Raw genomic sequence first — 72,089 nt, forward strand, 5'->3', positions numbered from 1 at the left:
GAGATAAGCCAAACGAATTTTTTTACCTACAGAGAGTTACGAATAACTTTGTTTAAAATTCAAAATCAAAATTTCATATTTTATTGTAACTTAGATCATGTTATTTCATTCGGGTATGCTTACAATTCAGATACTATTTATCTGTTATATAATAAAAGATGTACATGCACACAAATATTAAACAATAATAATTCTTTTCACAATTCCTTGTTCATTTTGAATTTTATATCACACACAGTTAACTTCCGAAAACAATGACAACCACATTTAGCTAATATAACAAACAAAATTCAGATCTATATATGGCTATTATGGTGAGCCATGGGTCTCTGATTAGTATCTTAAATATAAACATGTTTTAGCTTGAAAAAGGTTTACCTTCATATTGCAACCCGGTGAACTAATTAGTGAAGTTTGTTTTCAAAGTTTGTTGAACATATATGTTAATCTCGTCTCGTTAAACCCCAGATTTTAAACCCGTAATTCAAATCTGAAACGAGCGAGAAAGATAAAAAAAATAGCGGAATCGATCATGTATTAGGCTGTTACCTTCAAGGTGGGGGATTCAGGGTGGCGGTACATAGCGGCTTAATGCGGAAACACGGAGAGCGGAGGCGAGCGGTGGTGCGTGACTACCAGCGGTGTCGGCGACTTCTCTGGCGGGTTGCAAGGGCTGCGGTGACTAGTTTCGGCACCAGCGAATCGCGCGGCCTTCCTTCCAACGACCAACAGCGCTGGCTATTGTTTGCGGCGAGTTGCAGGGCGGCGGCGGCAAAGAATATATGTTTAATTTTGAGTCAGATTAATGGTGACAAACAAAGAAGCAGCGAAGTTGCAGTTCTCCCAATCGTACACTAAAAGTTAACTTAAAATTTAAATTTATTTGATGATAACAATTGAGAATTCGAATATCGATCAAGAATTTAAAATATTTGTCACTCTAATATATCCATTTGTTTTATTATCCTTTCCTGTTTTAATTTATTTAAATACATATATTTATATTTTGAAAACCCCTTCAAAAATATATATATCCACCAACAATCTACTTAATATTTATTCAATTAGATTATCATATCAATTTATTATTTTATATTAAATATAATTTATATGTAAATCATGATTTTTCGTTTATTAACGGTTCATCGGTTTATTAATTTTCTAACAATCGACATTTATTATTTTATTGTTTCGAATTTTAGTATATTACATTACATATGAAGAAATCATCATACAATTACAATCAATGTTTTCCCAAAAGCAGGTGACAAAACCATGATAGGTGTTACCCCACATGCAAAAGCAAAAGGTTACAAAAATAGAAGAGACATTATTAATTGTTACACTTTTAGAAAAAAAACTTTTGAATTATCTTTATTAAATTCATTTACTAGTTCACTAATCGATTGTCCTTTATGCCAAAAATGAACAACCTATGATCCATCAAGCTATGAGACGTAAAAGGTGCATTAATAGGGGTAGAGCTAAGGAGAATCCATACCTCTAAAACCTATTGATTCCTTTTGACCTATTAGTTAGGTATATCTTTTTTTGGTTTGGCAATATGTACTTCGATGTGTCATACAAAACATCGTGAAAAAGTTGAAAAGATGAGTGTGGTTTTAATGTTGTGAAACTCAACATGGAAAACATGATTCTATTAAAGTGAGAAAAGTTACTTATTTCATCACACAATGTAATTCAAGGGCATTTGTTATTGATCTTTATTTTTAATTTGGGTTAGAGCTGTATTATTATAACGACGATTTTTTTTGTGTTTAGGCAACATCACTCTCTAAATTTGGAGAGCCCCGATGCCCCACTCTGGTCAGACTGTCTGATCAGGCCTACACTTGCTTCAGAGTTTGGTTTGGGTGTTCCCTCGGGAAACTATATTGTCGACTGCCACTTGATAGTCGTTATGTTATGCCACCATAGGGGCATAATTCTCTTACACACGGTGGGACGAAAACTCAGGTGAGCTTTGGGTTCGAATTGACAACCTTTGCACAAGGCTCATCTCAAATCTTTCATTGCATATATTCACCCAAAAGTGACACAAGTGAGATTCGAACTTAGGTCTCCCATTGGAGAATTTAAGCATCCTACCACTAGGCCATAAGTGGAGGATTTGAGTAGAGTTGTTGGTCGTGGCTTTTTTTTTCAAACAAACAGTAAAAAAGATTAATGAATATAATGATAAAATGTTTTCTTTCCGGTACCTTTGGTTTGTGGATTAAACATTTGTGTTGTATTGTTCGTGCTAGAGGCCTATGATAGAGGTGTTCGAGTCTCGGTTTGCCAATTTACGTTTTCTTTCCTCACTGCACCGACTTTAGTAATTGAATATTTAGACATTAGGGCGGGCTTTTTTGTGCGTCGTACAAAAGATAAGAGAGAAATTTACCGAGCAGCTTAGGAAAAGGGCTATGGTCATAAAAAAGTTGGTGGGCCTGGTCTAAGATGTTTGAGAGAAATAAATATTAGCCTTCTTGCAAAACAGTGGTGAGATGCAAGAAAGAATCAAATAGACTATGGATGAGAGTTATATATTGTATTCGTTTGTCAAAAAATCGCCTTACACTGTTCCTTGCAAATCGGTTGTTTAAGAAGTTCTGTGCAGTATATTAAGAACTGAGACCAAGTGAACGACCTGTCTAAAAAATGCCAATTTTATGACCTTAAGTGGTACAAGAACTGTGGTGATGGAGTTGTATGGAAGTGGTCTTGGTCAAAAACCCTTTGGTTGCAGAGTTAAAAGAATTATGTGACTGCCTTGACCTCATAAAGCAGATGTTAGTTTCACCAAACATGGATAAATGATATTGCTGCGGAGAATCAATGGTTCATTCTCGGTTAAGTCTCTTCGATTATTGTGCAACAATCCAATAGGTCCACAACAAAATGATATAGTATAACGGAGTAGGGGGGTCACATAAAAGTGAATATCTATATGTTTGCTTGGAGGACTGAGGAGAATCGTATTCCTATATTTGACGATTTCTCCTAAGGAAATGTGGTAATAAGCTTGATTTGTTGCCCCTTTTGCAACAACATCCCATAAACAACCGATCTTTTACTCACATCGTGTTGCACAAAGATAACTATTTGGCAATTAATCCGAAAGATCCAAACATTTATGTTTTATCTACTCATGATATCTATGATTTCTATAAAAACCTAATTCCTAATTCATTTAAATAGAAGTTTATTCATGGAATGATTCTTACCTCTTATTGATGTTTATGAAAGTTAAAAATTAGACGGTTTTCAAGCTCATAGTAAAAATCAAATAAACAAGTTTCAAGTAAATAAAACAAATGGCAAAACTAAACTTTTTATCATATCATCATCATCATCATCATCGTACTCAGTAAATCCCACCGATAGCAAAGCTATGGTAGGGTTTGAGGAGGGTAAGATGTAGACAGCCTTACCTCTACCCCGAAGGAATAGAGAGGCTGCTTCCGGTGAGACCCCCGGCTCGATAGTAGTTTTGCATCAAGCCTTGGACATAAGGCACATAACACTCAACCACCGAGACATCAGCCGATTGGTGCGTGTACCCTTGTCTTTCGACTATTAGCGCCACCACATGATGCCTGATTAACCTTCCGCCACTTTTAACGTTATTTTCACGAGATTAGTAAAATAACGTCAAAATTAGTGCAATTTCACTTTTGCCCACCCGAGGATTCACACATATATACATTATATGGGCGCATCGCAAGCAGCGCGATGTAATTTTAACTATTATTGATAGTATTTATTTTTATTTATTTTTTCTAAAAAGGTAAATGTTACACCCTACATAATTGCACCCCTGATATCTAATTTAGGCCCTAACCATCATACAACCTCATCAAAACGAGAATCTATCTGTACCATTAAAAAAAACCCATTCTTCCACACATCATTCAATTAGATAAGCCAACTATAATGTCAACTAGTATTATTACCATTTATATAATTACTGACAAAGTTAAACAGATAACTTTAAATGTTATATTAAATGATGCTTTTTTAAATATTTATAATTATAAAATTTTATTTATCATTATTTATATCTTATGAATCCATAAGGTATGCTATTATGTATATTATTAAATTATTATTTTTTTATTATATTTTTTTAACCACATGTGTTTTACACAGGCTATATCATAGTGACATATCATTGTTATTCTTTTTTTCCTGAACAACTAATTTTTTATCTTCATCTTTTTTTGTATTTTATAAGATTGAATCTTAGTCTTTACCAGATAACACCAACGCTTTTACCATGATACCAAAAGAGATTAGGCACATTGTTGCTAGTCTCATTATAAAATAAAAAAAAACAAGGAAAACCTCATCCATTGTGTTATCTTTTTTTTATAAAAATCAATCATCATAATTCATTCCTGAATTCAAGATATAATAATAATAATAATAATAATAATAATAATAATAGTTATCCATCTCTCTTATATTGGCAGCAAAACCCTAATTCTTTTTCCTCACTCCCCAAACCCTAACCAACTCACCCACCCACTCAAACCCATTGCCTACCTTCCTCTTCCATCTTTCTTTCTTCATATCACTTTAGCCTTCCAAAATGGTGGCTGATAAGGGCAAGAAACCCAAAACTGGAGACAAAATCGATGACCAAAACGATGAACAAATCGACACTGAGCTCGTGTTAACCATCGAAAAGCTGCAGGAGATCCAAGATGAGCTTGAAAAGGTACAATCTTTATTCTTGTTTTTGTTAAATTAATAATCTTTATACTTGATTTGAACCAAATTGAGGCTGATAGTTAAAAATTATCATCTGGGTCTGCTTAAAGATTCTTTATAATTATGTATTTGTAAATAATTTCTCACCTTTTAGCAGAAATTTGTTACATTTGTACCCAATTTGTTGTGGGTTCAGATATTAATGAAAAAGTACCCCTGTTTTTTTTTGGGTTAAATTTACAATCTTTATGCTTGATTTGAACCAAATTGAGGTTAATAATTACAAATTGTTATATGGGTATGGTTAAAGATTCTTTATAATCATGTATTTGTAAATATATTTTTACCTTTTAGCATAAATTTGTTACATTTGTACCCATATTTAAGCTACCTTTTTTCTTGTTTTTGTTAAATTAACAATATTTATGCTTGATTTGAACCAAATTGAGGTTAATAATTATAAATTATAATCTGGGTATGCTTAAAGATTCTTTGTAATCATGTATTTGTAAATAATTTTTTACCTTTTAGCATAAATTTGTTACATTTGTACCCAAATTTCAGAAACTTTTTTTCTTGTTTTTGTTAAATTAACAATCTTTATGATTGATTTGAACGAAATTGAGGTTGATAGTTACAACTTACAAATTGCTATCTGGGTATGCTTAAAGATTTTTATAGTTATATATTTGTAAACAGTTTTTTACTTTTTAGCAGAAATTTGTTACATTTGTACCCAATTTGTTGTAGGTTCAGATATTAATGTGAAAGGTACCCCTGTTTTTTTTTGGGTTAAATTAACAATCTTTATACTTGATTTGAACCAAATTGAGGTTGATAATTACAAATTGCTATCTGGGTATGCTTAAAGATTTTTATAATAATATATTTGTAAACAATTTTTTACTTTTTAGCAGAAATCTGTTACATTTGTACCCAATTTGTTGTTGGTTCAGATATTAATGAAAAGGTACCCCTGTTTTTTTTTGTTAAATTAACAATATTTATATTTGATTTGAACCAATTTGAGATTGGTTATTACAAATTGTTATCTGGGTATGCTTAAAGATTCTTTATAATCATGTATTTGTTAACAATTTTTCACCTTTTAGCAGAAGTTTGTTACATTTGTACCCAAATTTGTTGTTTGATGGGTAAATTGGTGTTAAATTAACAATCTTTATACTTGATTTGAACCAAATTGACGTTGATAGTTACAAATTGTCATCTGGGTATGCTTAAAGACTCTTTATAATCATATATTTGTCAACAATTTCTCACCTTTTAGCAGAAATTTGTTACATTTGTACCCAAATTTGGTTAATTTGTTGTTTGATGGGTAAATTGGTGTGTAATATTTGTGGGTCCAGATTAATTAAAAGGTGTTAAATTAACAATCTTTATTCTTGATTTGAACCAAACTGAGGTTGATAATTACAAATTGTTATTTGGGTATGCTTAAAAATTCTTTATAATTATATTTGTGTAAATTTGTCGTGTGCCCTGAAATTTGTTAGTTTGTAGTTTGATTGGTGTGTAATTTGTGTGTGTTTAGATTAATGAGAAGGCTAGTGATGAGGTGCTAGAAGTGGAGCAGAAGTTTAATGAGGTTAGGAAGCCGGTTTATGATAAACGGAGTGAAATCATCAAGTCGATTCCCGATTTCTGGCTGACTGCTGTGAGTAATTTATCATTATTATTTATTCTGATTTGTATTTTGTTATGATGGTGTTTTTGATCTGTTTTTGTTTATGCAGTTCTTGAGTCACCCTGTTCTTTCTGATCTTCTCAATGAAGAAGACCAAAAGGTGAATACTTTATGTTTAATTTAATAATTTTGTAACTCGTTTAAGATTCGTTAAATGAGTAAATAATTATCTTGTTATGCTTGTTTTCTACTAGATTTTTAAGCATTTAACCTCTATTGAAGTGGAAGATTTCAAAGATATGAAGTCGGGCTATTCCATCGCGTTTGTGAGTTATTCATTTCTTATGTTATTTGATCGTTTATTTTGTGTTTATTTATCAAATTATTTGTTTAATTTAATACATTTTTTCAGAACTTCAGCCCGAACCCATATTTTGAAGACACCAAACTCACCAAGACTTTTACTTTCCTCGACGAGGGAACAACCAAAATCACTTCCACCCCTATTAAGTGGAAAGAGGGCATGGTAAAACATTTTTACTGATACATCTATTAGCAAATAATATAATTGCTCGACCGCGTTTTTGGTTAATTATGTTTCTTTTTTTTTGTAGGGTGTTCCGAACGGAGTTACACATGAGAAAAATGGAAATAAGAGGCCTCATGAAGAGGACAGGTACTTATTATTATTTTTTTTTTTGCATTTCCATTAATTTTGACTAAAAGATATATTTATTTAGCGATATCTTGTTATATTGAGTAATAATTTATTCTTTCCGTTTTATATTCTTGTACAGTTTTTTTGGTTGGTTCAGTGAAACACAACAGAAAGAAGACATGGAAGAAATTCATGATGAGGTATGTTTACTTTGACTCGCACTCATTCAACTTTAATAATAATAATATCTCGTTAATGTTATAACACGTGTTTCATTTTTCAGGTTGCTGAAATAATCAAGGAGGATTTATGGACTGATCCGTTAACATATTTCAACAATGTAATTTCTTACATCACATATTCACATCCGATATTCATTTTCTTGTATTTTTTTTTTTCTCTAATAACTTTTTGTTACACAATTGTTTGTTAAAAGGATGCTGACGAGGAAGAATTTGATGGTGACGAAGAGGTAATATTTGAGGGTTTGTTTTGTTAGTGTTTTTAAGATACGGGTCTAACGTTTTGGTGTCAACAGGAGAATGGAACAGATGATGAAGACGACGAGGAGCAGGAGGAATGAAGGAAACTGAACGGGTTTGTGTAAAGTGGATCTTGAAAAAGTTGCAGAAGGTTTCAGGTTTAGTGGTATGTTGGCTATAACAAAACGGTTCGTCGTGGTCGGTTCATAGGTTTATAGTTAATTATCTACCTTTTCCTCTTTCTAAATATGTGCCCGAACTGCAATTTTGCACTCTACGCTGTCGGTTTAAGAATGAAAAACCTAGATGTTTAGGGATGGAACGGGTTTAAGAAGAAAGAAGCAGTCTTGGGTTGATTATGTGGAGGTCATGTGCTTTGTATGTTATGTTTTGTGATCTGGCGGTTTGTCGTTAAGCATGATGTTGGTTTAGTCATAAGTAATGAGTGTTAAAAAATCGGTAGAAACGTAAAAACCACCCAAATTGAGCTAACTTGGCTGGCTTATTGTTCGAAAAAACTGGTTTTAAGTTTCACTTTACCGTTTGAAAAATCAGGTTTCACGGTTGGAACCAGCGACGGGATAAACCGAAACCGACTGAGATGTTAAAATTCTTTTTTCTTAAAGAATATAACTTAAAAAAAACAGTAAAAATAAATTAAAGTTTCTCAGGTTTAGTTTTTGTAGAAAGCTTAGTTTTAATTGCCGGTTTAGTTTAAAAAATTTCGTTAAAGCAGGCCCTTACAAGGGATGAGGTTGATACGGTAACGGTACTGTAACAATAAAGCTGAGTACCGTGTACCGTATCGAAGTTATTGGTAGGGTAAAGGTAACAGTACCTGGCTAAGGTACCACTTTATTTTTGTTTTTGTTTTTTCAAATCTTCAATGATCTTTCGTACCAGAATAGGTTAAATCAGTCCGGATAACGGTACACGGCGGGTACTAAATTGGCTAAATTGGTATAGGTACTGTCCAAAACCAATTTCGACCAAAACACGTCATGTGCAGTCCAAGATTAGCTCCACTTGGGTTGCTAGGCTGGTAAAATCCCCCAGGACCCGTGCCCCATTTTTTACATATATTCACTATATCGACCTACAAGATTAGATCAGGGTCAAAATAATTCGACCGATCCTACATGTAAAGTAATTAGTAAAGAATCACCCTTTAAGTTGGGCTTTTCTTGTAACTTTGCAAATAAGAGTACCAAAGGTTAATGACTGTAAGTTTGTTCTAGAAGTATGTTCTTTTTTATGTTTAGATATTAACCAAGTAAGATTTGAGCTCATTGGCTTTCAGGCGCATATTGAAACCAAGAGTCAGGTATATGGGAACAAATACCTGGCCCATGAGGGTGATGTAATTCTTTAAGAGAATCATTCCGGATCCAAGTATTTCACGAGAAGGTGTAGCACTTTTCCACCGGGACACTGGATCTGTAGTCAGATTGGAGTTAATTAAACTAAATGGTTCTGTTTCGTTCTCATCCTGAATGTTGTTGTCACAAGGAATGCTGTGATAATGCTTCATATGCCGATTGAGGGACCATAAAACGAATCCTGCACGCATCAAATTTGTAATAAGCAACGCAATAATATATATATTTGCATGTGAAAATCATTGTTCTCATAATATATACTTAAGCTAATAAATAAATAGTTTTAGTAATAACTATTTGCATATAACAATAAAAATATAATAAATATAGTGGAAGAGACTAGAGGGTTAAGAAATAAGAACTGATTTGCATGATAATGTTAAAATCATAAGAATTTTCAAAAGCAACACACTCATAAATTCATATCAAAGCAAGCCATTTGCTTGTAGTTCATAATAAAACATAATACGTTCATGCTGGCATGCATGATATATGGATTAAGTGGTTTGGAACGGGAAATTAGCTTGTACCAAGGGGCCTTTAATTAAACCCAAACCAAAATAAAAATCCATGATATAATAAACCATAATATATATGAAGAGTCCCTTCGGAGACATCAAATAACACTGGAACGATACAGAGATGATTAACATGATCCATGCGAAAGGATCATACAAAAAATAATAAGATAGATGAAGATAATAATAGCTCACCCTTCCCCTTCCAAAAGTTGAAGATACCATGGGTCTAACTAATCGGTAGAAGCTGGAACCATTCATCATCGTCATTTGTTACGATTGATTTGGGACGTGGTTTAAATATAATATGTGCATTCTCCCTCACCTGGTGGGCCCATTCTCAAGCCCAACATATATTATCTGCATAGAAAAGTCAATACAATAAATTACAAATAATACGTGAAAACTATCTATAAGTCTAAAAGCTTATCTATTAAATTTTGAATGTCACCTATCAGTTTCCTATTAATTAGTAATGATTTTTTAAAATTTATGATAAAAACATCGTTGAGAAATATATGATATCTATTTAAAACAAGTACCTTTAAATAACAATTTTTAACCTATTATATGATAAAACAAAAACCATTCATTCCTTTTTGTAAAAAAAAAAAAGTTGATTATTTCAAACAATAAACTTTGCCAATAGACCTAAACCTTTGCTAACGCCACTTCTTCTTGGTAGTTCCATGGCATTGTCGTCTCCTAATACTCAGTTCGGAAACGGGTTTGGTTGTTTCATCATGTGAAAATTGTTTGTAGAGTATGGAGTAGTATTTTTGGAGAAAAATATACAAATATGATAAAAATATAGAAGAGCATATGTTTGGCGTAAAAAATTAAACAAAAAAAAAGTGTGTTGATTTATAGGGTTATAAATATTGTTTAATTATATATATACTAGTTTTTATCACACGTATTATGAGATTTTTTATATTATTCGTTTCTAATATTTATATAGTTTTTGGATTTTAATTTTATTTGTTGTAAGGAAGTTAATAATATATTAAAATTTGATGATGAAAAGGTTTCACAAATAAATGAGATGGTATAACCCGGTTTAAAAGCTATTTGGGTTTGGTGAGATTAATGACTCGCTTATTTTTTACTATAAAATTGTTTCTTAATTATAAATAATATCTTTATTTTTTTTAAATAAAATAAGATACTTTTTAGTATATCAATAAAGATTTTCATATCAAATATTTGGTGAGATAAGTTTTTAATTTAATGGGATGTTAAACCCGTTTAAGGGCAATCTGAGTTTGGTGAGACCCGTACCCGTAATTTTGGGTCAAATGCATGAGAAATCTTCATTTATAAATAAAGCAATCTGGTGGGTTGAGAGAATTTAGGGAGGTTTCGTTTATATATATTTAAGATTTTTTTAACTTATATGGCCATATGACGAATAGATATATCCCTTGCCATCCTCGGCTTCGCTAACCTGAAAGGGCTACCCAATTAGCTACCCAAAGGGTTAGTGGTCGTTTAGCCGACCCACCCGAATATACCGACGCTAACCCGATACACACCCAATCACCCTAACGTCTCCTTGCGTTTTTACAATACAGATAACAGCAAAAAGAACATGCTCCATGTTGCAATTTTACACCAGAATCATCATCGTACTCGGTAAATCCCACCAATAGCAAAGCTATGGTAGGGTCTGAAGAGGGTAAGATGTAGACAGCCTTACCTCTACCCCATAGGAATAGAGATGCTGCTTCCGGTGAGACCCCGGCTCGATAGTAGTTTGCATCAAGCCTTGGACATAAGACACATAACACTCAACCATCGGCATCGGGACACCCCGATTGGTGCATGTACCCTTGTCTTTCGGCTATCAACGCTACCACATGATGCCTGATTAACCTTCCGCCACTTTTTAACGTTATTTTCACGAAGTTAATAAAATAACGTCAAAATTAGTGCAATTTCACTTTTGTCCACCCGAGGGTTCACACATATATACTAGTGCAATTTCAATTTTACACCAGAACTACATCAATAATTCAACAAAATCCCGAAAGCAAAATCTTGTATTTAAAAAATATTTAAACCTGAAGTACATGAACCCAAAGGAAAAACATCTGATAAAAAGTCTCATCGAGCAACAACTACAAAGATAAACAAATGACATGTTATTCCGAAATATGTACATAAAACCACCACCGCCCACCGTCGTCCTCTACCACTATCATCATCCACCACCACCGCCCACATGGAGAATGGATGGTCATCACCTCAAAAAGTGAACAAACTACAAAATTATATGTGGAAAACAAAATAATCCAAGTAGATGAGATCAAAACAACTCTGTGTAACTGTTTCTCGGTCAAATTATCAAACAGAAAACAATACAGAGAAAAAAATAAGTCATGAAATGTGTGTGTATATCACCTAATCTAGTGTACATAAATATCATATGAATACAAAGACAAAGCAAACAAGATTCAAGGTCTAGTCAAAACAGATTCCTTTTTATGTTTTTCGTCTCCATCGGATGCATTTCCATTTGTTAAAAAATCATGCGAAGTTTGATGTTGCGGAGGGGGAAGCGATTGCAAAAAGTTAAAGTAGGCGTATTTTATATCAAACTGCATATCATACCCTGCAACAAGAGATATTATGTAACTAAAACGATTACCAATCAAATAAACGAAAACTACTTTTTTATAAGTAAAATTACAATAATTCACTGCAATGGTGAGTCCTCGGCTGTCTGGAGTCTGTCGAACATAATGAAACCACATACTCGGCCTACATAACAACAAACGTATTACTACTTATATGATTTCAATTCATTGGTTAATAACTTTACATACGCATAATAATGTTATATGGAAAAGATGCTTACAAGTAGAGGATTTCACCAGCCTTGACAGTGACCTCAAATGGCTTCGGTCCGTTAAAGTATAGCGGGAATTTAGACATTTCTTCCTCTTTGTTTTCAGGCAATGGGTAAGGATTGACACTGCACCAAGGGACATTTCGTGGCGGGTTCTCAATTTCCAATTTAAATTCACCAGTTTCCTGTAATATTATTAATGACTTCGGTTTATTATAAAATGATGTAAAAATTTAATTTTGGAAGACATAAAGTAGCATATACTAGATGCACTTTGGGTTCAATGGTCATGTTTATTATCAATTGCATTCAACTATGCGCGCAATTACGCATAGTCTGCAAATGAACTGAACGTTACTGTTCGCGAGAACATTTGTTAAACGAACCAACATTAACACATGTCATGTTTGATCATATATGTTCATGAACATCTGTTAACGAATTAACGTGCATTTATGTTCGTCAGCTTACATCTGTTTATGTCTATTCGTTTATGAATTCTTTTAGGCCCAATACAATTTAATCTAACTGTCTAAGTTAAAGAAATTAAAACATCACCCATAACAATTAAATCTAGTTTTATTAACTATTTAGACCGAACAGACTGATGTCCACTCTGTTTTTTTTTCTTTCGTATACTATCAACAAATGAAAATAAACGAACACAAACACACTCATTTTCTTAGGGAACTCATTCGCTTAATTGTTTGTGTTCAATTTTTGTTCATTTAAAGCTAAACAAACATAAATTATATTTATTTTTAGGGGTGTGCAAGAAACCCAAAAAACCGATCCGAAACCGAATAAACCGAAAAATCCAAACCGAAAAAACGAGCCGAAAAAAAAAACTCAACGGTTTGGTTTTATGTTTTTGTAAAAACCGACTTACGGTTCGTTTTGGTTTCCATGTAAAAATTCCAAAATTTTTAACTTTTTATATTTTTTATTAAGTAATTTATAAGAATTTAATAAATATGTAACTCCAATATTTTTGATCAAATGTATAATAGCCTATTATTTTACAATTAACAATATTATTTATACATAACTTCATTATTTTCCCAACTTTTTTCAGCCTAAAATTTTTAAGCTCAAATGACAAAAACCGTAAAAACAGAAACCAAAATGAAAACCAAAACTTCAAAAACCGAAGTTTTGGTTTCCAATTTGGTTTCAGCCAAAAACCGCACCGAACAACACCACGCACACCCGTATTTATTTTTCATATACTAAAATGCACTACCTTGGAGTAATTATAGTGAGCAGCAGGATAGTCCCTGACATACATCCGATGCACATCGGTAGGCGGAAGCAATAGGAAATGCTTCTCACCGGTAACGACGGCATACAAATTCTCATAATGATCCTTATGAAACGAGGTCTCGGACAAGTGATTCCCAATCCACAAATTAACGGCCTCCGGGGGTCCCCCGATGGCCTCAGTGGCCCAGGGAACATCCTCATCAATGTCCCCACTCAAGGGGGAATATTCCCCCCTAAAACAATCATTTTGCTGCTGCGCGTACGCAACAAAGGTGTCATTGGTTTGAGTTGTTGTTATTAAGTCGATTGCTTCGGAGAATGGGAGGCGGGTGACGTGGGGGGAGGCGAAGCAGAGGGAGGTGGGGAGGGTGGGGTGGGGGGTGAGGGAGTCGGCTCGGCCGGTGGGTGTGAGGTGGAGGGAGACGGTGGAGGCGGAGAGGGTGTGGAGGAGGTAAGGGGTGGAGGACCACAGAGAGGTGGTGGCGGTGGTGGTGGCGGTGGAGGAGAGGATGAAAGGCTTGTTTTGAGAGAGGTAGTGGCGGAGGAAGTGGAGGGGGGTTGGGGGTGTGTGGAGGCGGTCGATTGCGGAGTTGCTTCCCAAGGAAACGTCACGGACTTCTTCCCACAGGGTTTGGAGGTGCTCTGGGTTCATGGTTTTGTCTATGATTTATAGATGATTAAGTAGCTTTCAACATTCGACAAAGTATTGGTGGAGCGATTACATATAATATTCCCAACTTCTAGATCATCAAAATGCATGCACTAAATTGTTGTTGCATAAGTTGAACTTGTGGTGCTGCATTTATGTTGCTTCTTGCAGCGATCCGATGTTACAGTTGACAAAAAGATGGTTGCTAAAAATATTGCAGTTTTTTTGTCGGGATAGTCTTTAGATATAGTCGATGTGGGTTTGCCAGAACCTGCGTTAAAAGTTTGTAATGTTTAGCAGTTGGTCCCATTTTGTTGTTTCTGGTTGTTTAAGCGATTTATAAAAAAATATATATTATTGCATAAAAACATTTCTAAAGATCGGAAAAAAAATAAACTTCAGAAGTCGTTTAACAGAATGTATAGCAGTGCCCATTTAACGGAACCTGTTTAGCAGCATTTGTTTGTCAGCAGGTATATTAATCTGAACTTGTTTAGCTCAATATGCCAGTTTTATATAATTAACTAGTAAAGAACAAAACTTGAAAGATTTTATTTGTTATCTATTCTTATATATAAAGAAGATAACGAATTTGGTTTCAGTTTATACTGAACCGAGAAACCGAACTCGTAATCAGTTTTGATTTTAACGGCTCCGGGTCGGTTCAGGTAAGCTGGTTTAAAACTGGATAATGAACGTGTGTAAATAAAATTAAAAAAAGGGGTCAGGTGTAAAAATAAAGATGTTAACTTATTAGATGCAACTGAAGTATAAGCCGAATAACTCTCTTGTTACAGCCTAATAATCCTTAAAATGAATATTTGAAAAGCTATGTCACAAATTCACAACCCTAAATTGTTTCTGACTAATCTATTATAACATCATTCCATTGACTGTTAAAGGTTATGTAAGTTTATTGCAAAAATTATTGTACACAAACAAACAACAATGAGCAATGGTAAACTTACCGTCGTAGACAACCGCCGTCACCTAGGGTTCCCAAATAGAACACAGCAGCAGTCAATCGGAGCGACGAACGTAACCACCGTCGCCTAGGGTTCCGGCAACAATTAATTTCAGTAATAGTAGAAAAAGATATATAAAATGAATATAAATATATATTTTTTTGAACGGCCAACTAAGTAACGCCGGGTACTCCGTACGCGGCCCCCAATGGCTAAAGGTAGCCCGTGCCGGCCACTAGTCCGGATGGACGGAGCCCCTAGCGGTCCACCTGATGAGGGATTCACCGGATAAGGACCCCCACGCCCGCCAAACGGCACGACAGCGAGGAGCCGGTAAAACCGGGGTGAGATCAGGACTCGAACCCTGGCAAGCCAGGGCCCAGAGTTATCCCTCATATCTCCCATATAAGTTGGTGGTGGTGAGGTTTGATCCCTCTACCTCTTACTTGTAAAGTGAGTGCTCTACCATTGAGCCACAACCAACTTATAAATGAATATATATATTAACGGGTTGTTTCAAGTTATTCAATTTTAATAATTATATAGTTTTTGGATTTTAATTTTATTTACCGTAAGAAAATTAGTAATATACATAATATTTGTGACGTGGGCTGTAAAATACGGGGCCATGATTTTTCTGGAGGCCTAAGATCTTATTTCCAGAGGTGCCGCACGAAAACTGACAAGACTTGGGCTACGAGGCTCCGTTTCAACCGTGCTATCAGTTAAAACGACCTTTGGATCGTGGGCCACGTTTTAGTAACATGCCGTAGGTGGGTTATCCTGTTTATTTTTCCGAAATACGCCTTCTATATACGATTTTGGGCCACTTTTGTGTTTTTTTGTCTAGTTTTTGTGTTTTCTTTTGGGCTGTTGTTGGGTCTGTGGTAGTTTGTGTTGGCCCAATGTAAGGCCCCGTTACCGGTAACCCTACTTTCGTGTTGGATTTACTCATAAACACAGTTCTAAATATCAGAGTTAATTAAAAACTTTACGCGGAATATAAAACTTTCATAAAACATTACATATCAATTCATAATCATGTCTTTAAACATTCCTCTTGTCTTTCAAAATCAAAACGTAACTTATAAAACATATCGGATCTTCAGATGCCAGGCTTTAGTCTTCTGCCATGTGTCCTCCACTCAAGCCAGCTGTCTCATCCTACTCACCTGCGTGCATACTAAAAGTCAGCTACGCTGAGTGAGTTCTAGTTAATCATACACTACCATACAATACCTTGTTACATACATACGTACTTAACCTCATAACTTTCTTTCATACACACATAAGTACTCATACCTTCATTCTTACTTACATACTTTCTTTCTTACTTACATACTTTCTTTCTTACTTACATACTTTCTTTACATTCATAATCATACGTTTTAAAGAGCCTTTCGCCCTATAACCTCACAGATATTATAAGGGTCTGGTCCCTAACATCACAGATATTATAAGGGTCTGGTCCCTAACATCACAGATATTATAAGGGTCTGGTCCCTATCATCACAGATATTATGAGGGTCTGGTCCCTAACATCACAGATATTATTAGGGTCTGGTCCCTAACATCACAGATATTATTAGGGTCTGGTCCCATGTTTTCGAATATTAGTAGGGTTCGATTCCCTCTTCGTTACCATACAACCATACATCATACCTCGAGTATTATTAGGGCTCGGTACCCCTTTCGTAACCATACAACCATACAACCGTCATTTCCTTCTTTTATTAACTTTCTTACGTTCATACACATAAACATACATATCATACTTGCCATATTTATAACGTTACAACCTGACAGTACGTGCAATATCCGAAGATCGTTCACGAACCATCAAGCAATCATTCATACATATCACATATATCACCTATGGCATACACTTATCACTTTGGATAAATGTATTAACAACACATCAAGTATGCACACAGCCCCGAAAACATAACAAGGAATGGGGCTAGAAACTCACCTGGATCCTGTTACGCTCGCCGTTGATCGTAATTCCTTTCTTTAACTGGGCTCGGCTAACTGTATAATATTTACACATATCAATTAACTACTGCTACTCATTTGTATTTCTATCTATATATGACCCACAACGAACGGGGGTCCGGGGGCAGCGCCCCTGGCAGCGGGGTTCTAGGGGCGGCAGCCCCTAGCGGGGTCCAAGGGGCAGAGCCCCTGGCTGGGGTTAAGCTGCCAGGTCAGCTTGGAAAAATTTTATTTTCGATAACTGCCTTAACACATTTTCCATTAGGTTTTTAATTTATTTTATAGACGAACTTCGCTTCAGGCGAAGTTAAACCTTAGGCGAACTTGGAAACAGCTTGGTTCTGGCTTGATTCGATCGAATAGGAACACGTTCGATCGAATAGGAACACGTTCGATCGAATACAACACGTTCGATCGAATAGGAACACGTTCGATCAAACAGGAACACGTTCGATCGAATAGGAACACGTTCGATCGAATACAACACTCATTCGATCGAATACAAAACTCATTCGATCGAATGAGTTGGAGACCATTCGGTTGCTTCCCTATTCGGTCGACTGGACTTGTTCGATCTACGCATTCGATCGAATGGACTGATTCGATCGACTGGTTCGATCGAATGAGTCTGATTCGACTCCTTCAAGCTGGGCGACGGAGAAACCCACGGGTTTTCCAGATTTTCCAGATTTTTGACCCAAAATCGAAGTTTTTGACATGGAAATGCTCGGGATTGAAAGGGCTATCGATTCCTAGTACTTTTAAACACAAAAGCTTGCATTTTGACACCAAAACAAGGCGGTTTTTGACCCGAAAACTCAAGTTACGAAAATGGGAGTTTTTGCTCGATTTGAGGTCGAAAATGGTTATGAAAACGGATGATTTTCGAGAGGGACTTACCAAAAACGATTAGGAACAAGATTGTGGACTCGGATTTGTGATTTGAGAACTTTCTCTCTCTAGCTTCTCTCTCTAGAAATGAGAGTGTTTGGGTGGGTGTAAGTGAAGGAAGATGGTGAAAAATGGTGGAAGTGTCAAGAACTTTCGTTTATATACTACGGGTTTGGTTAGGCTCGGGTTGGCTTCCTACGGGTCGAGACAGGCCGAGTTCATAAAATAACTAAGCCCAAGACCCGTTCCTTACTCGACATTAAATAACTAAAACGTGAAATTACTAAACATAACTTTCTTTTATTTATCAATATAAAAATTTTAGGATGTTACAAGTCTTCCTCCCTTAAAGAGGTTTCGTCCCCGAAACCTAACTATTACATAAACAAACTAGGGTAAAACTTGCGCATCTCATCCTCGACTTCCCAAGTAGCATCAGATCCCTTGCGGTGCTTCCATATCACTTTGACCAAGGGTATAATCTTGTGACGAAGCTGCTTCTCCTTGCGATCAACGATCTTTATCGGTTGCTCGATGTAGTTCAATTGTTCATCAACCTCGATGTCCATTAAGGGCACGTGAGACGTGTCATCAGCTAGACACTTCCTCAGATGAGAAACATGGAAGGTTGAATGAATTCCTTCTAACTCATCGGGTAAATCCAGTTTGTAAGCTACTTCACCCACACGTTTTACAATCTTGAACGGTCCAATGTACCTCGGACTCAACTTTCCTCTTTTCCTAAAACGGATAATCCCCTTCCAAGGCGAGACCTTAAGCATCACATAGTCGCCAACGTTAAACTCAATTGGTCGTCGCCGCTTATCCGCATAAGACTTTTGTCTGTCTTGAGCGGCTTTCATTCTTGCTTTGATCTGATCGAACTTTGAAGACGTTTCTTGAACCACTTCTATACTTCCCATTTCCTTCTGACCAATCTCACCCCAACACACCGGGGTTCTACATCGTCTACCGTACAGCATCTCAAACGGTGGCATACCAATACTCGAATGGTAACTGTTGTTATAGGAGAACTCTGCCAGATGCAGATGATCATCCCAACTTCCACCAAAATCTAAAACGCAAGCACGTAGCATATCCTCAAGGGTTTGGATCGTCCTTTCAGACTGTCCATCGGTTTGAGGATGATACGCCGTACTGATGTTCAACCTCGTCCCCATAGCTTCATGAAATTTCTTCCAGAACCTCGAAGTAAACCGTGTATCCCTATCAGACACGATCGATAACGGTACTCCATGCTTGGTTACAATTTCTTTAATGAACAAGCTTGCTAACGTTTCTGACGAGATGGCCTCTCGTATGGGCAGAAAGTGAGCACTCTTGGTCAAACGGTCCACAATCACCCAGATGGTATCATGTTGCTTAGCTGTACGAGGTAGCTTAGTTATGAAATCCATGGTGATGTGTTCCCATTTCCACTCAGGTATCTCTAGCGGTTGCATCTTCCCATAAGGCTTTTGGTGCTCGGCCTTGACTTGTAAGCAAGTTAAGCACTTACTAACATAATCCACTACATCACTCTTCATTCCTGGCCACCAGTAATCTCTTTTCAAGTCTTGGTACATCTTTGTAGCTCCAGGATGGATTGAGTACCTTGACTTATGAGCTTCATCTAAGATTCGACTTCTAAGATCACCATGGCGTGGAATCCACATACGGTCAAATCTAGTTTTAACTCCATGAGTGTTTTCCATCAACTCATCTTGCTGGCCATAAATCCTTTCTTTCTTTACTAACCCTTCGTCTACTAACACTTCTGACTGCACTTTGATGATTTCTTCAAAAAGACTTGAGTTCATGATCAATTTGTATGACTTCACTGTTGCAAGGACTTCCTCATTCTTCCGACTTAACGCATCAGCGACCACGTTAGCTTTACCGGGGTAATACTTAATCTCACAGTCGTAATCCTTTATCAATTCTAACCATCTTCTCTGCCTCATGTTCAGTTCTTTCTGCTCGAAGAAGTACTTTAAACTCTTATGATCTGTATAGATAGTACACTTAGTGCCGTACAGATAATGCCTCCATATCTTAAGAGCATGCACTACAGCTGCTAACTCCAAATCATGCGTCGGGTAAGTACTCTCATGGACCTTCAACTGTCTAGACGCGTAGGCTATCACCTTCCCTCGTTGCATCAACACGCAACCTAACCCTTGATGCGAGGCATCAGCACAAACAACAAAATCCTCATCACCATCGGGTAAAGTAAGGATTGGAGCTTGCGTGAGTCTCTTCTTCAATTCTTCAAAGGCTTCCTCCTGAAACTTTCCCCAATTGAATACTATCGTCTTACGGGTCATACCGGTCAGCGGTGCGGCTATCTTGGAGAAACCTTCGATGAATCTCCTATAGTAGCCAGCTAACCCTAGGAAGCTTCGTATATCAGTCGGATTCTGCGGAGTCTTCCAATTCGTTATCGCTTCAATCTTAGCTGGGTCCACGGTAATCCCCTCCGGATTAACCACATGACCTAAAAATTGCACTTCCCTTAACCAGAACGCGCACTTCGAAAACTTGGCGTACAACCTTTCTTTCTTCAGAACTTCCAATACCTCTCTCAGATGCTCGGCATGGTCAGACTCACTCTTTGAATAAATCAATATATCATCGATGAAGACGATAACCGACTTATCCAACATCGGTCGACACACCCTATTCATCATGTCCATAAATGCTGCAGGAGCATTTGTTAGACCGAATGACATTACAAGGAACTCGTAGTGTCCATACCGCGTTCGGAACGCTGTTTTAGGGATGTCTACCTCTTTCACCTTCAGCTGATGGTAGCCTGATCTGAGATCTATTCGTGAGAACCAACTCGAACCTTGCAGTTGGTTAAACAGATCGTCAATCCTAGGCAAGGGGTATCTATTCTTTACCGTAAGCTTATTCAACTCACGATAGTCTATGCACATTCTCATACTTCCATCCTTTTTCTTCACAAACAAAACCGGTGCGCCCCACGGAGAAACACTCGGTCTGATAAAACCCTTGTCGAGGAGTTCTTGCAGTTGGGACATCAATTCCTTCATCTCGGACGGTGCTAGACGGTAAGGCGCCTTCGCGACGGGCTGGGCTCCTGGTACTAGATCTATCTGAAATTCTATCTCTCGCTCAGGTGGCAACCCCGGAAGATCCTCAGGGAATACTTCTGGGTAGTCGCGCACAATAGGAACATTCTTCATTTCTTTCGTCTCGGCCGTAGCGTTGACAACATACGCCAGGTAGGCACCGCACCCTCGCCTTAACAAACCCTCGGCTTTTATCATCGAAATGACATTAAGCCCATAACTCTCCTTATCACCATAAACCGTCACCGCACTACCATCCAATGACTTTAACCTTATCATCTTACTTTTACATACTATCTGAGCCTCAAACTCAGACAACCAATCCATACCCAAGACTACATCGAACCCTCCTAAGGCCATAACATACAAAGTAACAGGGAACTCATGTCCCTCTAACTCTATCTTACAATTCTTCACCATTTTTGTTATTTTCACCGAAGTGTCACTTGCGGTTTCTACTACAAAAGTTTCAGACACTCGGCAGCCTTTCATTTTAGCTAGTTTACTAAACGTCGTAGCTACAAAACTTCTATTCGCACCAGAATCAAATAATACAGAAGCGGAAACATCGTTCACTAGAAACGTACCTGTGACGACATCCGGAATCTGCCTGGCTTGTTCCTGGGTCAGCATGTAGGCTCTAGTTCTGGGCCTAGCTTGATCGGCATCCTTCTTTCCACTACCTCCAGCTACACCTTCAGTGCACTCCCATGACATATGGCCTGTCTTGCCACATTTGTAACATGCTGGCTTCGCACTGCACTCATTGGCATAATGCCCTACCTTCCCACACTTATAACAGGCATTCGACCCCATTCTGCATTCTCCACCATGAGCCTTTCCACATTTGAGACAAACATTAGAACTTTTACCCCACTTGCACTCACCACCATGCCTCTTTCCGCAGGTCTTACACGATCTCTTCTCCCACACTTTCTGTTTCTTATCCCTGGAGTTCCATAACTGAGTACCGGGTCGTTTAGCAGGAGTGACCCCTTTCTTCTCTTTCTCTTCGTCCCTTTCCACCCCATCATCCGCGGCCACGTCAGCATAGACCATTTCCGCGAGTCCAACAGCCGAATCAAAAGTAGCAGGTTGAACCGCCCTGACTAACATGCGGACCTTTTGTGGCAACCCCCTCACATAACACTTGATTCTCTTGACTTCAGTGTCAACCATGTCAGGCACCAACCTAGATAGTCGGTTGAACTCCGTGGTATACTCACGATGCGTCATCATACCGGCTTTTAAATTCTGGAACTTCATCTCCGTTCTTTCAACCTCGGCATCTGCACAGAACTTCTTCATTACCAACTCTTTCAAATCTTCCCACTTCATCCCTTTGATCTCTTCACGGGTCTTCCTCTGCTCCACACTCTCCCACCAATACATAGCCTCATCTACGAATGACTGAGTAGCATAGCCCACAGCTTGGTCGGGACGGCATTCGCTAATGCGGATAACCTTGTCCATAGCGGTTAACCACTGGAGAGTAGCGATTGCGTCTCCTAAACCAGTCAGCTTAGGCGGGTCACAACCTTTGAAGGACTTATAGCTGCACCCACCTTGTCCTCCTCTCCTATCATCGACTTTCACAGACTTATCCCCGCTCGAGGCCCCTCTTTCACCTTCCCCATCCTTTCTACCATCACCACCCCGCCCCTTCAGCAGTTCGTTCACGGCTTCCAGCAGATCCTTCGGGATTCAGGTTCTTCACAGCAGCAACTACAGCCTGAACAATGGCTGCTTGAACTGCAGGACTAAGTTGAACTTCCTCGTTGTTGTTCTGGTCTCCTCCAGCTGCGCTTCCTTCATCTTCGGTGTGGGAAGCTTCTTCTACCGAGGGTTGCCGGACAAGACGAGGCCTGCCACGACGTCCAGTGCGACCCCCAGCTTCAACAAATTCTCCAGCTCCAGCCATCAGTATCCTGTATGAGAAAACACAAACATCATCACTCAAGGAACTATCTAGTACAAGGATAGTAAGGCTAACAGGTAATAACAGTGGCCAGTTGTGATTAGCTGATCACGTTACTTTCCGTGTCATATACACTTCCCTTTATGAGTCTATTTGTGCTGGTTCTACTTAAGCAGTTTGTCAATTTAAACAGTCAATTATTCCTATCCCTATCGTTCACATATCCTTTCTTATTAACATACATCATTTAATCATGCACTTTACCTTTACTGATCTTGCTTGAGCGACACATGGCATTCTTGAACTGGCATCTTCTTTCCTTTCTTACTTAAATCCCATTCTCTGTTCGAGTCTAAGCATGTAGGATGCTTAAATCTCTCGAACTTTGCTCTGATACCAACTTGTAAGGCCCCGTTACCGGTAACCCTACTTTCGTGTTGGATTTACTCATAAACACAGTTCTAAATATCAGAGTTAATTAAAAACTTTACGCGGAATATAAAACTTTCATAAAACATTACATATCAATTCATAATCATGTCTTTAAACATTCCTCTTGTCTTTCAAAATCAAAACGTAACTTATAAAACATATCGGATCTTCAGATGCCAGGCTTTAGTCTTCTGCCATGTGTCCTCCACTCAAGCCAGCTGTCTCATCCTACTCACCTGCGTGCATACTAAAAGTCAGCTACGCTGAGTGAGTTCTAGTTAATCATACACTACCATACAATACCTTGTTACATACATACGTACTTAACCTCATAACTTTCTTTCATACACACATAAGTACTCATACCTTCATTCTTACTTACATACTTTCTTTCTTACTTACATACTTTCTTTCTTACTTACATACTTTCTTTACATTCATAATCATACGTTTTAAAGAGCCTTTCGCCCTATAACCTCACAGATATTATAAGGGTCTGGTCCCTAACATCACAGATATTATAAGGGTCTGGTCCCTAACATCACAGATATTATAAGGGTCTGGTCCCTATCATCACAGATATTATGAGGGTCTGGTCCCTAACATCACAGATATTATTAGGGTCTGGTCCCTAACATCACAGATATTATTAGGGTCTGGTCCCATGTTTTCGAATATTAGTAGGGTTCGATTCCCTCTTCGTTACCATACAACCATACATCATACCTCGAGTATTATTAGGGCTCGGTACCCCTTTCGTAACCATACAACCATACAACCGTCATTTCCTTCTTTTATTAACTTTCTTACGTTCATACACATAAACATACATATCATACTTGCCATATTTATAACGTTACAACCTGACAGTACGTGCAATATCCGAAGATCGTTCACGAACCATCAAGCAATCATTCATACATATCACATATATCACCTATGGCATACACTTATCACTTTGGATAAATGTATTAACAACACATCAAGTATGCACACAGCCCCGAAAACATAACAAGGAATGGGGCTAGAAACTCACCTGGATCCTGTTACGCTCGCCGTTGATCGTAATTCCTTTCTTTAACTGGGCTCGGCTAACTGTATAATATTTACACATATCAATTAACTACTGCTACTCATTTGTATTTCTATCTATATATGACCCACAACGAACGGGGGTCCGGGGGCAGCGCCCCTGGCAGCGGGGTTCTAGGGGCGGCAGCCCCTAGCGGGGTCCAAGGGGCAGAGCCCCTGGCTGGGGTTAAGCTGCCAGGTCAGCTTGGAAAAATTTTATTTTCGATAACTGCCTTAACACATTTTCCATTAGGTTTTTAATTTATTTTATAGACGAACTTCGCTTCAGGCGAAGTTAAACCTTAGGCGAACTTGGAAACAGCTTGGTTCTGGCTTGATTCGATCGAATAGGAACACGTTCGATCGAATAGGAACACGTTCGATCGAATACAACACGTTCGATCGAATAGGAACACGTTCGATCAAACAGGAACACGTTCGATCGAATAGGAACACGTTCGATCGAATACAACACTCATTCGATCGAATACAAAACTCATTCGATCGAATGAGTTGGAGACCATTCGGTTGCTTCCCTATTCGGTCGACTGGACTTGTTCGATCTACGCATTCGATCGAATGGACTGATTCGATCGACTGGTTCGATCGAATGAGTCTGATTCGACTCCTTCAAGCTGGGCGACGGAGAAACCCACGGGTTTTCCAGATTTTCCAGATTTTTGACCCAAAATCGAAGTTTTTGACATGGAAATGCTCGGGATTGAAAGGGCTATCGATTCCTAGTACTTTTAAACACAAAAGCTTGCATTTTGACACCAAAACAAGGCGGTTTTTGACCCGAAAACTCAAGTTACGAAAATGGGAGTTTTTGCTCGATTTGAGGTCGAAAATGGTTATGAAAACGGATGATTTTCGAGAGGGACTTACCAAAAACGATTAGGAACAAGATTGTGGACTCGGATTTGTGATTTGAGAACTTTCTCTCTCTAGCTTCTCTCTCTAGAAATGAGAGTGTTTGGGTGGGTGTAAGTGAAGGAAGATGGTGAAAAATGGTGGAAGTGTCAAGAACTTTCGTTTATATACTACGGGTTTGGTTAGGCTCGGGTTGGCTTCCTACGGGTCGAGACAGGCCGAGTTCATAAAATAACTAAGCCCAAGACCCGTTCCTTACTCGACATTAAATAACTAAAACGTGAAATTACTAAACATAACTTTCTTTTATTTATCAATATAAAAATTTTAGGATGTTACACCCAAGCCCGTTTTGGATGTTTATTTAATATGTTCACTTACTTTGTGAGTGATCATTGATACAATTTGTACTTGTTGAGTAACAAGAAATTTAAAAGTGCAACACAGAAGAAGCCGCATTCTTTTTATATTTTACTATATCTTGCAAAGGGTAAAATGGGTGGAGGCGTTGCTAGGATTTAATCATTTACTTGAGAGTTTGGAATAGAGGCAATGTACCGAGGGTTGTATTACAAAGATTGCCGGCTTTGATGATGAGAAACAAGAGTCACCTACACCATCCAACCCAAAGATATTACTGCAATAACATATTATAAAATTTATTCATCAAAGAAACATGATCTTGTTGCGTGTTTTGGTGTTGTGATAATCAAATCAACGTTGTTAGCCTTTTTGGAAGGTATACCAATGTTTCGTCGGTTGGTATAGCATAGGCTCATCGCATCAAAATGTTCCAAAAGTAAATAAACAAGACTGTAGTTTTTTTTATATAAATTATCGAGCACAAGTTAATTCAAAAGAAATAAAAAAGATGATTACCTAAAATTAATATAATTCATATACGTGTGTAAAAATTCCCATGGTGAGAGGGGTCACGCCACGGACGCCCTGCGCAGTGTTAAGGTGGTCGTTGATCCAATGTGACGAGCCTATGCTCAAGGCCACTGACCATGGTCTTTGATTCCATTTCACCACTCATAATAAGGTCCAAGGTGATAGCATATCCGGAGCCTAAAGTCCTAGATGGGAGGCGAAAACACATGCATCATATAAGACGCAGGTTTCCACCGAATACTTTAAAATTTAATCTACACTAGTTTCACAAAATACTTTAAAATCATCTTTACATACCAAAGTTTAGTTGAAAGTAGAAGCTATTGAACGATAATAATCGGTATTGCCAATATGATCAGTGGCACTCCAAACTTTCATTATCGTTGTCAAAGACAATCCAACTTTAACGCAAAAATAACTTAATTTGCCTCTAGTGAACAACTTACTAGTTTTTATGCTAATCAAAATTTTACAAATTGTTTTGAAACGACATAAATGAAAGCCAAGGCTAAACGGATTAACTTCTCCGCTCAACTGTATTGCCTTTGACAATAAAACTGAAAGTTAATAGTGTTATTGGTCACATTGCTGGTATGGAACATTATTGTTGACCAATGGATTATATTTTGAACATAAAAACTTCACCATCTAAAACTTAACGCCATTAAGTGAAATTAAAAACTAAAAACAAAAATTTCATATCGAAAACAGATTTAAACCTTAAAGTACACAAACCCGAGTAAGCAAGGCGATGAACAGTCTCTGTGCACAACGAGTAACGACTTCAAAGAGGTAAACATAGGACATGTTATTCAGAAATATGTACGTAAACGCAACCCGATTTACAGAAAGTAAACAAGACATAAAGCATATTTCAAATCTGAGAAAGCTAACATACGGTTAATAAGAGTTCCACCACAACAAACACAAAAACAAGCCCCCAAATCCCTCATAACGATCGACAGACAAACCTCAGTATCTGTAATCATCCTCAGAAAATATGCTGTTACCTCTATACTGCACTTCCCTATCAGACTGCACAAAACAAATAGATAATGAAAACGAGATATCGTAACTAATTAGTAAAAAAATTATAAAAAAAATAGTTAAAACGCATACGCGATGAATGATTTCTTGAAATGCTTCCGGCCCGTGCTCCTGAATGTACTTCTCAGCAGCAGTTAAGATGTCATCTGGTTTACTGAACACGTCTTTCTTTCTTGGAACATACCAAATGTTAATCGTTTGTTTTCCATTGTAAAACGGTCTAACATACTGCTCATAAACGTATGCAGCACCACTAAAGTACGGTATCACCAACCAGCAGGTTACAATCAGCTTTGCATACGACCAGAATGGGATCCTGAAAAGTTTTATAAACATAATAAAATAGACGTAAATTAGCAACTGCACTATAAATAGGCCTGTCAAACGTGTCGGGTGGGTTCGTGTTACCGGTCAGAACGAGGTCTGAATGGTAGGGGTGTGCAAGAAACCGAAAAAACTGATCCGAAACCAAAAAAAACCGAACCAAAACAAAAACCGACGGTTTGGTTTTATGTTTTTGTAAAAACCGCACTAGCAGTTCGGTTTTGGTTTTGCATGTAAAAAAAACCGAATCGAACCGAATTCCTAAATTTTTGTTTTTTATATTTTATATTAAGTAATTTATAAGAATTTAATAAATATGTAACTCCAATATTTTTGATCAGATGTATAACAGTCTATTATTTTACAATTAACAAAATTATCTATACCTAAATTCATTAGCTCTTGCCAACTTTTTTTTCGGCCTAAAATTTTCAAGTTCAAATGGCAAAAACCGAAAAAACCGAAACCGAACGATTTCAAAAACTCCAAAAACCAAAGTTTTGGTTTTCGGTTTGGTTTTAGCCAAAAACCGCACCACGCACACCCCTACTGAATGGCATCCGCGTCAAACACATAACAGGTGCCACTGTGGCACGCTACGTGTCACTAGATGCGTGTAACCCGTCCCCGATACGCGCTTAACCCGATGCTCGATGTGTAACCAGCTCCGCAGGAGGCGTTGGTTACTTGCGTGTCAATGTCGGTTAAGCGCATTTTGGTGCTGAGCAACACTCATACCAACATCGGTTACACGTCCGATGCCATGTCACCCATGTACCAAGGCCGGGTTGCCCGTCCCATATAAACACATTCTGACCCGCATTTAGTTATCTCAATCAGCCCACTCAAACCCGTTCCTATGAAAAACAACCACCGATAACTATAAAGCATACAACTTTACCATTCAATAAGCTTAGCAAACGTTAACTCGAAGAGCGTAATCATAGAATACAAAACCCAATACGTCAGCCATTGCTGATCATCCACCGGAGACTTAGTCTCAATCGCCCTAATCGAAGCATACCTATTGCACATCAACATAACCATATCAACACTAATTATTTTACACAACAACACAAAACCCACAATCTATTCACAATAAAACTTACAAAGGATAAGCCAAACTAACCACTGGGCTGCAAGATAAAACACACAATTAATACAAATCAGTTTCCTCACAAAACCCTAAAAATTCAAACTTTAATTCACTAAAAATAGTAATCATAATATGGGTTTATGTTTAATTAACAAGATATGAAGGTACAAGATGTTAATTTAAAGTATGAATAAATTACCCAGCAAGAATGTCGAAGTTTTGGGCGATTAATTTAAGCAAATTTACAGCTCCAGATCCAGATCCCATGTTGGATTAATAAAGAAAACCAACCTGCAAATGATTAATTTGTTTTTAACAAATCTGAAGAGTGAAGACGATGATGATGTGAGATAGAAAGAGTTAGAGATGGAAGTGTGATTGAAGCAGCCGAAAAAGAAAGTGAATGACTTGTACGGTATAATTGAGTTCCTGTTTCACGCGGCTATTAACTTTTGCTGGTTTATGTTACCAACGATTTCAACTAAGATACTGCGTTGTTGTTAAAGTTTAGGTTCGAATTCATTCAACAATATTGCGTCATATAGTGTTGACTGAAGAATCGCTGAAATCACTGCTTAAGCCGCCGCCTGAGCCTGTTGTAGTTCAGGTGAATTTTATGATATTTGTAAATTTAAAACAAGAATATGTATTAAAGGATAATTTTTATAATAACATTAGTTTTAATATACTTGTATTAGGGCTGTCACCTTTACCCGAAACCCAACCCGATAAAACTTGTACCTGAACCCGAATTAACCCGAACCCGAGAAAAGGGTAACCCGAACCCGAATCGAAGTAATTTGGGTTGGTTCTCGGGTTCGGTTTATAAGTTTCGGGTCAACTTGAACAACCCGAATAAACTTTTAGTTTGAAATCAAATACATTTTTAAGTATAATAGGCTTAGTCTTAGTCACTAAAGTTATTAGAATCCGGTTCTAATTGACTGTTGTTATTCCAACTATTATGGATCGATTGTTTATTGTTAATTTATGTTTTCCATTTATGACTACTAGTAACCGTAATTGAGCAACCAAATCACGCCCGATTGAAGACAATTATGGTTCGAGTTAGTTTTACTATTCTTTTGAATTATTTTATCAAGTTATGCTGGTTTATTATTTGATTATTTAAGTTACGAGCAAAGCATAATATGTTATTTTAGTATCACATTAATTATCTTAGTAAAACGAAACTTCATGTACATGCTACACATTCAATAATACATTATTTTTCTTTTTAATGGCATTTCTATGGACTTTCATTTAATGAGAATATCGTAAGAGTAACTTTCTAAATTTGAAGGAAATCACTGCATGATTGCTGCATATGGCCATTTGGTGGGGATCAGGAGCAAGTTACATGTTAATATATGGGTAAAGCCTTATGGAAAAATGTTTGAAAATGCACCTCAACCAAGCTTTTAAATGAACTACTTTACATTTCAACATAAGTAGCGCAAAACATGATAAATTAAATTCGCTCGTGACCTAGACAAATATTCATTTCGTGATTTTATATATTTTCATTGCATAATAATAATATTAAAAAAAGTCTTGAGATTGTTCACTGAAACGTAAGAATCAACGTACGTTCTCATTCCTCAAACATGTCAATCGTACCCTTTCACTTATTCCCTATAAATTGATTGTCCTTGAACTACATATTGGGATATGGTCATCATATGTTCCCATCATGAACGACTTTCAGGAACAAATTGTTTCGCCAACCTCTTCTACTAAAGTATAAGTGAATCACCATCATGTACGGTTGATGCTGTATCATTCTTTTCTTTATTGATCATGCACAATCATAACCGATATACATGATTCACATGTGTGTACGTATTGCAAGTTATATGATTAAAATTAGCACGAGCGCACTTAATTACTTTTATTGGCTCTGGTCTGTCACATGATTGTGTAATTTGTTTCATGAAGTGTGAATATTTTGGTGATCGCAGCATTTATCATTGGATTCTAGGATTCCATTGTTTAGGGAAGTAGTGATAACATACATTAAATATATAATAAATACAATTACGTTATTAATTAATAGCGCGAACTGACAAAATGGACCGTTTAGGCGGGTTGTATAACCACCATACACGACTTTTACTTAGAGCAGAGATGGGCGACCTCTAATGATTTATTCTGATGGGAAGCCTGATTTTTTTTAAAGAAACATGTATATGTAAGAGACCGAATTTAAAACATAAAAACAATAAACCTTGAAACATGTTGCAACTAAACCCACAAACCTTTTTTAATTAGACCCCTAATATTAAAAAAAAACACACTATTTTTATAGAAAAACTTAACATAAGGACCTATTTTTTTATGCCCACTTCAGGCACCCGAAATTTCAGAGACAGTGGCCAACTTGTTTTCTATATGAGTTGGGTGCGGTTGACCTGAAGCACTTGCCCTACTTCTTTTTTCATTTTTCTTGTAAAGAAAATACTCGAATAGAACAGAAATAGAATAATGGAAAAAAGTTTCAAATACCAAATGTGACGCAAATAAAAATTTATGCAATAAGTTACAGGACTCTAAAGATGATTCATAGAGGTTGATAAACAAGTCATGTTATAAGAATCCAAGATGTTACTATCTTCTTTACCGTAGGATACTAAAAGAAACTAGAGCCAATGGTAAAAATACAAAGCTGGTTAATATGTGTGTACTACTGAATCTGTAAGTTTGTGTAATATGATTCGCTAAAATCGATGTTGAGATGCTTGTTACCTACTGATTTTTAGCAAATATTCCTGATCATCCCACTAAACATAAAAAGAAGAGAAAAGCATCCAACTCAGAAAATTCTTGTAAGAATTTATCAACCGACAGCTTTCAAGTGCATATAAATATAATTAACATGAAAACAAGAACACGGTATATATATATATATATATGCCGATGTGAACTCACCTTGAAACATTCTTAAATTCTTCGAACCAAGTATGTATATATGATCATAAATTAAAGCACTAATTAGTTAAGCACATGCATGAAGAACAAAATCATAAAGCAAATCAGTTTAGGGTTTTGACTTTTATTGAATTTTGGTATCCAAAAGTCAAAAGCAATAAAGCAGTACCAACTACCAAGTGAATAATAAGTCCAGTTAATTAACATCATGTCCTGAGTGGGGAGTCTAATGAGACAGCAGAACATTATAGTTTTTACGTGTCAATAAGGTGTATTGCATATTTGCATATTATCTTTCATTGGTGTAAAGTTTACGAGGTTTATGCTTTTCGATTTCCAGGGTTGCTTGATATGTATATACAACGCTTCCTAAGAAAAAGTCGAAGGTGTTTCAGGCAATTTCTTTGATCACTATTTGGTGTTTGTGGAAGGCTTGGAATGCAGTGGTATATAATCGTTGATCGGTTTTGGTGGAGAAGATCAAGGTTGTCAGTTTTCTTTGTGTGCGGAATAGGTCAGTTTTAAGGGGGTAAGGCTATGGTGTTTTGTTGTATTTGGGTGTTTAGCCTCTAGCTGTTGTTTCAATAAAATTTGTTAGTCTTTAAAAATAACTAATATTATTTAGAGGAACTAGTAAATGTTCTATATAAACTCATTTGAAATTTTGGTTCATCAGCACAAGTAATATATGTACGAACATAACTTAATAATAAAGGAAGTTAGTTTAGCATAAGTCAAGCTAGTTTTCTATAGCCTTATACTTTAGGTAGTTAAACGTAGATAGCTTGATCTCCTCCCTCATCCTCAATGGGGAACATGTGCCTCTTCAAAAAGCTAGCATAGTATTCGGCTTCCAAACCCGCAGATAACCATGTAAACAAGAGTGTGTGTGTAATGTGTTTCTGCTTGTTGCGGTTGTTAGCACCAACAAGTCTTTTAGCAAGGTGTTAAGACCCATCATGTTGATTGGGGCCGAATTATTGTCATGAGAAATCTCAAGAACTCAGCTGAGCTGATTCATTTAAACAAGTAGGCTGAATTCAAATAATCGTTGTTAAGTATTAAGTAATGAATAGAGAAGTAATTCCTGGAGCAATAAGTCGATCACCGATACAATAATAAACATTTAAAAAAATAACAAACAAAGAATTATATGAAAAGACTTATTTATTTAACTTGTGAATGGCCAAAAAGCATGGTAAATTAACCAACATAGTACAAAAAAATTATGTTTAGATTTCTTCAATATTTATAATAACTTTGTCCTCAAGTTATTTTTGGCTCGTTAGTTGGTTTTAGATTTTTCATTTATATAAATATGTATGATATGCGTATGCATTGGGACTTTGGTGTTTAGATAATAATCAACTATTAAATGTTAGTTATTAGTTGCACGTCAAAATCACGAATCAAAAATTAAATAAATAACGACATTTTGAGAAATGATTTACACATATTTATTGTATACATTTTAAATAAAAATATTGAACATTGAGTTGTTGAGTTGGAGGGTCAATGAAGGCACCATTTAAATCTTCCAGTATCGAATTGTATTTAAGGCAAATAATTGTACCGTTCTTGTTTCTGTATCACACAGCCACAGTCTAGTTAAAGAGGGGAGAGAAGATGCACATGCAGCATAACTGTATAAGAAACAAATCATTGTCTGACAATGTAACAAACTAACCAAAACCCATTTATGAAAAGTCAGTAAGGGTGTAAATTGTTAAAAACTGAATTACTAAATTACAAATTTTGTTTTAAACATATTCATTTTATGGATCAGATTCTTTAAAAAGTCCACTCCTATGTTTTTTGAATGGCAACGTATCATATTTTGTTTCCTTTAAACTAACGGATATTAAGTTTTTCAGTTAAGTCATCACATGTTTAAATTATTTGACTCTTCACTGATTAACCTAAGTCTTCCTACTGCTAGACCATAACCAATTGATACGAAGATTACTTGATATTTTTGTTTTTCATGTTGAGATGTGATGTTTAAATTTGCTATTAAAGGAAATAATTAGGTGGAAATTTTTTTGATTAAAATCATAATTTGCTTTAAAAAACAATTATTGGACAATAGTTTCCCATATAAAAGGAATGCATTTCTAGGCCATACCTAATTCTACCATATTTATGTTCCAGGATTGTATGAAGGGGAGAGGGTCGTGGACCATGTAGTTATCACATATTGTCATGTGACACATGTTCAACCCTTGAAAAGTCGAATTTAAAGAAGCTGTCACAAATCATTTAGCGAATTACTCTTTTATATTTTCCATCAACGTTCCCTAATACTTAATAATATAGCTATATGCATCCTTTTTTTGTTACATATGTTTAAACTGCATTAGGTTTACAAAATATGTAATTGATATCATAATAAATTACATTATTGGATATCTGGATGGATCATCCATTATAATCAAAATGACATTAAATTTTCATATTAAATGGAGCTGATTATCATGAATCTCTGAAGTTCATGGATGTCGTAATCTTGTTGACGTGACTCATCGATGTTGGTTTTCTCAATAAATTCTAAATAAGAATAACGTTTTCTAATAAGTTTTTCAACATTGCAGATGGATACATTAATCGTATGATACAGACTTATATAATTTAAATGACTGGCGGAATTTATTCGTTAAATCTATGCCATCATATATGTTACCACTACAATAAGTATCTTGTTACAATATGAGGGAATACACGTAATTTTGATTTCTTAACCAGTATCACAATTACATTTAACTCTTGTGGTTAATAAAGTTGGCCATTCAATTAAAAAAAGTTAATTATTGCATAAAAAACAATAGTTTGACTAGATTGACATTTACAAGTAGTTAAGGACTCATGACTAGGATCTAGTTGTATGATTTTATTCCTCACAAAATTGATGTGAGTTCAAAAGTTTGCAAATACAAAGTTAGGTGGCATTTAAAATTATCGTTAAAAAACTAGTTAAGGGGTATTTTCTTTATCAATAGATCTACACACACATGAACTAGAACACCAGGTATAGTATTTACTTTTAAACAAACAAAAATTACGGGATTAAAACACACAAGTTTAACCTTAAAGAAGTTAAACTAACACCGGCACACACGCACATGACGAGGATGATGAGCGTAATGTGGTGTTTGGATGACATAGCATCATTGGTTAAAACGAAAAAAAGTGTAAAAGTCAAACTTTAGTGTGTAGATGATCGCTTTACATCGAGCAAAATTGTAAGTTAGAAAATGTCATGCTTATTAGTGTTGTGCATCATGCTTGTAAAATAGCAAAAGTGAATTGTAATTTTCTCTCAAAGGAAGTTTGCTAATTAGGTTTATAAATGAGTGGTCAACATTTATCCTAACACATTTACCAAAGAAGATGATACATAGCTGATTCTAGTATTAATAGACTTTTACTTGAAACAACTAGATAACGTAAAATGTGACCGAAAAGGACCAATTTCAAAAGATCACGCACTTTGCCTACCTTACCCCGACATTTAAAATTAAAAAGTTATTGATTTGTTTCTTATTTTATATAAAAACATGTGAATCATTTGATTTGAATAATCCAAGCGACTATAGGAAGACATATTTGTTTTTAAGCAAGTACTTCTATAGTTCCATCGTGATTTAACTTGTCATATTTAGACTCGTCCTATAAAATAAGCTTTGATATATCAATTTAAGCATTACATTATCATTAATATTGAAATATATTTTCTTCCTTGAGTTTATTATTTGTTTCTTTGCTTTAGCTCTACGTCAGCTGGTATCAGAGCTCGTTAGCATCATGATGACAAATGACGAAAACGTGCAACAAAGTCTCCCCAATGGATATAGGCGCGAGATTGACAAAGTGTAATTAATAATATCACCATGATATTTGAAAAATACACCACAAAAATTGAAGAATTATGTGCCTCAATTGCACGTGGTCGTAATGGCTGCGAAAATGAGGCATAACTATGGCTTCACTCATCGCCTACCAAACAATGGCTACTTTGGTTGTAACAAAAATGACCAAACCCTTTTCAACCGACGAGTGGTCGTTCTTGGCATACATTTCATATGATCATTGATGCAGCGGTAAAATGATAACGAAGGTCAAATCACGTTGATTCTACGAATTCCCGTGATGAACTTCAAGTAACCCCCAAATCCCACCCAAAAGTCAGGGAAATATGAAGAGAAATAATTATTATTGAAATTCAAGTCTATCTCTTCAGATTACATCAACATAATATAAATAGAGTTTCAAATGCGAAATGGGCCTCAAATGGGCAATGGACCAAACACAAACACAAAAACATAAAAACTGACAAAAAAAAACATAAAATGGCCCATAACTTTATTTAGGAGTTGTTTCTGGGCTTCAGACAGGGGCCAAACCGCCATAGGCTGTTTGCCACAATGTGCTCCTCGTCTCAAGCTTCGATTTGACTGGTAATTGGCCTGAAACGGAGCTTCGTGGGCCAAGTTACGCCCGTTTTCGTGGACCACCTTTGGAGACACGATAATGGGCCTCCAAATATTATATGGCCTGTTCATCAATACTTGGGCCTTCATCAATCATCTGGATAAGACGACCAACATTAAAGGTAGTTTGCAAAGGGGCATGAGCTTTAAGTCCAGTTGTTCCATCAGCGTTAAGGTATCTTAATTTGTGATAAAATGGATCTTGCCAATCTTAAGTGTATGATCAAGAAACACAGGTGCAAAGATGATGACGATGGCTGGAGATGGAATAAGGAAACCTATGGAGTTTTCACAATAAAATCTTTAAGAAAGGTATTACATGTTTAAGCTTTGTGCGATTCGTAGTTCAAGGATTTTGATTGGTTTAGTTGGTACCAACTAAACAAAGATACCTTTTGTAACTGAATCAATCAAAATTTGTTTAAGCTATGTCAGATCATCTTGAATTTCTCTTACTCAATTACATTTAACTCTATAGTTCTCATCTCATCTTCGGTTATTGCATGTTAAATTTGTTACTGATGTTAAGATGAGACCTTTCTTATAGCTTGGACATAACAGAATTATGTGAAAATTGTTGGCATTACAATTTACAACACACAATTTGCTGTTTTATTTAATAAAATAAAACGTTAAATTGCTTTCAACTTATTAGCAAGATTACCCAAATAAATAATGACACCGAGACAAATTATATAACCATAGGGGGGTAAAAAGAGATATTAGGATCCAGGACCTTTATATGCTTTTCCAATTTGCTTTCTTTGGTTGGATCTAATGACGTTCTTAACCTCGTAGCAATCATTTGTTGTATAACCAACTGGCATAAATAAACCTAACAGTTATTCAAACATATAATTAAAAAAAAGTTATTAACTACCTTTAAAATTATAAATTTATATACTTACAATTACCTAAAAAAAATAAAAAAAAAATACTCAACTTTTCAATGACGGAATTTGAATGTTTCAGACTGAGACGTTTGATTCCCTATCTGCTATATATAGCTGAAGTGTTTAACTTTTGTCCATCTCAAACTCTCAGTTTCCGCAAGTGTTTTCGTGGGTTGAACAAACTTATCCATGCTAGCATTCGATCCAAATATGTGATGACATTGATTTTTGGTGATTAGGAGAAGCATTATTGTTTTTTCTTTGTAACATAATTTGATTTGGAATTCTATATAAAGTAGTTATAGTATTTTTAAAAGAAATTAAGAAAACAACAAAAGAATAAAATTTGTGCGCCCATCATTTTTTTTTGCCATCACCACTTTGGTGGGATGGTAAAGGCTTTGGCCTTTGGGTGAGAGATCCAGGGTTCGATTCCTGGCATTGACGGTATAATGTAAATAGTAAGAGGAAAGCTTAAACATTCAAAAAAAAAAATAAATTGAAACATCTTTTGTCAATTCCTAAAATGCCCAATGATTTAAATTAACTTATCTTAACTTTATTTATTTATTTGCTTTTGTATTTAGTATCAATTTCAATTAATTTTAAAGGCCCAACAAAGTTGACATTTTAATATAACTCAAAAATAGATTGTTTGCTTTGGATAATGCGTTCACATCGTATCTCCTACCTTTAACTCTATAATTTTAATTAACAGTCTGTTATGATATTAGCCCTAAATATAACAAGCTTATTAGAATAATATATGAACTTGGAGTTATCAAGAAACAAGGAAATATGAGAATATGAGAATTTTTACTGGATACATTAAATCGATCAAGATACATAGTATTTATAATATCAAAACACTGTTTATAATCACTATTTAGGGGGACAAGATTATATCATTGGTTTGACAAATGAAAAATGTGTCATACACAAAAAGTGTCGGTGGTTCACAACACTCCCCCTTGGATGACACATTTTCAAAAAACTTTGGGGTCTTGAAGTACCGCCTCATTAAAAACCTTGCTAAAGGAAAACCCAATGGGAAAAAACTTTAGCTAAGGGAAAAAGAGTGCAGTATATAGCTCCCCCTCAAATTGCAGGTCATTACATTGTTCGTACATGGCGGATGCCAATATCATGAACATGTTTCCTGAATGTTGCTGTGAGAAGTGATTTTGTGAAAAGATCAACTGAGTTGTTGCTGGACTGGACATATCTCATTTCAACCTGATTGTCTTTAATAAGGTCTCGAGTATACTCAAAGTATCTTGGTGGTATATGCTTTGTTCTGTCACTTTTGATATATCCTTCCTTCATTTGCGAGACACAAGCTGCATTATCTTCATAGATAGGAGTTGGAATTCGATCTTTCTCTAGTCCACAAGAAATCAATATGTGTCGTGACATAGATCTTAACCATACACATTCTCTTGAAGCTTCATGCAATGCAATGACTTCAGCATGATTTGAAGATGTTGCAATGAGTGTTTGTTTCTGAGAACGCCATGAAATCGCAGTTCCTCCATTCTTAAATACGTATCCAGTTTGAGATTTTGCTTTATGGGGATCAGATAAATAACCTGCATCTGCATAACCAACTAACCCTTCTTTTGAATCGTTAGGATAAAATAAACCTAAATCAACAGTTCCTTTTAAATACCAAAAAATATGTTTAATGCCATTCCAATGTCTTTTAGTAGGGGATGAACTGAATCTTGCCAATAAATTAACTGCAAAAGAAATGTCAGGTCTTGTACAGTTAGTAAGATACATAAGTGCTCCAATTGCACTGAGGTATGGTACTTCGGGACCAAGAATCTCTTCATTATCTTCGCAAGGACGAAATGGATCATTGTCAACATTGAGTGATCTAACAACCATCGGTGTGCTTAAAGGATTTGCTTTGTCCATATTGAAACGTTTTAAGAGTTTCTCAGTATAAGTTGACTGATGCACAAGTATCCCATTATGCATATGCTCAATTTGTAAACCAAGACAATATTTGGTTTTTCCAAGATCTTTCATTTCGAATTCTTTCTTTAAAAGAGCAATTGCTTCATTAATTTCTTTTTGTGTCCCAATTAAATTTAGATCGTCAACATACACAGCTATGATCACATATCATGATGTTGTCTTCTTGATGAAGACACATGGACAAATAAGATTATTTGTGTATCCTTTGCTTATCAAATAATCACTCAAACGATTGTACCACATCCTTCCAGATTGTTTCAGTCCATACAAGGATCTTTGTAATTTGATGGAATACATTTCCTTAGGCTTTGAGCTTATTGCATCGGGGAGTTTTAATCCTTCGGGAATTTTCATATAGATGTCACTATCTAGTGATCCATACAAGTAAGCTGTGACAACATCCATAAGGCGCATCTCTAAATTTTTAGAGACTGCTAAGCTGATTAAATATCTAAACGTAATAGCATCCATGACAGGAGAATACGTTTCTTCATAGTCAATTCCTGGCCTCTGAGAAAAACCTTGAGCTACAAGTCTTGCTTTATATCTTGTAACTTCATTTTTCTCATTTCGTTTTCTCACAAAAACCCATTTATATCCTACAGGTTTCATTGACTTTGGTGTAATGACAATAGGTCCAAAAACCTTTCGATTGTTTAGTGAGTTTAATTCAGCTTGCATAGCATCTTTCCATTTGTTCCAATCTTGTCGATTTTTACAATCATCTACAGATTTTGGTTCAGGGTCATCATTTTCTTCCATGATATCGCTTGCCACAGAATAAGAAAATATATCATCAATATTTTCCATTTCATCTTGATCCCACATTATATGTGATTTACCATAGTTTATTGACAATTCTTTATTGGAATCATTTATTTCTTCCTGAGGAAATGTTATATCATTTATTCTTTCCTGAGGGAAGGTTTTGTCAATCATTCCTTCCTTAGGGTCAGTATCCTTCTCAGAACTCTTTCTTTTTCGAGGATTTTTATCCTTTGAACCGATTGGCCTTCCACGTTTTAAACGTTTTTGAGATTCATGAGGTGCATTATTATGGTTTTGCTTGCTTGGAATCTCAACTCGAGCTGGAGCATTAGCAGCTGGTAGATGAGATTTAGTGACCCTGTTTATATCAGTAAATGTATCAGGTAACTGATTTGCAATTTCTTGTAGATGTATTATTTTTTGAACCTCTGTCTCACTTTGTTTTGATCTTGGGTCTAGGTGTAACAATGATGGCACACACCATGATATATCTCTTTCTTGCTTTTTCATTTCTCCCCCTAATGTCGGGAACATTGTCTCGTTAAAATGACAATCAGCAAAACGTGTTGTAAATACATCACCTGTTAAAGGTTCAAGGTATCTTATGATGGAAGATGTTTCATATCCAACATATATTCCCAACCTTCTTTGGGGACCCATTTTTGTGTGTTGTGGTGGTGCAATAGGAACATACACAGCACAACCAAAAATTCTAAGATGAGAGATATTTGGCTCATTTCCAGAAATAAGTTGTGTGGGAGAGTATTTATGATTTGCACTTGGTCTCACGCGGATTAATAATCCAGCATGCATAATTGCATGACCCCAAATAGAAACAGGGAGTTTTGTCCTCATTATTAATGGTCTAGCTATTAGCTGTAGGCGTTTGATCAACGACTCGACTAAGCCATTTTGTCCTCATTATTAATGGTCTAGCTATTAGCTGTAGGCGTTTGATCAACGACTCGGCTAAGCCATTTTGTGTGTGTACATGAGCAACAGGGTGTTCTACAACAATCCCCACAGACATGCAATAATCATCAAAAGCATGTGATGTAAATTCTCTCGCATTATCAAGCCTTACTCTTTTAATGGTATAATCCGGAAAATGTGCACGTAATTTGATAATTTGAGCAAGAAATTTTGCAAAAGCAACATTACGAGTCGATTATAAAGAGATATTAGACCAACTGCTGGATGCTTCTATTAAGACCATGAAGTATCTAAATGGTCCACATGGTGGATGAATTGGTCCACATATGTCACCTTGAATTCTTTCAAGAAACATTGGTGTTTTTTTATCGACTTTTAATGGCGAAGGCCTTGTAATTAATTTTCCAAGAGTACAAGATGTACATTGAGGCATTTTATCTATTTTGTGGATCTTTTGACCTTTCAGTGGATGCCCATGTGTATTTTCAATGATCCTTTTCATCATTGTGGATCCTGGATGGCCTAATCTGTCATGCCATAAGTTTATGATACCAGAATCGCAACAATTTTCTTTGACTGTCATATGTGCTTGAGGCACATTTATATATGTATAATGCAAACCAGAATGGAGCATTGGCAATTTTTCCAATATTTGATCTTTGCTTATGATATGCAAATATTTTTCATTACTAACAGTCCTTGACTGAGTATCATATCCATTATGATATATGTTTCTGAAACTCAACAAATTTCTTGTTGATTTTGGGGAAAATAAAGCATTTTCTATTTTGAGCTTTGTACCATTTGGTAATGCTAAATTAGCTTTTCCCACTCCTTCTATCAAGTTTGTAGGACCTGATATTGTATTGATGATCCCTTTTGTTGGTTTCAGTTTATAAAAATATTTTTTAGATCTAAGTATAGTATGCGTGGCTCCACTATCCGCTATACATATATCTTCTTCATTTGTTTGATCTTGTGCTCCGGTGATTTTCATTTTAAATCTTGAAAAATATTAAGAAAAAAAAATAAGTGTATAACGAAGACATATGATATTTTAATAAGAACTTTATTTAATTGAAACACAAGTAGTACATGAAAGAGGAACTACATAATTAAAGATAATGAGAACACACTTAATAATTGCATCTAATTATAGTAGTCAAGCAACTTTGTTTCAAAGTTCCACCCCAAAGTCTTCAACGCTCAGCTCAGCATTGATATTATTAAAGTTATCAACATGGTTCACTTCTTTCTCTTTTCCTTTTAGAGAGGCTTGGTACAGTTCACACAGATGTGGAGCTGTGCGACAAGCCTTTGCCCAGTGGTTTGTACTTCCACATCTAAAACATGAAGTGCCATTGTTTTCGGACCTACCAGCTTCATTCCCTTTATTTTGGTGGTTGGAATTGGTATTGTGTGGGACATGATAATTATTGGCTCTCTGGTTACGACCACGACCACGGCCACGACCACGACCGTAAGAGTTATTGTTCCATTTGAATGGATGCTTACGGTCATTAAAATGCCTTTTGTCAAAATGACCACGTCCACGTCCACGGCCTCATCCTCGACTTTGTTCCCATTTATGATCAGAATTTTTATGAGAACTTTTGTGAGCAACATGTGCTTCTGGTATTGCTAATGAACCCGTGGGACGAGATTGATGATTTTTCATCAATAATTCATTATTTTTCTCTGCTACAAGGAGTAATGCATTTAGATCAGAGTATCTCCTAAAATTCTGCAAACGATAATGTGTTTGCAAGTTTATATTTGATGCATGAAATGTGGAGAAAGTTTTCTCTAACTTTTCTTCCTCTGTTACGGGATACCCACAAAATTCTAGCTTTGAACAAATTCGGTATAAAGCAGAGGTGTAATCATTTACCCTCTTAAAATCTTGGAACCTAAGACTGTTCCATTCATCTCTAGAAGTAGGAAGTAAAACTTCCCTTAGATGACCGAATCTGCTTTTCAAATCTTCCCATATCATATATGGGTTATCATAATTAAAATACTCATGCTGTAATAATTCATCAATATGTTTATGGATGAAAATATCAGCTCTTGCTTTATCCTGGTCAGAGCAATCATTGTATTCTTGGATTGTGTCTAACACATCCATAGATTTTAAATGTCTTTTGACATTTGCTGTCCAAGACATATAATTTTCTCCAGAAATGTTGAGTGCAGGGAATTCGAGTTTTGCTATATTTGACATTTTGTTGCTAAACATAATAGAGCAAATAATAAGATAAATATTAGAATCCATATATATCAATCAACAATGAGATACAATACATTGGTAGAGCTATAAACATATAAAAGAAAAAGAAAATGCCGAAATCTTCAGATGGGAGATTAAAAATTAGAATGAGAAGTAGTATAAGCATTATAGTGACCAACAGTAAAACCGGGTGAATCATTTTGAGAACTTTATCTTGGATAAATTTAATAAGAAGAATGTTTGTTGTAAATGAAATGGGGTTAATGATTGGTTATTTATAGTGAAAATTTATAACCTTTTTACAACGGTTACATTACCGTTTATAACGGTAACATTACCGTTTGTATGTGTGTGTGTATATATATATAATATATAATATTAATTATTTTAAAGTAAGATAATAAATAAGATATTAAATACAGTTTATTTTATAAAATATATAATTAGTATGCACAATAATAAGAATAGAATTGCTAGTGTAAATAAATCTAACTTCTAAATAAGATATTAGTGTGCATATATAAATAAAAGTTAGAATAGTTATCAAATTTTAATAACAATGTTTATACACATTATTGCTATTACTTAGTATATTAGTTAGTATATGTATATACATAGATATATATCTAATGTACATAATTAAAGAAGTGTTTGTGATGCTTATGTAGATACCTTTGTGTCTATTACCTTTCTTGGTTAGGATATAAGAGGCTCGTGCTAATAACGTGTTATGATATTAGCCCTAAATATAACAAGCTTATTAGAATAATATATGAACTTGGAGTTAACAAGAAACAAGGAAATATGAGAATATGAGAATTTTTACTGGATACATTAAATCGATCAAGATACATAGTATTTATAATATCAAAACACTGTTTATAATCACTATTTAGGGGGACAAGATTATATCATTGGTTTGACAAATGAAAAGTGTGTCATACACAAAAAGTGTCGGTGGTTCACAACACAGTCAAATTTTTGTAAAAAATCTCTCTTATTTTCTATCATACTTTCTAAAAATCTTCCATATTTTATTCTCTGTTTTTATTTTACTTACAAACATTTTATTGTGTTATTTTTCTATTCTTTTCACACTCACAATAATTTAACGAATGGTGAATAACAGTTTTTTATATGTAAAAAGTTGTAAATTTTTTTAAAAAAATTTATGATTGATGTAGAGAAATGGTGGATATAATGGTAAAGATTACTTTTATATTTTAAAGATGCGAGAGGTTGATGGATGGGTTGTGAATGTTCTACATAAACGATAAATCCTTTTAGATGAGAGGGATATCCGACAATTTCTTAATCTAAACCATTATAAAACTAGTTTATTAGTTTAATCGACTTTTAAACCTAAATGATATAATTTAAGTATGTATCCATATAATTACATTATTAAACTACATTTTCTTTTTGTTTGAAATTGCATTACTATGGAGCATGTAATAGAAAATTATGAAACATAAACCACACGAACCAAATGAAGCACATAAATCAATTTGTAAATAAGATTTTAGAAAAAATAAATCTATTCGAACTACTAATACGGTTCATCTGTTCAACCGGTTTAATCCAAAACCGTGCAAACCAAATGAAGGCAGTTCAATGGCACTACAATATCGGTGTTGTAAATGGTAATCGATTTTAATCGTCCATCAATGTTTCGACTATATTATTTGAGTGGGGTAAAATTTTAGATTCACCATAACTTTTTGTTTAAGGCATGTATAAAATATTATCTATGATATCTTTATGTATGAATACAAACTTAGCTCGTACCTTGCATCAACATTACAAATTAAATTAGCTAATGTCTAAGTTGATTTTTGTCTACTAAAACATAAATAGACCTCCTAAATCTCTCTCTCTATAATATGTTTATTATTATATGAAACAACGATAGCCTCATGGTTTTTCTTATGTGAGGTCGTGGGTTCGAGTTCCGTTTATAACAAAATGTCATGCATGAGACAGGATTTTATCACGAGTATTCGAGTAATAGGTTTCCTCTGAAATTGAACCAAATGGTTAAATGATAGCCTCATGCACTACCTACTATCACGGGAGTGGGCAACGTTTTACCAAAATATGTGTACCAGATGATCGGGCTTTGTATTAAAATAAACAAAAAAAAATAGGTATATATATTATAATTTAATGCAATGGTGAGTGTGAGTGCCAGCAATGGATTGAATTATATAAAGGAGGAGGAATGATCAAAGCTTGTTCCCTGCTCTGATAAAAGGTAACTTTGATTTTAGGAGGGTGTGGGCTCCATCAATCTGACCCCAATACCTGGACTGATAAGGTTTGGGTCCCACTCCCATTCAAATATCTTTAATAAAATATATAAAATAATTCTTAATTTGACCCATACAACAGGACATTGACGATTGTCACAAATCCCCTATATTTATTATTTATTCACATGCTCAATAATCATTTTATATCTTCACAATATACGTATGTATATTTAAAACTATGTATATTTAATTAAAGAGTGTCAATAATGTGAGAAAATGACGTCATTGAAGATTTTCACCATTGGAAAATTAAGTAATATCACTTTCAAGCTTCATGGGATTGACTGTAAATTAACGGAATTGTTTTCTTACACCCTTTTCAAGATATTATTGAATCCATTACTTAGAATAAAGTCAAAAAAAAATAATAATAATTTTAATAATAATAACAATAATTTAAATTGTTAAACACATAAAAGAATACCAAATGGGACCTTCTCTTTTTTCCTTCTAATGATTAAAACCAACAATACACCCTGTTAAAAATTGTCTCTCCAAAACTTATAAATAATCACACAATTTAAAAAAAAAATAATCAGCATAATTATGGCGAAAATGATATATTTTTTCCAAAAAAATTGTACTAAATCAAACCTTTTGTAGGTTTACACATTGGGTTTAACTGAAACCAGTTAAACCCCTTACGACTGGTGGCTCGTTGTATCTTCGCCGCCTCCATGATGCGACTGAGATCCACTCGCTTGTTGCTCAGAACCCCCGGGACCGAATACCGGCCTATTATAAGGATTTAACCCAGCAAGCATGCTAAGTTGACCCTCTGTAAACCCTCCAGTCGCGTTGTTGCCACCAAGTCCAGCTGACAATTGCTGACTGGGCAACAACGCGACTGGTGTTGGGAAATTCATGAAATGTAACCCAGTGGAAACAGTACCGCGATACAACGCGGTATTGTTGACTGTTGGGAAAGTCCAAATAGGGTCACCACTCATTCCTTGGTGTTGACTAGAATTCGCAACCATCCAAAAGTTAGGTGGTATTGATGCGTGATTTGCTGCTATTGAAGTTGAGCTTGATTGTAGCATATAGTTCCCTAGTGGTTGTTGATGTGGTGATGGTAATTCGGACTCCGAATCGCCTGGAACCTGTCGTTTTCTTCCGTTGTTCTCTTCCGGATCTGATAACTCAACCGAATTGTCCCGGTTTTCTTGTTTCGTTTGTAATAACTGATGAAGACTTGTTGATGACCCGAAATTCAATAGATTTGATGAGTTGTTTTCTGTCGAAGATAACCCGGTTCCTGGGAAAAGATTCCGGTTTTGTGGGATAGCGAAATTCGGGTTGTAGTAACTGGATCGAAGCTGCGAAGGGATCGACATGCTGGACCCGGAGCTCCGGAGTGAAATATTGAGTGAAGTAAAGTTAGCCGGGATAGTCCCGGTGCCCGTGGCTGCTATCATGGCCGGTTCGGCCTGTTGTAGCAGCCACTCGATGGTTTCACCATCTGTTTTGTGTCCCAGCTCTCGAGTGAGCTGGAACACGCGGGCGGCGCATAAAGCTGGCATGCGTATGCGACGCCCGCGGCCGTCCACTTTAGTGTGACGGTCTTTTGTGGAGGTTCTCTTGGGGGCTAATTTTTTTGAGGGGTCCCCTGAGGAAGTAGTGGCCGTGGCGGCCACGGTGGTTATCTGGAGGTTTGAACTGTTGGATCGAAACGGAGGGGTGGTTGTATCGGCGGATATGGGTTGGGATGGGTACCCAGACACGGAGCATGTTCCTCCTGTTGTTCCAGAGGAGGAACAGGCTTCGTCGTCTTTTTTTTCGAGTAGTTGGAAAGGGAAGTTGGGACGATGGTGGAAATGATCATCACCGGCATCCATGATCATATATATGACTTGATTTAAACCTATAGATATAGATATAAAGAATTGAATCTATATAACTATATATTTGTTTCTCTTTCAAGACCATAAAAATTAAATAGTCACACTCTCTATCTTCAACTGCAAATTCTTGTAGCTTCAAGAGAGAGAGAAAGAGAGGATAATGAAGGAAGCTAAACTTTAAGCAACAAAGATAAATGAGTGGGAATTATACGGGTGACCTTTAAAAAGCAAAATAATATTAAAAATATTATATAAAATCAATCTTCATATAATTCAAAATAAAGATTAGGAAAAGGAATTATCATGTCCGTTCACCATCATCCAGTTCATAATATTTTTCTATTAACAAATGCATATAATTCGGTATATAATCCCTAGCTAGTTTCTTATAGTGATCATTAAGTGCTTTAGTTTAGTTTGTAAACTATTGTAAGGACTTTACCGTGTGCATGTTATAATTCTTATGTTATGTTGTTAATTACCCTTTCATTATTCATAGTAAAAAGTAAAAACCTTTCATAGCTCTTATGTATAGTGATACCATAAAAATTTAAAAAAAAATTAATCTCATTCAAGATGATTTATTTTCGAGGTGATAAATGCCCGGTAGGCTGATTAGTGTTTACTATCAATCCGTATAATTAACACATGACCTTGTGGTCTAGTGGTATATATGATGCTTGCCTCTCTAAAAATAAAATGATGAGTTCAACTCCTTGTAAATATTATGTTAAGGGATTTTAGGTGGAATAAAGCTTGTTCTTCAAGAAAAAATAACGCATGGACGAGCTAGATACTCTATATACATGTTTACTATTACATTTTGTCGCTAATTTTTCTTCTGTTATTATTAACATATGTAATTTGTTTTGTTTTTTTTTTGCAAGTGAAATTTCATATCGTGCTAGTGAACAGTTAAAATTAATTATAACAAGGTTACTAATTACTGGAAAGTTAATTCTCAACTTTAATGAGTTATTATTGTTGAAAATTATTATATACCAATAACTCATAAGTACACTTATATGTGTTAATAGTCCAATATAAATTCTTTTACTAAAATTGGATTAAATAAAGTTAAAAGGGTTCTTCTTACAGTTTCATGATCAGATATGATCAGATGCTGAAAGGTGTACTTGGTCAAATCATTAGTAAATCAAAATCTAACTGTTCAAAATTTAAGTGAAGCAAACTAAAGTGTTACCATAGCTCGTCTTTGTTAAGGTTAACAAGTTTTATTGCAGCCGTTTGAAACCTTTCTAAAAGTCGAACGCAAAACTAAACCAGTGACCAGTTTGAATGGTTTCTTCCGTTTTAACTACATGAAATTATGAAAACCCTAATATGAACTGTGAAATATGGTTATTCAAACCTTAAGGACTAAACTAGTGTCTAGAGATTTAGATATCAAGGACCATAAGAGTCATATCTTAAAAATATAGGGACTAAAGTCCAACATTTTTCAATAATGTATGTTATAATTATAGACTAGTCGATAGTTGATGGACCAGAGTGTACTATCTCCGACACGAAGAAAATAAGTAGCAAATAGGCAAAAAGAAAAAGAAAAAGAAAAAGAAAAAGAAAATGACTGTTGGTTTTTTCTGTTGTCTTTAAAAGAAAAGGAATTTATTTTCACTTTCTTTTACATTTTCTAAATATTAGTATAAGTTATTAAAATATTGCATCAATTACCTGGATAAAATTGACACAATAAATATTTAAAGTAGGGTTTTAAATTGTTGATCCTTGTACCAAAAGATAGACACACAAGTCAGAAATATGAAACACGCCACAGTATTAATAAGTACAAAAACTCCAAACCACTAATTTGAAATTTATTGAATATATGGGCTTGTGAAGAAGACAATCTGGGATTCGTTAGACCGTTTACTTTTTAAAATTGTTCTCCAACAATTTAAATATCCCCGTTGAGTCAAAATAATAATGTTCGTAGGCCTTAAAGAGAAACAAAATATATAAACAAAACATTTTAAACGACGTTAACGTTTTAATAATAAACATAGCAAAAATATAGTAGTAAAAATAAATACCGTAATAGTTAACGGCTAACCGTTGATTCGTAAAGCTCTCATAACATTCTTGATATTAAACTGTTTGATCACCTCTACACGGTTTATGTTATCTAAAATTTCGTTTTTGATATAGCTACCATCGCCAATCCATTAACTCTTTCTTGGGACATTGTGGAGTGTAAGTAAATTTCAATAACTTCAACTTTGAAAAACTTCTTTTTGTATATGCCACCGTGACCGGAATAGTCAACAATATTTTATATGCAATCTTTGCATTTGGGAAATTTTCTTACGTCTAATTCAAATGTTTCAAAACTTCTATAGGTTGCTAAATTCCATGCTATATAATGTGTCTAATGAGCTCAAATTCATATAAAGTTTCACACCATCAATATCCGATCTTCCTCCATACAATCAGCCACAATATGTCTTTTATTTTTGTAATTTTAAATTTAGTTTGTGTCCAATAGCTTAAATGGATTATGGATAATAAAAGTATCGGCTCAATATATAATAAGATGATTAAGATCCATAGCTATTTACATATAAAGGAATTATATGTATATAAATTTTGGATCCCAAAAATTATGTGTCAGCCCAACTTTTTAATGTTAGTTTTTTAGGGTAAACATTTATCAATGGGTGTAAAAGAGCCTAGTCAAGCTCGGGTTCGATTAGGCTCGAGCTTGGCTCGTGAGTTGTTTTTCGAGCTCGGGCTCGGCTTGTGTATTATCATGTTATGTAAGTTATATACGCTTTAATGATTTTTATTTTGAGAAAAACTTAAACGAGCCTAAGCTTGGCTTGAGCTCGTGTAGTGCCTTAAACGAGCCAAAGCTCAGTTCAAGATAAGAAGTGCAGTGTAAATTAATACATAGAAGTCCAAAAATGGTTAAACTTGAAAATACATAAGGCCCGTTAAGGCTTGACGAGCCTAAATGAGCTTCTCACACAAGGCTCGAGTTCGGGCTTGACAACTAAACGAGCTTTATTTGAGACTTGGGCTCGGTTCAAACTCGGAAAAGTAATCTCATTTCGAGCTTTCTATTGATCTAAACTCGAGTAGCTCGCCAGCAACTCGGATCATCTGCACCTCTACAAAAAAATATCCATTTGATTATAGACAAAAACATAATTTATAATAATAATTTGAATTTTCAGATTTTGATAATACCAAAGAATTTTCTTTTACAAGAAAGATGATTTGGTTAATCTAGTAAATTACGGTTCTGACCTAAAAAATTCAAGCTCATTCTAATTAAATAAATATGTGGATTTTTTAATCCATTTTTTGTGTGTTATAGAGGTGGTTTGAAAACTTTTCAAAGCTAGCTAGATGCTCCAACCAGATTGTTGAATCAAAAATCATGTACCAAATACAACTTATAAACATATTTTTCCCATATGCTATCAGAGGGTAAAAGTACCTGGTAGCTTTATGAGACGTAGAAGGGTTCAAACAAATTTCACTTATTAAACATAAGTTTCATGCATATTTGCAAAAATCATTGCATGTTATTTTATATCAATGATTATAAGCGGCCCGATTACCAAGTGTGCGATGTATATCATTATAAGACAAATGACAATGTCCCTACAATCATCATCATCATCATCATCATCATCATCATCGTACTCAGTATATCCCACCAATAGCAAAGCTATAGTAGGGTCTGAGGAGGGTAAGATGTAGACAGTCTTACCTCTACCCCATAAGGATAGAGAGGCTGCTTCCGGTGAGACCCCCGGCTCGATAGTAGTTTTGCATCAAGCCTTGGACATAAGGCACATAGCACTCAATCATCGGGACACCGGCTGATCGGTGCATGTACCCTTGTCTTTCGGCTATCAACGCCACTACATGATGCCTGATTAACCGTCCGTCACTTTTAACGTTATTTTCACGAGATTAGTAAAATAACGTCAAAATTAGTGCAATTTCACTTTTGCCCACCCGAGGGTTCACACATATATACATCATATGTGCGCACCGCAAGCAGGGCTAACATATGACCCTACAATCTTAATACTAAATGTCAAAAAGACGTCCAAACATATGACTTGACATTATGATCAACAGAAAGATGTCCAAACATTTAATGATCATTAGACCAAAACTTAGGGATGACAAATGAATCTAAACACGACGGGCAAGCCCAAAGCCTGAAACACGAGTTATGGAATGAGGTATATATTAGCTTTGAAAAAGTTCATGTGTACGGACGGGTGTGGTATTAGGCGATACCTAACTTAATTATCCAAAATACACATCTCCGCAAGCATCTTTATTATTATTATTATTATTATTATTATTATTATTATTTACCATTGTCCTTGGATAATATAATTAATAACATATTAATTCACTAAATTTTAGTTTTCTTATTTTAATCTCCTAGGATAATAAACTTATATAAAATCTAAATAACAAGAAATGTATTTGAAAGTCCCAAAATATAATTATTAACAAATAACGAGCATATACATATATAATCTGACATACAAATATTAACTAATGGGCATATGCATAACTTAATAACTTGACATGTAATTACCATATAGGCACTGGGCCCAAGAACGGGGCATGATTTTATAACGAGCATGGAACTATGATTACCAATATCCATTTTATTATAGGAAAATTCTTCTCAATTCATCAACTTATGATGGCATTCGATATTAATAAAGTTTAAAAGGGATTTAGGGTTCAAAATAACTCAAATTTGGGTCAAGAGAAGCGTCTTCTTGGGGGTCCAATACTAAAAGATCGGCGGTCTTAATCCGTCACAATAATCTCAATTTCATGCACATCGAGAAGAGAATGTATTTTAGAGTCTTTCTAATATCGAGATATGGAGAAATAATGCTCAAGACCGAATTATATATATGCATATTTACACGATTAATAACATACTAGTAAATCATAAATTGTCATATACATTGAGAGAACAACATATGAAAGATTTGTCTACGAATGGTTAAGTAAGCTTAGATTTCCAAATGTGTATGCTTCAAATATAGGGAGTACTATTTTTGAAGATAACAACTTATTGTCATGCGTCGATCCGATAACTTATCTCAGTTTCCTTATGGGGATGATTCTACCTTCCCATACGATAGCAAGGTTGTTCTCCTTCTTTCATATCATGTCTAAATCAGTTACACACAAAAGACTTGGATACAATACACAAGTCTTGTTGAAACAATTTGTAAGGGAATATGCGGGTTTATCATAATGGAACACCTAGTGATACATTTGATGTGTGAAGCCATTTCTGACGTTCGGTCAGGTCCAATATCGATGGATCTAACTCTACAAGAGGTAAATGTTTAGTTTCATAAAAGTAATAGATTTACATAGAACAATTATTCAATAACTAACATGTACAAATCACAACAATTGATTAGTAAGAAGTTTTGGTTATTAAAAAGAATGACTAGAAACAAAGCAATGGTTGGGTCTTATATGGTAAATTTACCATCCAGTCGTATGCTAGGGAAATTATCTTCTGATATCGGTACATGTTTGAGCACTGACGATCTTTAAAGCATATTCGAAGTATCGTCTCATTGGATTATAATTAAGGTACCGTCTCGTAAGTTAAAAAGATAGTTAGAAACAAGACAAAAGTTAAAAGGGTCTAGAGTTGGTTAATTAAGGAGGCGTAAGACTTGGAATAATAGAGTTGGGTCATATATGGTGAGTTAAATATCCAACCATTACTCGTTGTATTTTGATCCACATATAAAACAAAAAAGATAATCATATGCTAGGGTATTTTGCTCTCAATATTCCTATTTGTCCAGATACCAACAACTCGCTAAGCATATATAAGGTACCGTCTAGTAGATTATTTACCAAAAGTGAGAAATAAATGCTCACATAAATGAGGTGCTAAAGATCAAACAAAGATGTCTTGTTGAATGGTACGCATATTGGTTCGATCAATCTTTCCTTTGTGTCTGTGTCAATATCGAGGGGTCATGGAAAGAACATGTTCAAAATCACGATTAATTCCTTTTTCAAATCCCGGGAAAGGTTAAACTAAGCAAATCCACAAACTAGTAGTGCTTAGGTGGATACAAACAAAGAGGAAATGTTTAATGAATGGCTTGAGAAACACGTAAGTATGCCAATTAATACCCTAGCTAATTCATTCCTCTTTGTTTATTAAGCATCTTTTCTTTAATTCTAGCTCAACAACTGGCCAGTAAACTTAAGCAAGTAGCAAGGAAAACTCGATCATACTGTTTAGTCCCACAAAGGATATTTTATTAATGGATACACATATCATACTTAAACACATGTTAATGTGTGGTTCACACATGATAGCGACATATGTGTGAAGGGACTTCTTAAAGTAAGTTTAAGTATGAATACTATATATGGATTGCTTAATGAGGTCTTAAATGCAGATGTCATAACGTCGTTCATTGGGTTTTTGTACTCTTAAAGCGTAGATGGTTTGATATTAGCAATCGACATAAATAATGGTATTGTTTGACGTAAAATTCAAATCAAGGCTAACAGGACGTAACAAGATATTCGTTCTAGCATCACAACTTGGAACAAGTATATTATACATTATATCCTTCAACAACAAAGGATTTTTACCAGGTTTATTCGAAAATAACCTTAACTTTTAATTTTTGTTAATCGAGAGTAATTAGTAAAAATTAATGTGAAAGATGAGAATAATTAAATTAAAAATATGCACGGAAAGAGAGGAGTTAGTTCCTTAGGCAATTGGTTCAGAGTCCACGTGGGTGTATTTTATATCATTGAATTTCTAAAGACGGGTCACCTGCTTACGGGTCACCTGCTTAGACAGCCAAGAGGATCATCAAAACTGTGGGTCCCATTTCTCATTCAGGTAATCATTTTTCTGATTTTTTTTTCTATAGTAAAAAATCAATGTTTTAAAATAAAATAGATTATTAACCATCACTCAAGGGTGATGGTGGTGTTTATAATATCCCTAAAATACCTGACATTTCTACTGTTTTACAGCGACACCTAATTTTCTCTAATATTGTTGTGGCTTTAGCCGTTTACAAATGGGATATAAATTATCAAATGTAAAATCTTTTTAATTTTTTGAATCGAGAAGTTTTGAGTTCAAGTTCTGCAAACGATAAAGATTATAGAAATTTTCTGTTAAAAAATAATTGCTGTGCGTTTCACGATTATGTATTTACCGTTCAATGGCTACATTTGTGCGTCACTAATTTCTTCTTAGTCGATGGATGATTGAATACCATTTTCATTATACTCATAGATAATATGATCATCTTCCAAGATCATGTTAGGCAAGACGATTTACGCGTACATGATACACCTTGTTCTTTTAACTTCTTTGCCCGGTTTTTCATCTGATGCCACGTTGTTTTAAGACATAGTATATGCCCATTCCACATCCTTTTTTCTAGCTTGTGCTACTTTAAACCTTTATATATATATTTTCATTTCATGGACAAGTAAATGGTTTGAAAAAAAAAAACCCATGGCATATGTACCATCAGGGAATAATGTCAGAGCCTGTATTGTAAGTTTGTAGCCTTCTAACCTCAAATGAAGAGTCTAGCTATACTCCGTTTATGAAGCCGTTGAATATAGGCAATTGGTCAAGTATATTGACGTTGTTGTAATTTGAATCACCAACTCCAAAAGACGCATGCCAAAACATAGACGTATTTATACATATATGACTTGAAATTCAGCATAAGATTATACTTTGATTTAACATAAAATGACACACTTTAATTCATCTTTTCTTTACAAAAGAAATCAAACATATATTTTTGTCCGTGTATAATGATGATCTCTTTACAAAATTTGTGGACAAAAATTTGTGGACATGTTTAATTAAATTCATCCAATGAGTCTAGTGTGTTACCATATGCTAGTTGATGAAGCACGTCGGTAATTTAGTGTTCTACCTTATGTAAAAAAAAAGGCATCTCAAGTTCCATATCATTAGTTATCTATAGGAATAATCATTTGTTGAATGTGTGTTTGAGATTAAAATTGAAACTATGTTTTTGTGTGTATTTATCTTTGCATATATAAGTGTGTGTATTTATCTTCATGTGTATAAGTATGTTTATGTGTTTTTTATTAATGTTTATATTGTAAATTAAAAATTATTTTGGCTCATATGTGTGTATGTCTGTATGTATGGTACGTGTATATACGGTATATTTATGTATGTGTGTGTATGTGATATGTTTATGCTAAATTGCTACTTAATTTAATTTGTGTATGTTTATGTATGATACGTACGTGTATGTGTATATATATATATGCATATGAATGTATAATAATTGTGTTTATTGGTTCTAATTAATATGACATGTGCCGATGTTGTATAGCCTTGAATTTTAGTCACGGCCTTTAATTCTACTATAAAATTTTGAATCATATAAATTTAGGACATTTTTCTAGTTTTATAACGGCCATGAACTACATACATTTTTGTTTGGTTATGATAATCTTTTCACAACACAAGAAGATAGTGTGTTATATTTCTAGAACGTTTTCTCTTGCTTATTCACCAACAACTTCACATTTTATCAAAGACCAAAAAGAATGGATGTGAATAAAGTTCATATACAATAATATAGTTGGCGGTAGTTACAACCTACAGCAAAGTGATTCCAAATTATATATATCTTTTTAAAGAATTTACTTTATTGTGTCTGATTTGTGGGTAGTAATTCTAATATGATAGGTTTAGTGTATGTTTATAAGCAAACATACAATCGCTATGCATTACGTCCTGCTTGCGGTGCGCGCATATAATGTATATATGTGTGAACCCTCATGTGGGCAAAAGTAAAATTGCACTAATTTTGACATTATTTTACTAATCTCATGAAAATATTTTTTTAAAAGTGGCGGAAGGTTAATCAGGCATCATGTGGTGGCGTTGATAGCCGAAAGACAAGGGCACATCCACCAATCAGCCGGTGTCCCGATGATTGAGTGCTATGTGCCTTATGTCCAAGGCTTGATGCAAAACTACTATCGAGCCGGGGGTCTCACCGGAAGCAGTCTCTATATCCCTATGGGATAGAGGTAAGGCTGTCTACATCTTACCCTCCTCAGACCCTACCATAGCATTGCTATTGGTGGGATATACTGAGTACGATGATGATGATGATGATGACACTCGCTATGCATTATGAGACATACGTCCTCGATGGTTATTGTTATATTTAGATCATCATATTCATGCTTTAACAATACTAAGAAAATGCATAACTGCTGCTCATGTCATTATGCCAATGCATAAGTGTGTGTGTGTAGGGGGGGGGGGGTGTTTGACCCGAGAAGTGTTTAAGCTTAAGTGTAGGGGCTCGAGTGAACACAACAACCATTGAATGTCGCCGATTGATGAAGGTAGCTTGTAAACCTTTTCTTTCATTAAATTAAAGTAATCGTGTTCGAAATAGAGGTCATTAGCATAATATGGTATGAGAATAGTGTCTAGTTATTATGTACTCTCTCTGTCCAATTAAAAGTGTTAATATTTTCTTTTTTTATTTGTCTTATTACAAATGTTCACTTTCAAAATTTATTAGCCAATTACCAAGTTTACCCTTAAACACACACCATTATCAATTAATAAACAATATTGATAGACCCAATTTTCAAGGACATTATTGTTATGGAATATTGGATTTTAATAATCCCTATTAAATGGTATTGGCCGATAATAATCCCTATTCGTTTTATCGCCACTGGCGGTCCCAAATTCAAAAAAGTTGCCCCCCAATAGTCTCCCGTTAAATTTGACTTAACAGCGTTATAGTTTTTCTGAATTTCAAACCAATTTTTTTAGGGCTTTTGATCGTTAGGAGGATACGAGTACATTGGTGTAAAATTTAGTTTGAAATAGTGCTTCAAAATGACGAAGCAATGCTTCAATTCGGGTGTTTGAACTTACAATTAACCAAAATCAAGTCGTTTGGATCATTGTTTCGAACTAATTTTTAGATCAATCGACTCGTATCCTCCTAACCATCAAAAGCCCTAAAACATTGGTTCGAAATTATGAAAAAACTATAACGTCGTTAAGTCATTTTTAACGAGGGACCATTGTGGGCCAACTTTTTTGAATTTGGGACCGCCAGTGGCGATAAAATGAATAGGGATTATTATCGGCCAATACCATTTAATAGGGATTATTAAAATCCAATATTCCTATTGTTATTTGGTAAGCAAAAATAGTAGTCATTCAATATATCTTAAACTTTATGTTTTCTAAACTATGACACTTAAAAAAGGACGAAATGAGTATTAATTTATGTATCTTCATCTAGCGTGTGTAGTGTCACATGTTATATTAGATACATAGGTATACAGTATACTATATTAAACCCCTGGGTTAGTTTCATTACAGAACTTCAAAAAACTTAAGAACTTTGAGAACTCATAACAACCAACTATTTTTTTTGAAATTTTTTTATATATTACTATTGTCAGAGAGTAGTTTTATCATATTTCTAAAATAAATTTTTCATTACATATGTAAATCACAAGTTTACATATATGTAAAATTTATGTAATAACAAACTTACATATGTGTAAACAAAAATTTAAATATGTGAAAAAAGTAATATTCATAACTGTAATCGTAAAGATAGATATAAAAACAAATAAATTACACTCAAATAACATGAATATACAAAAAGTTTTATAAAAACGTTAGTTATTAAGAGTTCCTTCAAGTTCTTATATTATTTAAAAGTTATGTAATATATTCATCCTTAAACCCCAAACTTAAAAAAATATAGTTTTGTAATTTATTGAATTTATTTTCTAAATTTGTAAGCTGGGCTTTTGATTAGGTGATGGAGAATAGAGTGAATCTTATCAGAAATCGTGTCTATTGGCATATAGCATGCTTACGTGGCCAATTTCTGTTAATTATTTGTGGATAATGTGGACTACAGGTCAGAAGTGGATGGTCGTTTTCGTCCTGCTCACATTTATTATTTCATTTTTTTGTTGCATAAAAATGTATAAACAATGTGTTTTACACCCAAACTACCGACATCAAATACCTTATTATAAATCAAGCTAATTTTCAAGTTTTCTTTAATTAAAGAGATTTAATAATACCTTTATTAAAATAAAGATTTTAGTCATTTTTAATAACCACCGAATCAACATGTTAAGATGTACATTAAAGTGTGTTAGTTACAAACATATTAAACTTATATGCAATTTATATTTGAGGAGTTATTTTAATAACCGGAAATTATACACATATAAAAAGAATAAACTATAATTTAATTTAAAATATATCAATTATATATATTATCATGATTATGAAAACCAATTTAGATTATAAGAGTCGCATCAATATAAATCTTTGCATATACATATCCTAATTATGATTTTCAAATACGTTGGTAATTACAGTAGTAGTAGTAGTTTGTAATATAGGTCTCAAGTAGAGCTAGCAAAACATTTATGATCATGATAACATGTGAAACACAACATGCTTAACACGAGTACAAAACATGAACATGACATAATTAACTAACCGTTTCATTTACTCAAACACAAAAGCAAACCTGTTTATTTAGCATGTGACATGAACATGACCTGCTTAGACACGAACTTGGGATGCGGCTAGTGTTAGAGGATGTTTATATATATATATATATATATATATATATATATATATATATATATATATATATATATATATTATTTAAAAACTTATAAACTAAATAGTAAAATAGGTTTAAACGGGCTTGGCATGTTTTAACCTGCTTAGACACGATTTTTTTTTTGTCATAAACATATCGAATTGTTTCTAACATGAAACCTATTTAAATCAAACTCAAACTTGTTTAACTACAAGTCACATGTTAATGTGTCGTGTTAGAAATTTTTAGCCCTGGTCTCAAGTTTCAAACTTCAACCTCACATTTAAAGTTTACTAAATTTAATTCAACTATAAACAATCTCTTACCCACATTGCTTAAAGTATGAAGCTTTCAACCAAATTCCACTTCATAAAATGGCCCAACCCACAAAATCAGTTTTGACCCGGACCCGGTTCAACCAAAAAGTAAAAAAAACTGGACCAGTTCACTTAATGGCGATCCAATTCATGCGAACCGAACTAGAGGTGGACAAATAAACCGGTTAACCGAACCGATCTGAAAATCGAACCGAAACCGAACCGGTTTAACCGATTATGTAGAAACCAGTTTGGAACCAATTGAAACGTACCACATGTTTGGAACTGCTTTGTAATTTTCTCCATAAAAAACGGTTCCAAACCGGTTAACCGAACCGAACCGGCAAAAACCGGTCAAAGCCCGCAACCGTGACCATCAAAACCCATACCGAAACCGATCATATCCTGGTCAGGAAACCAGCTTCAACCCGAACCGAAACCGATTTTGACTTTTGTTGACTAAACCGAACCTTTTCAACCCAAACCGGTTTGTGCACCTCTAAACCAACCAGTAATTCATTAATTATAAGTCAAGAAACAAAACCAGAGCAATGAATCTTTTCCAAAACAAGAAACAAAACCATTAATTATAAATCAACAGTTTGTATCCTACACCAATCACCATATTTGGGAAGTAAAATATGACTTATATAGATATGATATTATGATAACATACATCAAGACTAAAAAAAGCATATTATACTTCCACCTTATTATCCCAATTTATCCCAATTCATCCCAATTTAATCCCAAACAAGAAAACAACTTCATCAAGGACCAAGTTAACCATCTCTTTAACAACCCATCACAGCACAATTATAAACGAACCCGCCCGACGGCTTTCTCCCAATCAAGTTCCACTGCGGCGGGTTCTCATCGGGCACCCAAGCATTCAGCTCAATCACCCCACCACACGAAACACGAGGCCGACAAACAACCACAAGCTGATCGCCACAAGCCCGAAACCCAAGCCCCCACCCGTTCATAGAACTCGCCCTTTAGGGCAGCCCACACACTCTAGCCCAAACGTTCCGGCCCTTATCATACTTTCTCACTTCCTGTGTTTCATAACAACCCGCATACAACTCGTCCTTCACAACCGCTAACAAAGGCGGTGCTTTCGCGCTTGCGGTTGTCGGTACCGCAAGAGCGTTTTGACCACCCGCATTAGTCAACACCGGAAACATATCCGGAATCTCGGTCCACTTCCCAGTTTCCATATCGTAAACCTCCGCGCTAGTCAGCTCGGTATCACTCCCTTCACCGATTCCACCGATAACGTAAAATTTAGATTCCATAAATACCCCCGAACACAACTTTCTCGGCTTATTCATGTCGGGGAGAGTCGTCCAAATCCCGGTTTCGGAATTGTAAAGCTCGGCCGACTTCAAAAATTTTCCAGACAGACCGCACCCACCGGCTACAATGCCGAGCCCGTTAAGACTCGCGGACCCAAACAAACATCTAGGTACATTGGTGTTTGGCCCGGGTGACCATGAGTTAGTTAAGATGCTATACACCACATGTTTGAATATTTCTTTACCGAACACCAGCAGCTCGGTCCCGACAGCTAAAGACTCTTTGTCCGAACACATGAAGCACCCGTTGGAGTCCAGAGTAGGCAGACGCAACCACCTACGACGGATCGGGTCAAACGCCTCCCATTCAAAAAGGTTACATGAGAAGTAAACCCAATGCTCAACAATACCCATAAGCCTTCTTAGCTTGTAAACCTCACCGTCGCGAATCAGCGCGCGAAAGGTCCGGTTTAGTGACGCGATCGCGCCGTAGTCGGACCGCGAGCTGTGCGCCAGGCAGTTGATCGGGAGGTCTCGACCTAAGGGGCTGATTAGTGTGGTGGGGTCCGGTTGGTGTTTTTGATTCGGGTTGTCGGATTGCTCGGTTTCAGAAAGTGAAATGACCGAATTGCCCTCATCAAGAGATTGCTTTCCTTTTGAAGCTTCGGTTACACGGGAGGCGTTATAAGCCCATTTGCTTTCTTCTTTGCAAGCACTTGGTAGTTCCCTTGAAACGAGAAATTTGGGACCCTCGATCATGATTCCTGTTTGAAACAATGAAATATATTTTTATTAAACGAATCGGATTTATTAAGAACAAAAAGATTGTTAATGAGTGTTCATGCGTGCAAAGTAAACGAATCTAAGCGTGCAGAATAAAGAACAAAACAGATAGACGTATACGACAAAATAATCAATGGTGTATTCGGAGTGTGAATCCAAATGTGCAGAATAAGGAACAAACACAGATAAACATATACGACAAAATAATTAACGGTATATTCGGAGTGTTATAAATAGATGGTTAATGACTGTTCACGGGTGCAAAATAAACGAATCTAAGCGTGCAGAATAAGAAACAAACACAGATAAACGTATACGACAAAATAATTAACGGTATATTCGGAGTGTTATAAATAGATAGTTAATGACTGTTCACGTGTGCAAAATAAACGAATCTAAACGTGCAGAATAAAGAACAAAACAGATAAGCGTATTCTAAAACATTATCATATCTTCTAATGTGCCCTAAAACATTATTATATATATCATCAAATAGGTTAAAATGCCGGTTTTGGATATATCATTATCAAGATCCACAACATGAATTACTCTAAAACATAATTAAATCCAATTCGAATGAATTAACACTTATAAATTCTAACCCGAATGATGCATATGATAATACGAAAGATCAGTTAGTGAATATATCTTTGATCACAATCCAATTTCCAAAAACACGAACAAACGAAATCAAATTGACTTAAGTTATCATAAAAACATAACAAAAATGATAACACATTTGCATAAAGCCCGAAACTGTAAATCCCAATCTGAAATTATTTAATTTTCTTGAACAAGTAATGATCTTTCTACCATTGATACATTCATTCATATTCAAACTTTTTAATTATATTCCAAAACCAATGAACAAACAATATGAGAATGTAACTACAACCCATCAAAAATAACACAAAATGTAATTCAACCATGCCTGAATAATTAATATTAACATAATTTACATAAAAAAGAATAACATATACCCCTAAATTTTTTTAAAAAAAAAAGCCACATTGGGCATAACCTTAATTCCACCAAAAATACATAATCTTGCAACAATTTACTTACAACAAAAAATCAAATTTTTATCATTTAGATTTCAGGGTTATACCCAATTAACTAAACAAAACTTACAAAAAAAAAAGATAGAAAAAGAAAACTTACAGATATTTGAGGTATGTTGATTGTATGTGCAGAGATAGATGCATAGCATAGGTATATATATATACAGAAGATATGACATGAAATTCAGCATAAGATTACACTTTAATTCAACATAATAAAATTACAGACTTTAATTCATTCATCTTTTCTCCGGTTTCTCTATCCCCTTTTCCGGAACTTAGGCCTCTCCAGCCCTTGTTCACTTCAGTTTTCATTCCACTTTTCTGTAACATAATTCTATTTTACAAATAATATTATGTTTTTTAATTAATTTTCTGTCATTTTACGTGGAAAGTGGGAGTAATTAATGTTTATAACTTATTAATATTATAATATTATAATAATAATAATTATAATTAATATAATTCCAATGAGCTTCAGCTATTTAGCTGGACCATTGTTTAAAAAACCGGTATTTACCGGTCGGTTATATCAGTTATACTAGATATGTAAGACAATTGATATTTAGAACACGGTATTTTTGGACGGTGTGCTAAAAATGCGTACCACCGGTTTTTAAAAAAAATACTGGTTTTAAATACAAAAGATTTTTGATATTTTTTGCGGCTCATATTTTTTAAAAATGACTTTTAACATAGCAGATAAAATTGAAACGAGTAAGCATGATGAACGACGATTCGTCAATCAACCAATTTCGCATCATGCAAACCCAATGTTGGTTTATTCACATCTTTTGGTAATTGACTAATCTCGTATACAATGTACAAATTTTCTATCAGACTCGACCATTGTTCATGTGTGATATCTGGTTCAAATGTGATGTTTATTATTAGTATTTTTAGGTTATTTTTTAAGTTGAAATTTTATTATATGAAATTACAATGTAAATTATTCAACCCCGGTTGAATCTCCCGGTACATTATGGTTCAACCGGTTGTACCAATTTTGAATGAAATCCGATACGAGTAAAATATCGGTTTTTAAAACATTGAGATGAACTATTTGGGTCGTAGACTGTAAGGTTACAAGTTTGAATTCAATCCTAATAGGGTTTTATCGTTTTATCACAAAAGGTCTTCGGGTGACGGGTTTTTCTCAAAACATGAGATGGTGGACTTGGCTACCCAATGTCATGTGCGATCACGGGTATATAAGGTCGCCGCTTGTTATTGGTTTATTAGGAATAATCGGGCTTTACTTGTTTGTAGTTAGAAAAAACAAGAAATTAAATAAAGGTAAAGATGAATAAATTAAAAAAGGACAAATAGGAGACGTGGCTTTAGACGCCATGTGCATTGTGTAACGTTTGTTATACCTTATAATATTCATGGAATTTGCACGATACGAATTTTATTGTTATTATCATTATTATTATTTTAATTTGCATTTGGAATTTGGATGCTAACGGTTGTTAAAAGTATAAAAAGAGATTACACTTTGTAAGAATGAGTGCTTTGAACTTTTATGTAAAAGTATAAATGTGAAGTATTTTTATTTTAAATTATAGATTTTAATTTTAAATAAAAGAATTAAACATTTGGTCTTACAAACTTGACAAGATAATGTGAAACTGAAAAGTATGAATGTGAAAAAGTTAAACTTTTTGTAGTTAGCAATCGATTACTTTATAAAACATGTGTAACTTCAAGAATGTAAATGTCATGATAAAGAAAAAAAGGTACTAAACAGAATATATCAAGAAGCAAGGGATATACATCATCAACACAATGATACATGTGACTAATCACATGACCCTTAGTATTCTTGTCCACGACTCAAAAACTTTATAAAGTGTTTTATTTATTATCTATTTATTATCCACATCAATCACGATTATTGGTTAAAGATGTGCTCGGGATGGTACGGGCATCGACCGGTACCAGTCAGAAAATCCCAATCCTGAAAATATAAAGAATTTGGTGTCTAGGGATGTGCTCAGGATGGTACTGGCACCGACCGATACCCGTCCAGAAAATCTCAATCACGAAAATGTAAAGAATTTGGTACTGGTATCGAGATGTTCGGTTTGGTACTGGCAATTTGTGTAAACTTCAGGAAACACCGGAACCGTACTGATACCGAAAACGTACCAGTACCAAAAACTCAAAACTTGGTACTGAAACAAACCTTCATCCCTATTCTTTTTTGTTTTTGTAATTTTAGGCTTGTGTTACTATTTATATATTTAAAATGTAAATCATGTTAGTCCCGTAATTCATCGAATACGAAATCCATCTCGAATCACGATGGCATCTAATGCATTATAGTTAAAGTGGAAACCTAGCGCAACGACTTTCTTATGGGCCAATAAAACCGACGATACAAAAAGGACTGCTACTTGGGTGAGTGTGTGGCATCTGTGATCCGTCAAATTTTGTTTTAGTATTTGTGTTTGTTTACCCAACCGGGGTTTGTATTTCGGATCTTCCGTTATCTATAAAATACAATTTATTTGTATTTACTTGTGTTAAATTCATTTTATATCGTTATGCCATTTAAACATATAAAACAATCCTCAAAATCGCTTGTTTTGGGCTAAAATCGTATTTTTAGAAAGTACAAGGGATGAGACTGACAAAAATGAAAGTGTTGGGTAACCAAACCCACCGCGTAGTGTGATGAGCACGTAGTGTGACCAAGCTGCAGGTCAGCAGTTCATTTTTAAACTCGTTTAATCCAAATCTCCATTCTAAACTCGTCTATGATTCAAATATCCGATTCTAGAACTTTCCTTAGTAATACTCTTGTAACATCCCAAAACTTTCGGGCCAATTTTGTCAACTTTGAAAGTTAAAAGACCACTTGGTCATTTTGACAAAGTTGAAGTACAGAGACTAAACTGTAAGTTAACCAAATCTGGTATGAGATGGTCCGCATCAACCATGCCTTATCTATTAAGATTTTTATTGAGACGGGCCATCTAACCCGCCTACAATTTTGAGACACCATGTCTCATGTTTGTCTTATCCGCAAAAAACGAACCATCTCATTATTTGACGGTCCGTCTCAATGCTGAGTCAGCAAAAGATTTGACAATTCAAGCTATAACCTGTCAAACGAACAAGGGTGCATGTCCAAGGGCTTTGGGCTATAAATAGGGATCCCATGCACATTTCAAAACATACCCAACATTTGATTATTACTCCCAAATCCATAAACCATGTTCTTGAAGTTCGATGGTGTTTAAGCATCCAAGAAAGTGTTTTAGGAAGTAGAAGTTTTGTTCAAGTCATTCCAGAAGTGTTAATGAACTAAGCCAAGTTGTTACTAGGTTCCCTTAACTTATAGAAACAAGGCAAACATTTCTAAGATCTCGTTAAGTTCGTTTTCACTTGTTAGAGCCATAAACCAGTCTTCAGAAATCAAACCTTGCCAAAATCATGTTGGCATCATGCTAACATACTTCATAAGTCATATAGGGAACTTAGAATACATAAACGGACGTCTAAAAACTGTTTAAAATGATTTTAAGTAAACATGCCTAATCAGACAGACCGTCTCATTAGTATGACGGTCCGTCACAGACATGATGTGACACCCCATCACATAATTTATATGGGGTCAACATAAGGCAAAACTCTAATTGAGACAGACAGTCACAAATTGTGACGGTCCATATCAAACCAGTTTTTAGTATGCTAAAGAGAACAATGTTATAAACCTGTTAATCAAACTTAAATGTTTTAACGAGGTTTGAAACCATGACAAAAATAGATGAAAACTAGACTCATAAACAAGTCTAGATATTTACAAAAGTTATTCTCGTATTATAGGTTCGAGGTAACGTGCATACATAAATAAATCAGTACAGAAAACTGATCATAAACACAAAGATGAATACGCTCAAATTTTTTATAAATCTTTATACGAGTCTTGAACGAATTATTTACATTGGATTATGTATCCCTAAAACTTTATAAGCAAAAGTAATCATTAGGCCTCAGGCTATTGTATACGTTTGTCTGGATCCTTACATATGTGGTTAGTTGGTGGGTACACCGCACCACACTTGGTTGTCCCTCCGTCATGACGGGCGAATGGTCTTGTGTATGCTGGTAGTTGCTAAGTAATAGAACATTGCGGTGTTTGCTGAGCGGTTTCGAATTGAGCTTGAGTTTATTTCAGAACTTCAGAACTTAATTATTTCTTTTGCCATGACGGATTGGGTCACAAGATACTCGTAGGGAATAACTAAGTATATAAAATGTTTTAGAATCAATGTGTTCACCAGCATGTGTTGCTGATATATTTATAAATTGTTTTACATGTAATGAATAATAGAAGTTAGAGTGGTGGTGATAGCCATTAGTCGATCTGATGGCTCGAATGTTTTAATGTTGTAAAAAGATGTAAATTATTGTTTTTCAAGTTAAAACTTTTGTACTATCTATCGGGTATTTAACTTCCGACATTTTGAATACAATATCATTATAAAATGACTTCTGTTTTGCAACCAATACTCTGAAATATTTTCAAGACAGGTACCAATGTTGTTCACACACCTAGGTCCATGGAGCCAGGTGTGACAATTCTATCATAACGGAATGCTCTTTATCATCAATTGATGAAGTTTCATTTTCAATTTAAATTATTTTATCTTAGTTTGAGTTTCAAGTGTTTATCTTTAAATTGTTGATAGACATTAAGTTTTAATCTGTCTCTCTATAAAACCATGACTAGTTCTATAATAACCCAAACTTTTGTATTAGATAACAAACGAATAATCATAATTTTAATATAAATATTATTTTAAACTGTAAATGGTATAATTAATAATAATAATAATAACATCAACGGATGAGTGTTTTGAATAAAATATGAAATTTAAGAATTTGAGTTTGAGCAAGTTTACAACTTGTAACATTCCAGCGAAAACTTGAGCAACAAACAACTAACTTATTTAGGAATTTGATCACGCTTATAACTCGTTTAATATATATAAACAATAACATTCCAAATATATTCATTCATCAAAAACCCAATAAATCGTATCCTTTTCTCTGCCGTAAACCCACCACCGCTACCACCTGCCATTCGAACACCACCAGCGTCGTCACGCTGCTTCGCTGCGGCCACCACTTCCTGTTGTCACCGGTGTAAAACATCGCAAACGCATCAATTGTTTGAAGGAAAAGCCACCGCCACAGGAAACCGATTGAGTACCACCGCCACCGCCCTGCAACTCGCCGGAGAAACCGCTGGCACCACAGACATCGCTACACGGGTCCTCGTTGACGCTGCCAGTGGTCATGTACCACCGCTTGCCTCTGTTTTTCTGTGTTTCCGCATAAGGCCGCTTCACCCAGTAACACTCTACCACTACCGCGACACGTTAACGAAACCTTTGAGGTTATTGTGACGTTTAATCAAGTTTAAGTCTTCTTACAGTTTTTTTGCCATTTCGCTTATAAGGTACGGATTCCGTGTTTTTCTTCTTTTAGCTTTATATTGTTTTCACCGTTCTCGTAGTGGTACGGATTCTGTTTCTTGTTACTTCATAGTACGGTTTATGTTTTTGTTACTTTTAGTATTAATTATAGTCTGTTACTTTGTTGTACGGTTTCCTGTTTTTGCTATTTTTAGTATTAATTATATTCCGTTACTTCGTAGTACGGTTTCTGATTTCGTTCATTCGTAGTATTAATTATATTTCGTTACTTCCTAGTACGGATTCTGTTTCTTGTTACTTCATAGTACGGTTTCTGTTTTTGTTACTCTTAGTATTAATTATATTCTGTTACTTGGTAGTACGGTTTCTGGTTTCTGTCACTCATAGTATAAATTTTATTTTGTTACTTTGTAGTACGGTTTCTGTTTTTGTTCACTTTTAGTATTGACTCTATTCCGTTACTTTGTAGTACGGATTTTCGTTACGCGTCGGTTATATTTTGAGTTCAGTTATTTTATATAATATATTTTAGTTATACGACTTTAGTTCAGTACTCTGTTACCAGAGCATTTCTGACTTGTCGTTGGGGCGTCAACGACATGGCACTTATCGTGACAGTGCGTAATCAAAGTTCACGGCGTCTCTGAAAGTACTCATGTAGTACCTTGGCCACTTAGAGGCGTATAGATCGATCTTAGCTCCGACTCCTGACTCCTGACTCCTGACATGGCACTTATCGTGACAGTGCGTAATCAAAGTTCACGGCGTCTCTGAAAGTACTCATGTAGTACCTTGGCCACTTAGAGGCGTATAGATCGATCTTAGCTCCGACTCCTGACTCCTGACTCCTGACTTCTGTTTGAGATGGAACAATGTGTGCACGTCACCCACACCGTCTCCTTGGTGCATGGACTAGCTAGCTGTGTACCCCTCTGTTTCGGCTCTGGGTGCTTCCGTATTACACGACCTATTTATTTTAACATCATCGTCGTGTATTTTAGTAATTATATTTTGTTTCGCTATATTTCTGGTCCGTTTTGATATGTGTATATGCATTTGATTAAATTTGAGTATATTCAGATTACGTCCCGATCGTGTATCGGATTATGTTTCGCATTTAATTATAGTTCAGTTAAATGTTACACGTTATATGTTACACGTCACACATTATATGTTACAAGTTATATGTTTCTGGCTCTGGGTGTTTTTGTTATAGTTCTGATATATTTCCGCATGCGTTTGACCATGTTCTGGCCAAGTGTCGGATCATACATCCGAATTTTATTAAGTATATGTTTAGGTAAAAAGGGTTGGTTTCAAGTTTGAATTGAAGTTCGTATATTTATTCTCTTACGTCTGTCCTTACCTATACTATTGTTCTTTCCGTTACTGGGCAATTTTTGGCTCAGCTTTGTTTTCTTGTTTTGTTTTTCTTATTTTGTTTTCAGGTAATACGGGATTCTGGGAATTTAGTGATGAGAGATAATAATGAAGTTCAAGTTTTTTTTAAAGGCTATTCATTTTCGGTTACTTGAGTAAATATAATTTGACTTAGGCTTATTCGAATTTTGTTATGATGTATGTAATAGTAACACGTTAGCCTGTTCCGGGTTGGGGTGTTACAAGTTCTTTCATTCTTTGTTATTCAACTCACAAATTTCAATTTCTTAACGAATTCAAGAATCAAGGTGTTCTTCAAGTGTTAACCATGAAAGCCAAACTGAGCGTAGTCTTTCAATTTCCCCAATCAACCTTCGGGTAAGTTTGTGCTTTTATAACTGCTTATTAACCATTGATCGAAAGCCCTCATCTTATTTCAATAGATTAAGGGAATTTCATGTTTAATTGAATTAATTTCATTCTAGGGTTTATGTTAAGAACAAATTTGGGGGTTTTCTAATATATCATAAATTGACCAGAATTAGCTAGATCTTTTAATGTTTTTGTTTTTTTATCTTATTTTGGACACGTTGGACCGAAATCCGGTCCCATACCAACATTCAAAATATACACGAACCAACACTTGCTTAAGTCTTGATTTCTTTATGTTCTAAGTTAAAATCTCATATTTGTTATAATTCTGGTTCAACATAATTTTAATTATAGTTATGTTCATTTAACTCCTAGGATATTTTCCTTGAGATTAGTCAGCTCGCTTATTTCCCGCACTTCGTAAGTCTCTCGTTTAAGCTCAATATATCTAAGGTGAGAAATCACACCCATATCTTACATTTTATATTTTGGGGGAAATATGTGTACCAAACCACAACATTTAAGTTAAACGAGTCCTCAACCTCAATTCCATTTAATGCGTTTATTTACATTTACTCAATTAACTGATACATACTATTTGTTAAGGTTTTATAGTTATTGTTTGTTTAGTGATCTCATCCTCATCCTCATTAGTATGATAATACATCGTCTGAGCAACCTATTAAATGGTGAAAAGACTTGTTTGTTATTAATTGTTGTTAAATACAACATCCACATAAGAATTTATTTTTAGTTATGATTGTTATATACATGTTTTTGTTTGCTTACTCAACATGTGTTGTTGACAAACTATATACTTTTACGCATATTGCAGGTACCATTTTGGGATGATTACAGTTTGAAACTCGTAGAATTTTGGACTCAGGATATCAACCATAATAAGGAATAGTTTTAATTTGCTTTTAGAAATTTGTTTTGATTATGAAATTAGTTTGTTGGTTTTGTTTGTTTTGAGCAATGTACTTCAATTTTATGGAATAAAATAGTTAGATATTGACATTTTATTTAATTAGTATATTGTGAACTATTGAGCCATTAGTCGCGCCTTGACATATTCTGTTGAGGTTAGGGTGTGACAGAATAATACCCTAATGCAGCACGTTTAGAAAAATGTTCAATATTCTTTTCTTGAATGTGAGGATAACGTTTGGGGTTGAAGGGACACTAATGCACTCTAATGTACTAAACGTAGTCAAATATTTATTAACTAAATTATGCTAAACTAGATACTAAGTAATACTCTAGACTCTTTAAAACTCGACTAAACCACTGACCAACAAGTGAATATATCGACTCTAGTAAAGCTAAGTAAGTCCGGATATCGAACCCACGAGACTCTTTAAATTACGTAAATTAATTAATTAGACTCGACAAACTGACACGATTATTTATTTTATAATTATTAAAAGGGGGTTTTAAATTACTAAATATTAAACTAATAAATAACTAATTTAGAAATACAAGTAACAAAACACATGACAATTTAGTTCAATTGATTCAGATGGTGATGAAAAACCACCTAGGCTGGAATCCCTTAAGTTTCAGTAATCAATTAATTGGAAAATATTTGTTATGGAACTGGGATCATAAAATATATATACTTACAAGAAAACCCGAACATGACTTCTGACCCTTCTCAAGAAGATACATATGGGTTTCTAATAAGTTTTAAGACACCAGTTTTATATCTTAAACTCCCTTACGGTTATTTAAATAACTATGAATGAGTATCTTATAATGAAATCCTGCCTTACAGTGCGAAATCAAAGGTTATTTAATAAACTCAATTGACTCGCTAGACATTGTTAACCAATCAAACCTAGACGGACTCCTTTACGAATAACTAAATCTAGAAATCTTAATAAAAAAAGATCTAACAAATAACCTATCACCTTGCAACTTTTTAGGTTAGCAACACACTTTTATTTGTTTGACTAATAGTATAATTCCTATGATCTTATTCGAATCAATCACAACCTAGTAAAAAACACACAATAGATGACCTAATAAAATCCTGTCATATGAAACAGTCACCAAGGATAATGTGGAATAATAAAACTAATAAATCAAAACCAAGCAAACATATGCATCAATTAAATAAAGCAAATAATTTACCGATTCATAAAACCATAACGAAATGCATAAACCAAGTAAGATCAAACTTTAACAAAGGTTCATCGATAGCCTAGCAGTCTATAACGTTTAGTCTAGCATCGGAAAATCAAACAAAACAATAATAAAGGAAAATATGATGAAAATAATATAAACGAAAGATTAAAGGTGATAAAACTTGTAGTCTTCGATCTTGATCAAGTAGCACTTTACCGGATGATTCCTTGCCTTCAAAACCGCCTCAATCTAAGCTCCAAGAAACTTCAAATTCGGCTGGTTTTCATAATGTGTTTTTCAGGTTATGGTTAATGGTGTTTGATGTATATAAAAATATACATCTTTTTAGCATCGAATAATCTCTAAAAATTGCTGCTTCTATCAAATAATAAAGTTCAAATAGCTACTTATCATGTTAGAATGTATTTTCAGGTAAACCCAAGCCTCAAA

General features: G+C 34.9%; 4 protein-coding genes, 1 non-coding gene and 1 pseudogene across 7 annotated transcripts; 2 read left to right on the forward strand and 4 right to left on the reverse strand.

Annotated features, from left to right (window-relative positions):
- Positions 1–4,478: 4,478 nt before the first annotated feature.
- Positions 4,479–7,916, forward strand: LOC143613064 (NAP1-related protein 2-like). Its single transcript, XM_077086884.1, has 10 exons — positions 4,479–4,726; positions 6,275–6,397; positions 6,477–6,527; positions 6,622–6,693; positions 6,780–6,893; positions 6,982–7,043; positions 7,165–7,225; positions 7,309–7,365; positions 7,462–7,497; positions 7,564–7,916. The coding sequence occupies exons 1-10, from the start codon at positions 4,598–4,600 to the stop codon at positions 7,606–7,608; spliced, it is 750 nt and encodes a 249-aa protein (XP_076942999.1). The 5' UTR covers positions 4,479–4,597; the 3' UTR covers positions 7,609–7,916.
- Positions 7,917–9,487: 1,571 nt separating this feature from the next.
- Positions 9,488–9,589, forward strand: LOC143613065 (U6 spliceosomal RNA). Its single transcript, XR_013150048.1, has one exon. It is a non-coding gene; the product is annotated as a U6 spliceosomal RNA (small nuclear RNA).
- Positions 9,590–11,741: 2,152 nt separating this feature from the next.
- LOC143613054 (lysine-specific demethylase JMJ32-like) lies at positions 11,742–15,247 on the reverse strand. Of its 2 annotated transcripts, none has more exons than XM_077086877.1 (5): positions 15,136–15,247; positions 13,499–14,438; positions 12,265–12,440; positions 12,097–12,167; positions 11,742–12,018 (listed from the first exon to the last, which is right to left on the reverse strand). In XM_077086877.1, exons 2-5 carry the CDS (start codon positions 14,168–14,170, stop codon positions 11,861–11,863), a joined length of 1,077 nt encoding a protein of 358 aa, XP_076942992.1. In that variant the 5' UTR covers positions 14,171–14,438; positions 15,136–15,247; the 3' UTR covers positions 11,742–11,860. The 2 variants fall into 2 exon arrangements, with proteins under 2 accessions (XP_076942992.1, XP_076942991.1); XM_077086876.1 differs by lacking the exon at positions 15,136–15,247 and adding an exon at positions 14,613–14,723.
- An 11,835-nt stretch (positions 15,248–27,082) lies between these two features.
- LOC143613052 (HVA22-like protein a) lies at positions 27,083–29,191 on the reverse strand. The gene is made up of 5 exons (XM_077086874.1): positions 28,971–29,191; positions 28,785–28,811; positions 28,577–28,699; positions 27,424–27,667; positions 27,083–27,339 (listed from the first exon to the last, which is right to left on the reverse strand). Exons 1-5 carry the CDS (start codon positions 29,036–29,038, stop codon positions 27,277–27,279), a joined length of 525 nt encoding a protein of 174 aa, XP_076942989.1. The 5' UTR covers positions 29,039–29,191; the 3' UTR covers positions 27,083–27,276.
- A 16,430-nt stretch (positions 29,192–45,621) lies between these two features.
- On the reverse strand, positions 45,622–47,362 carry LOC143613048 (transcription factor TCP15-like). Its single transcript, XM_077086872.1, has one exon. It carries the CDS (start codon positions 47,147–47,149, stop codon positions 45,947–45,949), a length of 1,203 nt encoding a protein of 400 aa, XP_076942987.1. The 5' UTR covers positions 47,150–47,362; the 3' UTR covers positions 45,622–45,946.
- Positions 47,363–59,509: 12,147 nt separating this feature from the next.
- Positions 59,510–62,618, reverse strand: LOC143613051 (F-box/kelch-repeat protein At1g74510 pseudogene; annotated as a pseudogene). Its single transcript, XR_013150047.1, has 2 exons — positions 62,408–62,618; positions 59,510–61,227 (listed from the first exon to the last, which is right to left on the reverse strand). The product of XR_013150047.1 is annotated as an F-box/kelch-repeat protein At1g74510 pseudogene (transcript).
- Positions 62,619–72,089: the final 9,471 nt, after the last annotated feature.

Source organism: Bidens hawaiensis, unplaced genomic scaffold, assembly GCF_021521415.1.
Source record: "Bidens hawaiensis isolate Kalapana, Puna unplaced genomic scaffold, B.hawaiensis_p1.1 tig00036478_1, whole genome shotgun sequence".
NCBI classification, from domain to species: domain Eukaryota; kingdom Viridiplantae; phylum Streptophyta; class Magnoliopsida; order Asterales; family Asteraceae; genus Bidens; species Bidens hawaiensis.

Bases quoted from the DNA above. Each gene is read 5' to 3' on its own strand.
- LOC143613064 (XM_077086884.1), top strand. From the start codon at position 4,598: ATGGTGGCTGATAAGGGCAAGAAACCCAAAACTGGAGACAAAATCGAT. The intron at 6,528-6,621 runs GTGAATACTTTA...GTTTTCTACTAG, and splicing joins TCAATGAAGAAGACCAAAAG to ATTTTTAAGCATTTAACCTC. The intron at 7,226-7,308 runs GTATGTTTACTT...TTCATTTTTCAG, and splicing joins TGGAAGAAATTCATGATGAG to GTTGCTGAAATAATCAAGGA.
- LOC143613048 (XM_077086872.1), bottom strand. From the start codon at position 47,149: ATGATCATGGATGCCGGTGATGATCATTTCCACCATCGTCCCAACTTC.
- LOC143613052 (XM_077086874.1), bottom strand. From the start codon at position 29,038: ATGGGATCTGGATCTGGAGCTGTAAATTTGCTTAAATTAATCGCCCAA. The intron at 27,668-28,576 runs GTAAAGTTGTAT...AAAACTTTTCAG, and splicing joins TTTGCTAAGCTTATTGAATG to GATCCCATTCTGGTCGTATG. The intron at 27,340-27,423 runs GTATGCGTTTTA...TGTTTTGTGCAG, and splicing joins TTCAAGAAATCATTCATCGC to TCTGATAGGGAAGTGCAGTA.
- LOC143613054 (XM_077086877.1), bottom strand. From the start codon at position 14,170: ATGAACCCAGAGCACCTCCAAACCCTGTGGGAAGAAGTCCGTGACGTT. The intron at 12,441-13,498 runs GTAGTGCATTTT...ATAATATTACAG, and splicing joins CTCACTATAATTACTCCAAG to GAAACTGGTGAATTTAAATT. The intron at 12,019-12,096 runs GTAATTTTACTT...CTCTTGTTGCAG, and splicing joins CACCATTGCAGTGAATTATT to GGTATGATATGCAGTTTGAT.